The 72089-nt window shown below is 33.0% G+C and overlaps 4 protein-coding genes across 4 annotated transcripts; all 4 read right to left on the bottom strand.

The window, feature by feature from the left end:
- Nucleotides 1-19597: 19597 nt before the first annotated feature.
- LOC119638444 (aldo-keto reductase family 1 member B1-like) lies at nt 19598-21060 on the bottom strand. The gene is made up of 6 exons (XM_038035217.1): nt 20953-21060; nt 20818-20880; nt 20616-20758; nt 20047-20542; nt 19820-19978; nt 19598-19687 (listed from the first exon to the last, which is right to left on the bottom strand). The coding sequence occupies exons 1-6, from the start codon at nt 21058-21060 to the stop codon at nt 19598-19600; spliced, it is 1059 nt and encodes a 352-aa protein (XP_037891145.1).
- A 3375-nt stretch (nt 21061-24435) lies between these two features.
- On the bottom strand, nt 24436-25995 carry LOC119638443 (aldo-keto reductase family 1 member B1-like). Its single transcript, XM_038035216.1, has 7 exons — nt 25907-25995; nt 25749-25839; nt 25611-25670; nt 25390-25532; nt 24824-25316; nt 24554-24765; nt 24436-24481 (listed from the first exon to the last, which is right to left on the bottom strand). Exons 1-7 carry the CDS (start codon nt 25993-25995, stop codon nt 24436-24438), a joined length of 1134 nt encoding a protein of 377 aa, XP_037891144.1.
- Nucleotides 25996-30084: 4089 nt separating this feature from the next.
- Nucleotides 30085-31056, bottom strand: LOC119638442 (aldo-keto reductase family 1 member B1-like). Its single transcript, XM_038035214.1, has 3 exons — nt 30929-31056; nt 30367-30859; nt 30085-30300 (listed from the first exon to the last, which is right to left on the bottom strand). Exons 1-3 carry the CDS (start codon nt 31054-31056, stop codon nt 30085-30087), a joined length of 837 nt encoding a protein of 278 aa, XP_037891142.1.
- Nucleotides 31057-32893: 1837 nt separating this feature from the next.
- On the bottom strand, nt 32894-46963 carry LOC119638432 (aldo-keto reductase family 1 member B1-like). Its single transcript, XM_038035202.1, has 7 exons — nt 46827-46963; nt 34167-34251; nt 34042-34101; nt 33838-33980; nt 33287-33776; nt 33014-33225; nt 32894-32933 (listed from the first exon to the last, which is right to left on the bottom strand). The coding sequence occupies exons 1-7, from the start codon at nt 46961-46963 to the stop codon at nt 32894-32896; spliced, it is 1167 nt and encodes a 388-aa protein (XP_037891130.1).
- Between the last annotated feature and the right edge of the window lie 25126 nt (nt 46964-72089).

The raw sequence follows: 72089 nt of genomic DNA, 5'->3' as shown, positions 1-72089 counted from the left end.
ATTATAAATGTAAGTTAATGGAAATGACAAAAACTTTTATTGATATTAATGCTTCGGCAGCAATATGTAAATATATATACATATATATGTAATAAAATCTATAACGCGTATTCATACGTAGGTGGCCCGAAAAATTTCCAACCTGAAAATAAAGGTGACAGTTCTTGTTCACATAAGTTGCGGAATATGTTTGTGTATGGGCTACCAATCACTCACCTAAACGGCAGCTATTGTAGCATGCAATTACTATTTGAAAAGCTTTCGAATGAGACGATGGGAGTGCTTTTGTAAAAATCGAAAGAAACTGAATATTTGGCCGTACTAGGCTTAAATAAATTACGGATGAGTTGGGCGCTGGGTATGGAAACTTTTTACCATTACTTAGTACGGTAAATTTACGGATTTTTGAACTGAAGCGTGGTCGTACCAGTTTGAGCGACAGTCAAAATTTGTGACCACTAACGAAACAATTGCCCAAATTCACCAAATGGTGCTGGATGATCGTTAAATTAGGGCTAAAGAAATGTTGTAGGCTTTACGCTTAGTAAAAGAACATGTTTGTCTCATATTAAATCAAGACTTTGGTAAAACGTTGAAAAAAAACATATCAAGTTCTCTTGTCGACTACGAAGCAAAATTGCATGAGTTGGAGTTGAAATGGCTGTCACATTCAATTTAGATCTCATCTTTACCGATTATTCCCTGCTTGTAAAACTCAAAATAATGCTAAAGTCAAAAATATCTGAATCAAATGACAAAGTTATTGGGGAAACTGATCATATTATGAAGCTGTTGACAAACCTTTCCATACATCTAAATTATTAAAGAACCTTGGGAGTGAGTGGCTTCATTCTTGAAGAAGTCTGTGTTGATAAATAAAGTTGAATTTTGCAACAACAAAAAAGAAGAAGAAGAAGAATGCCTTTTTTCCTAGCGAAATTGGGAAACTTTTCAGTCAACGCTCGTATGTACACATAGGCATGAATAATTGTTGCTTTCGATTCGCATTTTAGCGAATGAACAAACATACGCATATGCATCATTATATTGTATACTCACATTTCCATCTGCAAATATTATTATGAAAAAGTTTAGATGAAATTTATCTTGACTTTGCTAAAGTGAAGAGTAGTAGAACCAAAAACAAAAAAAAAAAAAACAAAAAACAAAAAAACCAAAATTATACACAGCGACATGCTTACTAATTTGCATAAATGTTAACGCAATGTTTTGCAAGAAAATCATAATAATGCATTCCTTCTAGAAACAAAAAAAAAATAAAAGCAACGAAAAAACGGAAAACATACACAGTTATGCATGTACACGTACACATCTGTAATGTTCGTGTAAAGGAAGAACACGGGTAATGTTATGTTCGTTCAGATTGTGCATGCCTTACGGATGCCTAAGTTTCACTGCAAACGTGTAGCTAGTATGGGCGGGCGGCTAGAGTGTAAAGCGCGTATTCATGTAGAAGTTGTTACATGTCACACAAAATGCAGATGAATTTGAATAGGAATCTATACATATACATACATATATATATATATATATATATATATATATATATATATATCGAGTTGTTCGGATGCCTCTTTCTATATACATGTGCAAACGTATAATGCTTGTAAATGCGTTTTGTGTTTGTGTGTGTGTGTGTGTATGTGTGTATGCGCGTATGTGTGTAAGCCTGTTCAGTTTATAAATATGTATAATTTGAACAATGAATTCTTATTAGCAATACAATTTAAAGGTTGCACCAGAATGATTCAGGCTAAAATTTTCAACATTCATATTTTCTTGTTAAACATCGTTATTAATGCATACATTTCACATATATGATGTAAATTTTGAATGTGAATACATTAAAATATATCTATCTTCTTTTAAAACTTTATTAAGACAAATAGTTTACAAGTTATATTCAGATACCGTGAAAGTAGAAGAAGAATAGCAAGAAGAAGAAATGAAAATATTTTCTTTTGTTATCAACTCAATTATGCGTGTCATTCAGTCATTCATTTATATATATATATATATATATATCCATATTATCCATTGTTATTATGTTGCAATTGCGACAAAAGTTTTAAATTTTTTTTTTCCTTAGTTTTGTTGAGCGCATCAAAGTATTACCCGCAGAATACAAAATGTTGTGAAAGCATTTTATCTTTACTTACGAATCGATAGCAGTTCAAGGTGAATCACTGAAATAGTTGGCCAATATTTGAGCTTTTTTTTTTGTTTGACTTGATGCTTTTAAATATGAGTTTAGTGCAAGTGTACATCTACTTCTCTGTGAGCGATCGGTTTATAGTACTTGTAACAAACAAAAGCATTTCATTGTCAGAAAGCTACCGAGAGAGAGAAACAATTAGGTTTCTATGAGAAATAAGCGAGGATAGATTTGACACCGTGGATAAATTTCGCAAAGCGAATTCTTCTAAAAAATACCAGATCGCAGTCGTGCTTACAACAGTAATACAAGCATACATACAAAATGTGTCTTAAAAAAAGGATGAGTTCTCTTTTTTCTCGAAAAATATTTATTTATCTATTGACATCTATAATAAAGTTGTTGCTTGAGTTTTTTCCAATGCTCGAAACATTTCTAATATGAGCTTTTTTGTATGGCCTTGACCTCTTCCAGAATTGCGGTCTTTATCTGCTTAGTTGTGGCAATACTTCGTCCTTTCATGGTCCTTTCCAGTTTAGAAAACAGCAAAAAGGCCCAGAGAATCAAGTCCCGGGAACAGGGTGGCTGAGGCTCACGTTATCGTTTTTGATCAGAAAACTACGAACAACCAATGACGTACATGTGCGTGCTTAAAGAAAATTTTTATATATACATTTTCTGATGAAAATACAAATAAAAACATTAGGTCATGGATAGGTATATATCGCCAAATGCATATATATACGTGTATGTAAATGTACATTTGTATACGTATGCTTTTAGTTGTTTTTTTTTTTCTTAGAAAACTTCAAATTTAAATAAGTTTTCAAAGACTTACCGACGCTTAACCTCAACGAATGAAAAAGATATGGAGAAGTACAGAGCGGCTATTAGTGACGTACCCTGACTAGTCACTACGTTAGACAAATATGTTAAAATCGGTTTTTTTTTCTTGAAAAATTGTCATCTTATCAGTGTAAAATTTAAAGTTGGTTCAGAAATGTATTTTACCTGGGGCATTATATGGTAGTATGCGACACTTACTATGCTCAAAATTAATTTAAGTGCTTGTAAGTATGTCCTTAATAAATGATCTTAGATTAAGGATCTTAATTTAGTTAATAGATCTCCTAGCATAACTAAGTATAAAAGTCAAATTTTCTGCGGGTTTACTATTCTGGATAGTACACTGCAGAGAATTTTTGTGCAATAAGACTGCTGCTAAGAACGACTGATATTTTTTAGCTGGTAATACGGTCTGAAATTTCAAACATCTAAACAAAGAAGCAAACGTATAACAGCGCAGGAATAATTCAGTTCATGGTTGCCACTTGTACTCTTATGTCCGCCAAGTAAATATAATAACTTGGTTTTCACGTTGCGACCTCAGACGGGACATTATTTGCCTTATTAACATGCTAATGCTCACCCATGCGAGAAGCAATGATCATCTGTTACAAATGAACATAGCCCGTCATATGCAAGTGGGGTGTTGCACTTTCCTGATCATTCTCTATTTGTCTGCTCGAATGTCGCCAGTTCTATTCGCCATTCGACGATTTGCAATTTGTCATGTCAGCAGCGTTTTTAACATTTTCTATTCACGCGATTTAGCGACTTACATCGCTACTTTCACTTTTTTTAAGGCCTGTCCACAATGGACACAAATATTCACAGCCAAAATATGAATCTACTCCTTCACATACTCTTCCAGCTCTTTCATAAATCATTTGCATACTCTTGTACTCCATCACTTCTCACACTACGAAATTCGCTTTGCGCTGTATCATCTTGTAATCATTGGAAGAAGAAGAAAATCCCGGAACATTTTGCCACAAAAGTCAAGATAAGCAAATACACCAAGAAAATTACTTGAAATTCGAGAAAGATAGAAAGGACTTCAGTGGTGTTTGCTGGAAATGTATATACCTGTGTACAATTATGTCAACTTTATTAGAGTTCAAACAAAGAACCTCCGGTCCACTTTGAACCTGTTTTACTCAATTTAGGAAGTCATCTGTTGTTAATTTACTGGCTGAACGAAGAAGAAGAATATAAAATACGTAAGGGTAAATATATAAAAACATTATATTTCGGATTTGAACTCGATCGTTAAATTGATGACTACGAAAAAAGAACACATGTGAGTCTTCTTCTTATTCGATTTTTTCTGATATGGCAGATATGCAGTGTAGCTGTGAAGTGGTAGCAGAACATTTTATGCAAATACTTGTGGAATCCCTTTGTTCTACTATTCCACCATTGGTATGCCTTTTTCTGTTACTCACCGAAACAGAATAGCAAAAGTCGATAATAGGATTTTGAGTGTCAAAAGTATTGTGTATGACATTTCACGCGAAGTTGCAGTTTTGAATTTTAGCATAGAAGATTTCGGGGAAGGGGCAGCCTCCCATAAGGTGAGAGAATAAAGAAGCACAACATCTTACTAATAACATATTATCGCAGCCGTGGCTCTAAACTTCTCTGTAAATACTTAAGAGTACTTACTATCTGAAAGTTCACCCTGAGAATTATGTTGACTGATACATTTCGAAGTAACCGAAAATCTTTGTGACGCTTCGAATATGATGCATGTCAGTTGTTGATTGTCTTACAGTAAAATTTTTAAAAATAAAATTTCAATCTTCAGTTTCAAGCCTCGTAATCTGGACTAATATACAAATAAAGGAAGTAAAATTCTTATATTAAACCATGAGGATGTCACAATTCGTGTCTTCATTACATTCATGCAAATTATATCCTTGTTCGAGCATTGTCCGCATGAGTAGCCGTACCAAGTATCAAGTACCAATAGTACCCAGTCTGTGTTCATAGGTTCAAATTTCAATGCGGTAGAGTGTCAGTTGGCCGTAGTTATAGTGGGTGCTTAGCCGATAAGGGCGTAACATTTACCGATCGGTCAGATCCGCCCACTAAGTTGCAATCAACAACCTTTCCATCTCTTTCTATTTTCTTAATTTTTTCTGACCGTTAGCCTACAGCACGAACAGGGGACATCCCCTCAGAGATTAATCATATAATTAATTAAAAATGTATAAAGCCTTCAGCTCGACATTTTAAAATTATGCAATGCGAGAATCGTGCTTTAATCATTTATCCAAAAGAGCTCTTTTCGAAAATTCCAATCTGCTAAATTAATTTTTGCGATTTTCAAAATTCAAACTGAAGGTATACGCAACCTCTTTTCCCTAAGAGGTTTCCTTTAAACAAAGCGTTGTATTTCTTGTGTTATCTGCGAATATATTTAAACAAAGTACGGATTCACAGATCACTTAGACTTTTTATGTTAAATGCCAGGGTACAGAATGGCTTCGAATTGGCTAGAGATTGCTCAAAAAAATGCAGACTTAGATTCATTGCCCAATTCATAGGCTTGGTTATGAAGCGACTAAAAGCTATTAATTTCCAATAGTAGTCACTGTTATTTTTAATATAATGCCTATCTATGCTATGTATAAGTGTAGGTACAATAAATAGATGGGCACAGCTCGAAAACACGAAAGGAATAAGTTTTCGTAAAACCTTAAGAGACGACGAAAAATGAACAACATTTCTTATTTGAAAATCCCTTGTAGTCAACTTTTATACTAGATGGCTCCAAATTGTTACTGTTGGTTTTGCTCTTATTCTTCTTCTCCTTCTTTTTCTTTTTCTTGTTCTGATCTTTTTATTATAGTCACTTCAGTGCTGTCAGCTGGTACAAAATGCCGGACGTTGTATTGTGTGTATAAGTTTTGTAATGCATGTGGCTTTGCGTAACAAAACCTTGCCATTTATTCATTTTAGGCGAACAAATTGTAAGTTGAGTTTAAGCGAAATCTTTTGTTACGTTCTGTTCTTTCCTCTACAGTTCTTATTTTTCGCGTAGCTTGAGGGTTTGATGGGTCGCCCAGTCATTTTGTAGCTTATTTACTTTTTTTTTTATCTTTATGTTATTATTATTTTAGTTAGTTAGTTTTTTACTTATTTTTTGTTTTTTTTGTTTTTTTTTTTTTTTTGGGAAAGTTTATTGTCTTAACAGCCTTTTGCCATTGCTTTTGCACGGTGTTTGCCCTATAATGCAGCAGTTGCATTACAAAATTGCTTCATTTTGTAATGCCAACGATTTCGTTGAGGTCGTTTGTTATTGTTCTCTTTTGCTCATTTTCGTAAGGTTATTATATTGCGTTTGTGCCGTGGGAAATCATTTTGGGGGTACTTGGGTATTTCCGCTATAGCGCTGTGTCGTGCTGGCTTATTGTGTACGTTGCGTGCAACTTATTCGTTATGGTTGTTGTTTCATTCATTTTCATTTCTGCTTAAGGAGCAGTAAGCTTTTTTACACATAAACACACACCCGTACACATACACATACTCTATACACACAATAACGTAACGTTTGTGTCGGTGTGTTCTGAATTTATATGTTAATATTTAAAATATTTATATAGTTTGGAATTTCACGTTGTTAAAATGCAATTTTCAGTTGTTGATGTGCAATGGCATTCACATTCATAATACTAAAAATAAAATATAAAAATTAATTTGTTTGCTTACTTTTACAAAGGATACGGATACGCACAAATACTAAGTTTTACTATAAGTTTGTTTTCCTTTCGCAAAGACTTAATATGAAAATAATTGCGGGAGTTATTTAATATAATGGGGGTAATGAAATGTTAAGAGACTTTTTACTATTGGCCAAAAGTATTTGAATTTATATACAATTGCCATTGGGTTAACTGTAAACGTAAACGTATTCAAAAATTAGGTAAAGTAATGAAAAGTTTACTCATTTACTTACAGTACTTTTTATTTAAGTAAATTATCTATTATTGAATAAATGTTGCGCGGTCCCTTATGAATGGAAAAATTTATATACCTGAGCTAAGCATAGAATCATGATACTGACAAGGAGACTAAGGAGACTACTATTTCTGGCGTTGTGATCGATCATCAGTGATAAAAGAAAATAATATGTATTCTTGTTATTGGTTATCTTGATCGTATATTAGTTTTGGTATTCCAAAGGAATCAACGCAAGAAAACGTTCCGTTATCAGTCGTATTATAAAACAAGATTGTTAAGCCACTTGTGATATCTCTGGTTCAACTGTTGCAGCAATGAATAATATAATGCTTGTGCAGAGAGCCAATGTACTTAAACCGCATGAATAATATTTCATACTTGGGACGGAAGAACACAACGCTTTAAAATCCAAATAAAACAAACATATGAGCACACTTAACATAAGTGGTAACTATGGAAAGAATCTACTTGTTAGGTCCGTTGACTCCTGTCTACGTTTTGCGCCTTTCTGGGTCAAAGGCGAAGTAAGTTCGCAAAATCTATTATAAAGGATGTTTCATTGAACATGGGACCCAAACATAAACCCACCTGGCAGTAAAACTAATTTTCTTATTAAGGATCCTATCAGCTTCAATTAATTTCTGCTTAAAATAGTAAAAATTTGATTTTGTTGCGGTTTGCTTTTCTCAGAAAAAGGCTTATAAAGAGCTATCCGATTTAAATTTTTGACATCGATTTGTTATGTCGAGATACTATTACCTGGGAATTTTTGTAGAGAAGTTTTGAAAATTGCAAATATTTTTTATACGACGATTTTTGTGTCAAATAAAGCGCTGTACGGGATGCGATCTCCTAATAAGGTTGATGTTTGAGCCAAAGCACCTCAGTGCGCTAAATTTCGTCGATACGTGTCCTAATTTGCGATCTACATCTTCTTCATAAAAATGTATGGATAGGGAGAGAATGGACGCTCGAACAAACGGACAGACATGTTTAAATAAATACAAGGTAAGTCGATCATAAGTACTCCTGGATGTCACATAGATTCGTGAACTTAATGGGTACTCTACTAAAAGTGACGTAGAGTACAATAAAAAGGTCTGACGGATTGAAAAGAATATCTGGTATGAAATTAGACATAAACAGATTGATGCTGATTGTCTTATTTAAAGAAAAATGAAATGTCTTTAGCTATCTGCTCAGGAAGCTATGCTTTACAGAAGTTTCTTTGTATTTAACGCCGTTTATGCTTTAAGATGTGCTTTCTCTGTGATACGAAATGTCTTTGAAACGAATTTTATTTAGGTAAAAACTTCCAAGTATTCTTCTTCATTATAATATCTTGAGCGTTCTACGATTCTAGACTTTTTTTTAATAATTTTTAACATGTCCACAAGATTATGTCCACTATTTTTTGTTTTTAATCTCTGAAGCCAAGAACAAGAAAGTATTAATTTTCAATGCAATTCCTATGTATTCCTATAACATACCATGACTTTCACAGGTAGGAGCTAAATTGTCTTCGAGTTTTATGTTACTTCCATATATTTACATACAGGCAGGAATAAATTGATTTGTTTCTACTTAGGTTGCGTAGCGTCTAATGACAATCACACAAATGATCACGAGTTCTAGTTTTCAGATTTTCTTTTATTAGTCGCTGCCAAAATTATAGACCAATTTTGGCCAAAAATTCTCAATTTGGGGACAGCATCAAAGCTTAAGTTTAAGATTGTTTTCCTTCTCTTTCATTACAGCAAAAAGATAAGTTTTTCTCCATTTGCATACCTTACAGGAATAATGCCTTACTATAGGTTGTATTAGTTGGAAACTTACAGTTTTGTCTACTTGGTTATCCCGTTAGATAAGAATCGCGCCTGCCAAGTCAATGTTCGCGGTTTCGTATCACAGTCCGGTCGAGTTTCCTTCGGTCGTAGCTGTAGTGAGTGCTTAGGCAATAAAGGGGATTGCTTGGGCGCAATCACTAAGCTGCGCTCAATAATCCTCCTTTCTCTTGTTTTCTTTTTTCGCACTTCTTTCAGACCGTCAACGTGTTATACGTATTGGAGACATTGCCTGAGTGTTTGATCATACATTAGAAAAAAAAAAAAAAAAAATTTCAACTCACTTGTTTACAGGACTCGCCTAAGTAAATCTCGCAGATTATTATAAGAAAAATTTTTAAATTTCTTCAACTCGCGAATGATCCGAAGTCAATGGTTCATTTTGCATTCTATTTTAGGTCTTTTTCAAAGAGCTTGCCTTAAGCGAAAAGCACTGCACTTCCCGTTGCCTTTATAAATTCGCAAAAGGAATTCACCATGAATTTCTATCCATTCGCTCATATATATATATATATATATACACAGTTCATATATTGAAAAATTTGTCTATAACATGTACGTACATCATCGTGCAAGCTAAACGTTGTGTGTGTGCGTACGTGTAAGGCTTTTCCAAACAAAAATACGTCTGGGTGCTTATGATAATGCGGCGCATAGTAAAAAGGGCATATGTGGGTGTTTATGTACATACGTTTTTGAAAGTTTTTTAAGGATAGAATTGGCTCACGTAATTGACGCACAAACTCACTTAGGCAGCCCGAAATTGACGGCTTTTAACAACTTTGAAGCTCATACTTAGAAAATGATGCGTTTGTTTTCAGATAGCGTTCAACCCATTTGCCTTTTTGTTTTATAAAATCGAAAGTGAAGACTGGAAAAGGTTTGCACGTCGCTTTCTTCTTAAGCTATAAGCCTTGTTGCTTGTTACTTTACTTGAAAAAAACAAAAAAAAAAAATAAAATATATATATATATGTATATATATATGGTCAAAGGCGAATAAAAAACAATGAAAACAAAAAAAAAAAAAAAAAAAGAACAACAACAACAACATTCTTTGTGCTCAGTGGACGAATTATTGCCAAAATATTTCGGGGTGTGCATGTGTTCAATTCATTCCGTTTCTTTACACAACATTCAACGGCAATTGTAAATCAACTCGTATTTAACCTGTTAAGATATGCGTGCATTCTTTACTCAATATTTTTTATTTGTTTCGTTCTTTTTTTTTTTTTTGTTATTTCAGGCCTTTAAGACCTTCGATAACCACCATTCGTACACGGGTACCACAAGTAAATGTTCTTTCGGCGTTTTACGTGTTGCGTGCGTTTTGTAGATAATCAAAACAACACTTAATTTGAAATGATTGCGTTGTCGACAGCCTTTAAGGAAATACGATTTTAAATATTTAATGGCCAGTGTAAATATTTATCCAATTTTTTTTTTTTTTTTCTTCATTCGTTCTTTCTTTGTAATTTATAAGGGGGCAATAAAAAGGCGTGTTTATAAATAAAATCGTTATTCTGAAATGTGGCAAGTAATTAACAGAGGTTAAGAGAAGGTAACGCTTTGTAAACATAAAATGTAAACAAAACAAATATGAGAAAGATGGTTATACCCTCGGGGTGTATCTTGGATATGCTTCCTTTTCTTTACTCTACAGAACAATAAACGGAAAACTTTAAAATTGACAACAAATTTACTGTTCACTCACTGCAAATACACAAAGACAATCATTCACTCGTGATCGATAGTTTTAATTATTCTTTGATTTCTTTTTAAATAATTTGGCCCTTGAAAATCTGTAGGGAAAGGACAGAAGAAGTGCTAGGCCCGATGACACACAGCTTAGCTTAAAACCTAAATCGCCACCAATCGCGGGGGTGTGTTTAGGCAAATGAAATGGAAGAACATGGTCATGGATTTGTATCATTTTTTCCCTCCGCAGAAAGGAAGACAAAGAACAACGTGGTCATGAAAGTGGATTATTTTTTCGCTCCGGACAAAAGAAGGTTCAAATATTTAATGGATGAATCGGTTTTAAAATTACCATAGCGACTAGGAAACTATTCGAAGCTCTATTTTTGTCAGTGAGGATAGAACCGAAGCTGCAAGAGCTCTTTGGCACCTTTGATACTTTTTAATTATTCTGCAAAGTCAAGGGTAGAACCTCAGCCAGCACATAGCTGCACTTGAGTTGTTATTTGCCACAAAACTGGGAATCAAAGATCACTACGGCTACTAGTAAGGTATCTCCAATAGTGCGGCTATAGGGAGAAGAAAAAACTCTTTGAGCTTCTTTATGAGTTCCCTATGACCAGATTCGCGTCATCAGAAATATTGAATGTTGAAGGTAGAGTGGATTTACCAAACTAGCAGAAGACTGTGTACAATGTCTTTCAATCGACTGCTGTGATTACAGTTGCGCGTACATTGAGCAACAGAACTAATAGACAATCATTCCAATAATCGTCGGCGTTGTTATTAGTCTTACTGTAAATTAAGAACTTCTTTCTCTCTGTAATCACAATATGCTTCGCTTGTTACGGCCGCAAGTGACCCACGATTCATTCCTCTTCGTAAGATCGGCTCTTTTAAGAATGTCTCTCTTTTAGGATAATTGAGTTTTTTAAATTCTAAAAAACGCAATAGTCGAGACAACCGATGATTCCCACCCTGCTTAATTCTATCCTTAAATATTTGCTATGAATTCGAACCTTTAAGCCGATATGAACGATCCAAGGGCAGTATTCTTGGCAGTATTCTGACTAGACAAAATTTATATAGTAAAAGTAAGGGAACCATTTTTTGGTCTTCTTTTATTTGTTTCTTTTTTTTTTTTTTACTTTTTAAATTAACAGTAAGTGGACTATTGGCCACGATTAAGATGTAATCAGATATAATCGCTAAGAGATGTAAAAATATTATCGAAATTATTCTTGTCTTAAAAATTCATAATATTGTGTGTTTATGAAATGCTTACTGAATTCTCTAAATGGAATTCATTGTGACTTTAGTTGGAAGCCTTCAATTATTCGCATAATTAGATGAAATTAGAAGCAATTATTCGCTATTTAAGCTTTTTCTATATTGAAGTGCGATGCGACGTTAAGAGAACATTTGTTATTATTTGTCTTTGCTCTTTTCCTCAAAATCAATTTATTTTAATGTATTTTATAATTACAATAAAACGAAACAGAAGGAACGCAAAAGACAATATACTTGCAACTGCTTCCGCGTTGACTTGCGAGTGTCCTATAGACAAATAACTAATAGAGCGTGTGTATGAGCGAGTCAGTCGTTGCTGGCACATTGTGTAGTCATGTTGCTGATAATGGCATAATGTTCTAATAAATGTTATTTAATGGCATAGAAAACATTTTGTTCGTATTTTTTTCATTCTTCCTCCCTCCCCACCCCCCATTCACTAATAAATTGTTGTAAGTATGATGGAAAATGTGTTATTAAACATACTTATTTACTTATGCATTTGTGTGTAAATACTTTCCTTAAATGTCAACAATCAATTTTGTGTAGAAAATAGTTTCATTTTTTTCTCTTTTTCTTTCTCGTTTTTTTTTTTTTAATGCTCTGCACGGAACACGAATTCAATAAAATGAAGAATGGTGGGATTAAAGTGTTGCGAGTAACGACATATCATACAACGACAGCAGGAGCTGTTGATATAATTCAATTGGTATTCACTCTGGTAACGAGCAGAATTGCAAAAGCGATAGCAAGAAAGGGAAGGAAAAGAAAACAAAAGAATAGTAGAAACATGATAAATGATAAAGTAAATGCGATTTGACTTACTCAAATAGATAGTCGATAAAAAATTAACAGGTTGGCAAGAAAATAATTTCGATTATTCTTTATACGTTTCTTTGTTGCATATAAAATAAACTTTATACAATTGTTGTTGTTGTTGTTTCATTCGAGCGTTCACGGATTTCGATCGAAATTCTATGTACTTCAACCTTCTGTTAGGCTTGCTAGGGAGAAGTGTAGCATTCAGATTATTGAAATGTTCGAAATTTAGCAGCTTCTGGTGATAATGAGGTTTTATCCGTCAATCAACTACAAAGGCAAACTGAAAGTCAAAAGTTTTCACGGGGCATGAGATAACATCTCGTGATTTACAAAAGAGATTCGAAGTCTGATTATGTGATAAGTTTCGTAATAGAAACTAATTTGGAATATTTAAGCGGGCAAAATATAAATATTTTTCTGCTATCCCACCAATAGGAAAAATAATTTGCAATGCATTAAGGAAAAAGTTCATGACGTTTTCCGCAAAAAGTCAAAAATCATCTATTTGGAAAACATCATGAACTTTTCCGTAACCTACTACTTACTTGACATGATGGTTTCTGTTTAAGAGTTAAAAGTTATTATTTATTAACACTAACTGGCAGTAATTAAGTTGAACTTTTAAGTCTTGCGTATTTGTGGTGAGTGTGTTATTAAACAACAATATTATAGTCAAGTTATTAAATTTGTAAGTATTTTGTTAATTGTAGGCTGAATTAAATTGAAAATGATTAGACCGATAGTTTCCAAGTTTGTGTGATTTAAGGCATATATAGAGAAAACGATTCTTAGAGAGAGAGAGAGAGAAAGAGATAGAGACGGGTTTTGTCATAAAGAAGTCAATCATTCGTTCATTTCGTTTCTTATTTTCGCAAAACTCATAATGTTATATTTATACATATATTACTGTGTCTTAGCGGCATACGTTGTTTATCTGGAAAGCAAACATTTGCTTGAGTAAAATTTCTACCAACGTAATTAATCCCATATATTCAATTAATATGTCTGATCTAAATGCCATATCACTTATTAGAAGCATCGCAATATTTTGTAATAAGAGCATTGCTTCAATTCTCTCTTAAAACTTGATATGGATTCTGAGGTCTTAAGGAATAGTCTGGCAAACTATTATACTCCAAGCCATCTTTATGTTCAATTTTCGGTTTAGTGATTTCCAAGTAATAACTGATTCAGATCTAGTCTTATAATTTTGTTGATTTTGTTGTAATTTAGTTCTGAGTGTGTTTGAGACGCTTGGAAAATACTGAAATAAGTTTTTTTTTAAAGCTCGTCTGCTATAGGCAATGCAACATGTAATTTTCCCGCATACCAACTAGAACGCTCTCTTAGAGTTCACGGTTCTCGGTATCAGATAAGTGCAGCATGTATTTAAGACGTTAGTCTAATAGCGTTCAGTTCAAGATGGCAATGAAAAGCGAATTTATTCGTGACCTGTGACATGCATGAGATGAGGTAGGCGTAATAGCTCATGCTGTTGGGCCATTTTTTTTTTTTTTAGTTTCCCACTATGACTACACACAAGTTTCGTATAACATTTACATAATTTTATTGTTGTATTAATTTTATTATTATATGTAAATGTTTTACTTACCTATCGTTATAAATATGCATAAAATTTTTATAAATATTTTTCATGTTTTTGTTAGAATTACATAATTAATGCTGACACTTTGTAACGTTTAATGTTTTACATGACACTTGTTATACCATTAAAACACTTAAAACATTAACCAATTCAACAGCTATTACAAAAAAAACAAAAAAAAAAAAGCAAAAAATAAAAAAAATAAAAACAAAAAAAAAAAAAAACGAACAATAAATTATCTTCTCTAAGTGCGAGCACATTTATGTGATTAAATTTAAAATATAATCATTATTACAACTAGTAAGAGCTTCTAGCAAAATTATTATTATTGCAATGCTAGATAGTTTTGACAGATATACGTTAACGATATTTCATACTTTATGCAATGAAATTTCAACTCAGTCAGTATGTGACAGGAAAGTCGTCGTCATCATCATCATCATCATCGTTATCATCATCATCATCATCATCATTATTATGATGATGATATTTTCCACGTTACATGAGTGATGGCAAATATATATATATATATATATATATATATATAGATGTGTAAAAATATATGTATGTAGTAAGTAAGTGCATCTATAAAGTAAACCAAGCACCTACCAGAATACATACATACGTATACGTACTAGACAGTTAATGTGATATTTGTTCCATTTACTCAATCAATTCATTATACTGATGACTTTGTGTGTTGCGTGTGTAATGTGATGATGTGTTACCACATTTGTTGTTGTTTTTTGTGGTATATTAGTAGTATGTGGTATTTTGTTATAATAAAGTTGTTGATTTTTGATATTTCATTAAATAGCTTTAACGCAAACACATACATACATACATACATACATGCAAACGCACGTGCGCGCATACATAGGCGAATGCTTATCAGTCATACATGCATAATAGAAAATAATAATAAACAAGACAACAACAACAAAAAAAAAACAATTGTAAACAAAAACAATTTAATTCAATAAATAAAATAATTTCTACGGCATTTAATTTGATGTGCGAACTTAGATAACGCAACAACAATAGCAGACACACACCAGAAAAAGGGAAATCAATTTATTTACAACAAATAAACTCAATTATAAAATACACACTTTAATGCGCGCGCTGTCACTGCTATTACTAACACAACTATACAATAGAGCGAAATGTTGCCATAAATTAGTAAATGATTTATGAAAAAAGTTATTTGTGTAAAGTTCATATGGGAGAAGTAAAGTTGAATAAAAAAATGTATTATCGCGCTCGTGAAAAAGTATTCTCGCAGCTTGCGGCGGCAGCGACAGTCAATGCTACTATTTTTTTCTTTCAAGTTTTAGGTTAAGTTACATTGCTTGACCCATACCGCTGGACATACTTCCTCAATACTTCAAGCAAAAGTTTATGCAATCTCTATATGTGCGTTAGAACTTCTAAAAAGACAATGCAAGAGAGACCTAACCTCACCGAGTGGCGACATTCAAGTTGGGCTTAAGGCCCTTTGAAACTTTTCTTGCTACACCTGAATGAGCTACGAAAGCGCAATGAAGTTTACCTATCTTCGGTACCCGGATGTTCGGCATATTCAAAAGAAGGTCATACAGATTATCGATATACCTATGTGGTTGGAAAGACTGATGGGAATTTACAGGTGCTGTATAAGGTGACCGAAGATACATTCGAGAAAAACGTCGTTACTCAAACTTCATATGAAATGCGTACGCTGAGCTTAATTCGATAAAATCGTTGTGAAACTTTATTTATTTTGATTTATTATGTTTTTAAATTGTCTTTGATATTTTATCTCACTTTTCATTATATAATATGTATACATGTAAATAAATGTACAAAAATATATATATGTATATGTGAAAAGTCTTTAGTTCTTATTTATGCATATGTATGTGTTTCAATGTGCGATTTGGGTTCTCTTTCTATGTTTGTCGCCCATTTCAACCCTCACTCTTTAATCTCCTTTTTTTGCAATTTTTTAACTAAAGTTTTTTTTCTCTTAATGGCGGCCGGTATTCGAATTGCAACTGATGTGTTTTGAAAACGTTTCACGCGCCTTTGTTAATTTTCACAAATAATTTTGTTTGTGCGTTTATTGTTTATGACTATTTTTTTTTTTTTTTTAATTAATTTTATTTTTCAGATTCTAGCGTCAATTTTATAAAAAACAGTTTTATTTATTTTCACAAAGAATGATTTTGTTTTATACGCCAGAAGTTATTTCGTGTTTGATTGCAAAATATTTTTTCCTTTTTTTTTTTGAAATTAGTATAAAATTTCATAAAAACGTATAAAATAAAAAAAAAAACCTTTTTCATCAATAGACACTAAATTATAAACATCGACGAACAAGATTTTAGAAGCACTGACGAAATTTTGTGTAAAAGCCTTCGAGCTTTTGAGACCACTTACTCGCTGCTATCTGTTTAGAAAGTTCTGCGGACTCTTAATTAATTGATTTATTTATTAAATAAATTCCCCTACAGTACAACTCATTAGCCGAACGTAAGCTACATAACAACTTAATTGTAGTAAAGAAAAGAAAATAAGATCAACTTATAGTATACACCAGAATTCAACTAAGCATTAAATTAAGATACGTGCTGACGAGTTAACATGTGCTATTTTATATTAATAGTAACAAATGGGAAAAAAATCAAATACAAAAAAAAAAAGTATTACGATCTAATTTACTTGTACCTATATCAAGCCCAAAACTTTTTAGCAGTTAGTTGTGAAATACAATGCTTCTAACTTTATTGACGAACGAAACACAAAAAAAAAGAAAACAAAAAACAATTAAATGGCAATGATCGTTTGATGAAAACTTTACACAATACCTAAAAGGATAAATCAGTGAGTTCCAGTCCATTGTTATACGGTGAGAGAGGTAAGTCAGAATCGTATTTCATACTACGTAAGGCAAATAATAAGGCGTCCTGTTGAATGGACTCCAGACGATCAACACAGCATCTAAAACAAGGGAACGAAACTATCGATCAATGTTCAAGAGTTGGTCTAACTAAAGGCATATACAAGTCTACGAGTAATATCAGCATCACATTGACTGTTTTATCTAATATTTTTGTTTTCACAAGCGAACAAACAAAGGCTATGACAGCGAAGTCAAGTAGCGTAGGAACGATTGCTTGTGTTATGAATTACGATTATTATAGAGTTATTACTGTAGGGTAATTGTTATTACGTGTTAACAGTCAAATGTGCCTTTCATGGTTATTTGCATTGAAATAAATTATAATTTTTTTTTTTTTATATAAATCACCGAAGACTGAGATGTGTATTCATTTTGTCAAAACGTTTGCAAGACCCAGAAGGAAGCTTCAGAGGCAGCATAAATTATATATGTATTTTTCATTACCATCGAATTCTTAAGAATGCTTGTCCGTCCGCCCATCTGTTTGTTTCTCTCAGATTTGGAACAAAAATTGAAAGATTTTGCATGCAGGTCGTTATTGAAACTATGTCAAATTGGGGGTCAATGCGCGCGGGCAAAGGGCAACATAACCTGAAATCACTTCTGCTTTCAAAAATAATTTTGTTTTTTGCTTGTTGCTTATATACTATAACAGATACAACGACAGAAAATTGCAATTCTCTATAGGTCTGGTCCTACAGGACATGTTGCATTCGTTTTTCAAAACATTTGAAGTATCCGGAACGGAGCTTCAGAAGCCCTGTCAAGTCTACGTGTTATTATTAACCAGTATCAAACGTTACTGGGCGCAAAAGAGCCAATCGCGGGCGAATATCATTTTCTTATTTGTTTTTATTATAGATAGATAGGTGTACTCGTGAATTTTTTCATTCATGTTTTATGCTTTTGACTCCTTTTTGTTATGTAAATATGTCAATATAAGTAAGCAGTATAGGAATATATATTCCTATATAATATAACATATAAGAACAATAATAACAAGTGCGACATATTTCTTTTGCCGTGACAATGTAGTTCAATGACTGCAAAAAAAAAAAAGAACAAAACCGTGGACTTAAATATGAAGAAAGAATAAAAATTCTGAGTTCGCTATAAAATATCGATTGTTACTTTACACGATACCTTGCGGCTCGTTAATTATTGGCGACATGTTTCTTTCTTGTTCGTATGTGTTAAAAACGATAAATAAAAAGTTAAAAAAATAAAATGAAATTAAAAAAAAAAAAAGAGAAAGAGTAAGAGTAAGCAACACAGGATAAGTAAAAGAACAGAAATTGCATAAAACTACATTTGCATTTAATTTTCATAAGAGGCATGTTTTACGGAATTTATTAAAATTTTACAATATAAATGCAACACTACGAAAATGCAGATGTCGGCGGCTACACGCACACCATGTTCATGGCAATAATGATTTCCTTACGCAGAGCATGTAAACCAATGCAAATATTTATTGTGCTTACATTATAAAAAATCTTTAAACATTTATTTTAATATGTTATGTTCTTTGCATCTCTTTTTACACGTATAATATATTTATATATTTATATATATGTATGATAGATATGTATGTATACGTATATAGCTTCAATTTCCTACATGCTCTTATCATGACTTTTATTATTTATTTTCTTCTTTTTTCCTTTTTTTTGCTAAAGACATATTTTATTTTTACTGATGACACATATATGCCCTTGCGTACATTATGGTGATTATGGAAGCTTTCTGGCTCATTGCATTTTTAATAATAGCTTTGTTTTAAATATATTCATATTCATATCTCACTTATATGTATATAAAAGCAATTATATGTGAATTTTTTTTATATACGTTTACACAAGAATTTAGAGTCAACAAGCGTGCCGCAAACGGACGATTCCTTCTTTTAATTAGTTAGCCATAAGCGAAGGAATGCTTCAAATGAAGCAGTGCCACGTCTCCAAGAGGATACAAGGTGATGTCAATAAAGCGTTAGTGGTTTAGATTTTCGTTAACGTGTTTACTGGGGCGCTGTCTGATGTATGGTTTAGCGTAAAAAGTTATGAGAAATAAATCGGAAGCGCGAGAAGAGATTATAGAGAGAATGTAGATGTTGATGGCGCAATACTACTAAAGCTTCAAATATACAATTAGAAGCAATCGGAAGACTAAAATTGATGCTCTGGAGGCGGTTGGGTCCCGAACGCAAAATTAATTTGTAAGTGATTGATCGACCATATAAGTGCACAGTCTCCCTTCACGGATGCTAGCCAGTACAGTTAATATACTTCATTTATGCAACTTGTGAACACCCTACATACACATTCCAAATGAAGGTGAAATAAATGAATGAAAATTAAATGTTTAAAACTCGTTTTATATTAAAAAATATATAAAAAATAAAAATGTTTATATAAAATAAAGATTCCGGCAATCAGTAAAAATCTCTTGCAAAAGAGCATTTACAGTCCAAATGGATGATGTGGATGGCCAGCGGCTCTGCAAGTAATAGGAGAAAGTAGTCAGAGCATAGCTTATATTTTTATGCACACTCTCTCTCTCTCTTCCTCTCTCTTACCCTGTAAAACAAAAAAAGCGCAAATTTGCATTTAAACTATCCAGACATTGTACGTCTTCGGGGCATAATTTAAAGTTAAGTGCATCAAAATTTTCTTTCATAAATTCCACAGATTTGCCCGATTGCGGTATGGTGGCGTAACCTAAATCAATTGGATATCTTATAAGTACTTGTGCAGGCGTTTTATTATGCTTTTCGGCAATATTTAAGACCTAAAATAATATATAAATGCTTTTCATGAGAGTGAATTCGATAGATTAATGAATGGATGTGCACTTGCCGGTTTTTCCTGCAAAAGAATTTTTGGTGTATCTTTGCCGGCCCAGGGTCGCGACGGCGAACCGAGCGGTGAATACGCCATTATAATGATTTTATGACATTTACAATACTCGCATAATTCTTTTTGCGTAAGATATGGATGAAGTTCCATTTGCAAGACTTGCGGTTTAATCTTCGCATGTTGGATTAATCGTTTCATTTGATCTAAATTGAAATTACAAATGCCAATGCTTTTGCAGAAGCACTTGTCTACTAAATCTTCCATTGCCTGCCATGTACAAATGTAATCGTCGTCGGTAAATGAGGGTTTCCCATCTTTGTTAACGGAAGAAAAATTGTAAGGATCATCGGTGAGCTGTGCTCCCATTGGTGTATGCATTAAATACAAATCGATATAGTCCATCGACAAGTTCTTGAGACTTTTTTCACAAGCAGTTTTAACATTTTTCGGATTATGAAAGCTATTCCATAATTTTGTAACAACAAAGATGTCTTCCCTGGAACGCAAGCAGTATATATAAGAGAAGATTATCCTAAAAATTAAATCTTTTTTCGTAAACAATAGAGAACCTCTTAAGGGTTTTCTCTTCAATTTTCGCTTTAATGACTTGACCGATTTGTTGTTCGTTTTTGTATAAGAAAGCCGTATCGACAAGTCGGTAACCAATATCTAAAGCACATTTCATTGCGTCAACCATTTCTTCGGGTTTTGTCTAGGAATATATTTGAGGTGAATTTTTTTCATAGAAGATACTATCGAAGAAAGACGTACCCGTCCCGTGGCGGGAGCTTCAGATGCGTCAAACTTTTCGATGCATTGATAACCTTCAGTAGCCTTCAAAAATGGAAATGAATTAATATCTAATCAATATACAATTCCAATTATAGTGATGCTTTTAGTTCTTACACCCCAAGTACCTAAGCCCAGAGCGGGCATTTTAGATCCATTATTCAGACATAACGTCGGCACTTCTGTGGACGCGTTGCGAGCACTGGAAAAGCAATCGAAAAACATCTTACAGAGAGATTCAGAATTTGTTTTTCCCTTACCCATGCCGTGTTTTTCCATAAGTGATTGCCGCAACGAAATTTGACGGTTTTAGAATATTTCTGACTAATAAAGAAATTGGATGCATATTGCGTGAAAATTTAGAATTTAGACTAGTGAAGTTTTTCCTTTCTTAAGAGTGTTTCAGGGTTTTTTTTTTTTTTAATTTTTATTTTACTAAGCTTTTGACTGACATTAATTTCAAAGTAATGTTGTTTTTCGTATATGCAAAAGCTTTGAAAGGTGTTTTTTTTACACCACGTCATTTAGCGCCCGCAGGCAGCGTCTAGTAAGACTTAAGGTAAACTCACTTTTATAAATTGATTCAGAAGCTTTTTCTGAATTGTTGTAAGATTGTCTTTCTGTTCGTTTGCCTAATGTCTCCTAAGGTGATTTTCTATTCAGCCTAACCATACGTAATTTCTTGACTATTTTGAAGAAAATTGATGTGCGGTAGCATGATATAGTTCCGAGTTGAACCAGACCACTTTTGCGGTCACGAGAAATTCTATTAGCTCGTTCTACGAAAACAGTTTGCAGTTTTCAAAAGTTGTCGACAAACAACCTTAAGTAATGCTATCTCGGCATGTTACGTTAATGTGAAAAACTTGGATCGGATAGGCCAAGTTTTTCAAGCGTATTGAGTCTTTTAAATCACATAAGACCATATTCTTTGGAGACCCTTCTTAGTGGCTACCACGAAAAATATGCCTGCGCATAAAAGGAAATGATGTCGTGTGGGATATTTAACAGCCGATCTTAATCAACTGTGATGCTTCTCTTTTTGAAATGGAAATGACAAACGCTACGGTGATTAAAGTTCGTATTAGTGAAACAAACATCATAATACATTGTAATGATATCGGAGTTTAATTATCAACGAAGTAATTATCAATGTGTTAATAATTTTTCCTAGGATGACGCGTACATCAGCATCCGATGTTGACAAACGAAAAAGTCAATGGAACGATATTAAATCACATTATATCTTATAAATCTGGCATTTGTTTGTTTAATCAATGAATTATTTATAATTATTCTCATGAGATCAATGTTATTAAAGTGCATAGAGTCTATCAACAAAGTGTGCTAAACAATGTGTATCATATTTTTTTAGCTTACAACGTTAACCGATTTTGTCCTAGGAGAATAGTTAATATATGTTATTATAAAATTATTGTAAGAATTATTCGCTTTTTGCACTATAACTCGAGATAAAAGTGTAACATTAGCTATGTAAGGATATCTGTGCAACAATTTATTGTATTATTATTTGTATATTTGAAATCGATTGTTCAGTATTTATCACGAGCTGGGCTTCTTATTTTTTACAATCGCTTTTCATTTTTATGAAACTTCGATGACCAATAACAATAATAACTAGAACTACTTAATATCCTTTTTCGCGCTAGGCAAGTGACAAAAAGGAGCAGTTCTTATTTTTTATATTACGGTTCACGTTAGCAATGAATTTCTGCAAAGCCATTGAAATGAAGCTAATGCAACCATAATTTCGTAATGTAATGATTTAAACTCTTCACCGTAAGTTTCCACCTCTGTAAGGTCAAGTCACAGTCGACACACATAAAGTCGACAAATGATGCGATTTTTCACGATCAAGCCTTTTACAAGCCTTATTTTTACAGACATTGCAAATACTTGAGAGACTTTGAATCATAACCAAATCTGAAAACATATTTGTAGCGGTTGTAATTAAAATCGACAAATCGATTAAAAAATCAAATATTAATAAATAACCTAAATTAAACGCTAACTATATTAAGGGCTAGGAAAAGTAGATGGTTTTTTTTTTGTATGGCCAACCAGTAAGGAGATGTCTCCCATTCGTATAATTCGTTGTCCGTCAAAAAGAAGAAAAGAAAGAGAAAGAAACAAAGAGGTCGTATCCGCAATCTATTGGTGTCCAATCGACCAGTGCTATGTTTTTACCGATCGAGCATCTACTATAACAACGACAAAAGAAAACTCTGCCGCAACTGATATTTGAACACGCGAACTCTGACTTGGCTAGCCGCGGTTCTTACCTACCTACTCAGCCATTCCAGCATTCTCAGTGCTTTGTACGTTGACACTGCAAATTGTCTATTGCTGACTTGCAATAGGCGTTGTATATAGGACTTGTTATGCATGACAACCCACCTGAATATATTTTGATCAGTTCAAACCGAGCTCCGGCGAAACTCAATGGTTATTTTATCTCCTTGCACCGGTATTAACTCCTATGGGCGTGTAATGATTTCTGAATACAATCTTTTAGCGGTAAGCCCTTTAGTTAAAGTCTTCAGAGTGAGCTTCGGCGCGTCCGTTGATCGCAGGCGATCCTTGTGTGTCTGTATGTCTGTTCGTGTTCTTTTCCGACTTTTCAATGTTTGCTTTGCAAGGTTTGAGATGGAATCCTACTGTATCTCTTTCACCCTTTAATAAAAGATTGAAGCACATTGACATGCCTACCTTTGAAAAAAGGCGTGAAATGTTGGGTGCAAACTTTGTCTTTAAGTTAATAAAGGCGTATATTTTTTTTTGGTCAGCTTTATTAGAATTTATTAATTTTCAAATCTCAAGACAAAGAGAGTTGCGTGCTTGCAGCTGTCACAATGCCGAACCAATAATAGGTTATTCAATCAATTATTCAACGATCATTACCACTTACTTGATCTGTGCGTTTTGTTCGTTAATAAGGTTAAAAGCATCATATTGCACAACTAGTTGCTAAACAGTTTCGAGTCATATGTAATACATGTAAATTGAATTAAAATACTCGCTTATATTCGAGTTTGTTTCTCATCAATAAGCACATATTCATTCATCAATATATATCCCCGTGTCTGAATATAAGGCTTAGTTGAATGCTGGTGCATATCATATGTTGATCTTACGTTTATTTTTATTTATTTTTTTCTTCTCTATACTCTATTTTAAGTTATTTTGTACCTTGCAATAAAGGAGTAATCATTCCTGCATTGACGTCGGCACAAACTTATTTAATTTTTTTTAATCTGACCAATGATACCGAACAAGTGGTAAATTGTTTATTGCTTATAATTTCAGTTTATTGCTTAACATTTTGTTGTCTGGATATTAGTTTTATGTGACTATGGCATGAACATGATTGTCATTAACGATATTAGTTAGCGTTTGATTGCTATGAGTACATTTTGTAAAAAAATTGTATATCATTTTCTCCGTAAGCTTAATAAATATATATGATATGATTGAAATCAAAGATGAAACCGAAATCATTGGGAAAACTTTAGATATATAGAGTCCTTCCAGTTCCTCATATTTTTTATAATATGAAAAATATAAGAAATTATAAAGACTTTATGACTTAGGAGTTTCAAAAGGATGATGCGGATGACCGCTACTCCTATAGGCAATGAAAAAGTAGACAGCAATCATTAAATTAATATTTTTAGTTTTTATACTATTAAGTACTAACCCCGTGAATTTGAAGTAACGAACATTCGCATTCAAAGCGTCCAAAACCTCTATATCTTCGGGAGCTAGGCAGAAATCAAAAATACATATATTTTCGGCCATGTGTTCTTTTCCCTTTCCCGGATTTGGTATCGTAGCGTGGCCTAGATCAATTGGATATTTCAAAAGTATTTGGGCGGGACTTTTCTCGTACTTTTTAGCAATTTTTGCAACCTATATATGTGCAATCTATTACAAACCAAGAATCAACTCAATTCAAGTATTCACTTGCCTGGGGATCCTTTAAAAGAATTTTAGCAGAGTCTTTGCCCGCCCAGGGGCGATTTGGCGAGCCTAAGGGAGCGTAACATGTTATAATAATTTTGAGAGCTCTACAAAAACCTGTCAACTCCTTTTGCGTAAGGTATGGATGATGTTCCATTTGAAGGTTCTGTGGTGGAATCTTGGCGTACTTTAGCAGTCGTTCCAATTGGTTTATATTAAAATTACAAATGCCAATATTTTTGCAAAGACCTTTTTTCACTAACTCTTCCATAGCTCGCCATGTGCAGACGTAATCCGTATCCGTAAATAAAGGTTTACCATTTTTGGTGGGTGCGTAAATGTTATCGTCCTTTTGGGCTGGTGCTCCCATTGGTGAATGCATTAAATACATATCGACGTAATCCAAGCACAAGTTTTTAAGACTTTTCTTACAACCGGCTATAACATTTTCGGGATCGTGAAAGGTATTCCACAGTTTCGTAACAATAAAAATGTCTTCCCTAAGACGTAAGCAGTGTCAGAACATTAGATACCAAAAAAAGCTTAAGCAAAATGCTTACACAATTACTTTACCTTTTAATGACTTTTTCTTTAATTTTTTCCTTAATAGCCTGACCGATCTGTTTTTCATTTCTATAGAGAAAAGCTGTATCAATATGCCGATAGCCGCAGTCTATGGCTCGTTTGGTTATGTCTACCCATTCATCGGGTTCGACCTACAAATGTGCATTTATATATTTATATATATATATATATATGCAAATATGTTTTATGAACAATTAGACAATACATACTGGTGCAGATTTCCTTTTGCCCTTTCCAACTTTTTCAAGATTAACAAAATCATCGTTAGCCTTTAATTATTATGTGAACGAATTTTTACAATTTACGATCAATTAAAAATTTTAATTATATATAATTTATGTTCTTACCCCCCAAGTACCTAAGCCCAAGGCAGGCATTTTGCACCCATTGTTCAAAGTTATGCATGGGACTGGTGATATTTCAGCTTGTGCGCTGGACCTAAGAAGCGACCCGGTATGAATTTAACAAGATTTTTTATTCTTTTCCGAAATTTATATTTACTTACCCCCTTCGGCATGCCAGATAACTGTTTACATCAATAGTGATGTTTAATGGTTTAATAATACTTTTAGCCAAAAAATTAATTTTGTACATTTTGGGTCCTAGTAGAAATTTTATTTTTAATTTTTACAATAAATGATTTTTTTCTTAACCTTATTTTTTTTTTTTATAGGAGTGATGAAAACATTTTTTAAAATGATTTTTTTTTTTTTATTTTTTGACTACATATTTAGGGTTGTAGCCATTTGTGCTACATTGCCAAATTTTGTCAATGTTGCCAAGATTAGTACACTTTTACTATAAGTTATTCAACACTACTTTTGCATTATGAAATTTAATTATGTCTACGGTCCAAACAGTCAATTAACGACAGAATATCGCGATTGTCGTCAAAGATTTTAGACTCTAATCTTCATTCGTTCCTTAGTCAGTGAACACATGTTAGCCTTCTGTGATTCATAGACGTACGAAAGCAGTCACCTCTTTGTGGTGGTTCCTACAAACGACAGCTGTTTGTTTTAAAGCTTTTCTTTATTGGAGCTGCTCAGCCACTAAGAAAAGAAGGGTTTCAAGTTTATTATCTATAACCTGGAAACAGTTTTTCCTAGAAAAAGAACTCACTTTCTTTTCCCATTCGGTTCTGTCATGGTCCTACGAAATGTTAGAGGATGAAGGTCATCAAGCTTACTTAAGTTCTGAGGGTGCTACGAAATGTTGAAGGATTTGCGCACAGTTTGGAGTATGCCGTGTGATGACTTCCTTGGAAACATTATATTTTCGAGAAATAACAGTGTACTAGACGTCTTTCCGGGACGGTTCCGTCAGATTCAAATGCTATGGCCGTGGTCAGTATGAGATCACTTTGCCCAAAATATTCTTTTGTCTTGACTGCTCTGTACGGGTCTTCGGAAAATATCGGGGCGGGGGTAATTACTCCGAAGTTTCGTGGGGAACTAATAAAAAACGTATTAAATAGGGCTCGACGCTTATCAAACAGCGAGAATATGGCTTACACCCATTTTATATTTTCGTATCCCAGGGGTAGTAGGGGCGTGTTCTCAATGGCATTGTTATACTTTTTGGGGGTCGTCAATTATGGCTTATCAAATTCACTCATTTGCTCTCGGGTGCGGTGAGATTAGTCCACACCTAACAGGTACTGACATAAAACACTTCCAACGTTCCTTAGTATCAGAAATGCAATTTTTAATAGTACACGCTTGCGCGCCAAAATATCTATGTGCGATAATCCAGTTCATCAGATGAATTTAATTCTTCCCGACTATAGTATTTAAGATCAGCAAGACTACTTTTTCTTAACGCTATAATGCTGTGGAACTCGCTACCACCTTGTGTCAAATGCAACATGATGCAACTTTTTCGTTGTATGAACTATACTAACTCATTCTAGTTTTGTTATGTTACTTGTGCCGAAGGAGATTTCTTATTGGCTTAAAGCACTTCATTAATACTATTTAATCTTAATTAATAACCAATTCGATTGTGTTAATTGATTCACGATTAATTATTGATTAATAAATTTTAATTTTAACTTAAATATATGTGCATTGGAACAATTACTTAAAATTTTATTTGCATTACGTAGATACAGGCAGAATAGTTCGCTATTTATTTCTATCGACATGCGTACCAGTTTTTTTCCAAGTGAAATCTAATTTCTAATTATTCAAACTTCATTATTTATAAAATTAAATCACAATGTCCTAAATTCCCTATTGTAGGATGTATTTGTAGTTATAAATCTGCTCTCCTGTTTAAAGCATTAAAACATAATCAAATTTGCTTTTTAACCAAACTGATTGGATTAATTACACCAAACTAGCCGAAGTGTGATCTTTGCCTACACGATGAAAGATGCTTCGTGGCATATCAAATTCTACATGAAATCCCTTCAACATTTTGAATCGAAGACAGCTCAAACTCAAAGCGGTTACGACCACAGGTAGTCAATCGGTTGTAAAGGTAGAGTAGAGCAGGGTAGAGTATTGCAAAGCCACTTACGTAGACTAATTTTTTTTTTAGGCATCGATTTACATTGGGCTCTTGCGAAATGAGCAATGAGAAAATTGAATAAAACAAAAGCTTGTACTAGTGTCACGTACCCACGTCAATCTAAGTCTTGCTCTGCCAAATCAATTAAACCAAAGGTCGAGAAAATCAAGATCAGAACATTTGCAAAAATTGATATGTATCGAGCAATTGCAATATACGAATTGACCTTTACAAAATTCTCTCTTTGCGATCGCTGACTAAACCTTGCAATTAAATATCTATTTTGTGAATTTCAGAACCCTTTTCTCCTCAATCCTATGAAAACCTTGAAAGATGGCAATATAATTAAAACATTTAACTAAAATGATACGACTATTTCTCTAGCACTCTCTCTCTCTCTCTTTCTTTCTTTCTCCCTCTCTCTCTCTCTCTCTCTCACGCTCGTTCACTCTCTCTCTATTTACATATCCGTTTTGTTCTCTTTTCTTTTGGAATGGAATCGATAACCTTAGTTATTAATATTCATCGTCTTACTTTATATAAAGTCCCACAAATTTATTTCCTCGCGATAAATAAATTATAATCATGATAATAATGAAAGCAGTTTTAAACATTTGAAATTTAATAGAAAAATTTGCAAAAAAATTGTTTTCTCTTTCCCTAAATTTCGAAAATCCGTAGCCTATTTTTCGTTTGTTTTTTACCCCAATATTTTTCTTTTATTGCGTTTTTAAACTCTTACCCATCTAATTGGAAGTAAAGTATATTCGCGTTTAAGGAATCCAAAGTGTGTATATCTTTGGAACGTAAATCAAAATCGAAAATATTTGCATTCTCTGTCAAATTTCGCTCTGCTGCACCTATATTTGGAATAGAAATCATTCGCAGGTGTTCACCGAGCAGAAGTCATTAAAACTTTCGTGCGTGCGGGACCTGACACGAGGTTCATATTTGGCTAAATGACTTCGTAAATAAGGATTACATCAGCTTTGGTGTACAGAAAACAGATCTAATGTTTCGAAACGGCTTTTATATGTACGAAAATAACTTTTGGGCGATGTTTGTGAGCTGAGAATGCTATACATTTCTCGAAAAATTCAAAATCATTAGGAAAAATGTTCAATGGTCGTGTAATCTCAAAAAAAAGACTTATATAAGCTGGCTACAAAGATCATGCGATACAATTTTATAAGACCTTTTACTTTAAGAATATGTTGAAGCATTGACTTACTCCAATAAAGCACGAATCTTATCCGCCAAAAGTATTCATGTTATGGGTGACTTAAGAATAGATTAATGCGGGCTAGGGGCAAAAATTGGTATTCCAGGATTAATTTTTTACAAAAATCTAGAGAAATTTAATTATTCCTTTTTAAAAACGGCAAATACGCATTGAACACCCACAAAGTGTGTAAATTATTGATGAGTCTATACATGTTGATTAATTGTTATTGGCTGACGGTGTGCGTTCGCTCATAAGACGCAAGCCATGTTATTGTTTTGGGAGCCGAAGGCATTAAGAATTGAAGAAAATCTTAACCTTAGGGTTTAAAAGGAATAGTATGATTAACCTTCTAATACCGCAGTGTTTAGATTATTACACGCTACACCACTTGAGGTGCAGGGGTGTATTAACTTTGTGCGGATCTATTCACCATCAGATGGAGACAGATCCACCTTTTATTGAAACAATTGATTCGTAAACACTTTCTGAATCAATTTAAACTTATCTGTCCGTGTGTCCGCTTCGTTTTCTTGTGGTCAATGTGCAGACAGTAATTTTTGGAATATTTTGATGCCATTGTTATATTGACGTGTGAAGAAAGAACGCTATTCGATATTTTTCACCCACCGAATAACTGTGGAGCGGTGTGGGATATTTAACAGCGGATCCTGGCTCACTATAGTATTTTATACTTGTTTTTAAAACCAATTTTAAAGTTTTAAAATTTGTTTTTCTTTTGCAGCCATAGACTTAATCTAATTAAAATCAGAACCGTTATACAAATTTTAGATATAGGGTAAAAAATAAATAGTAAATATATTATGACTCGTTAATCTCAAAGGGGTGATGTGGATGACAGCTGAAACTGTAGAAAATGGAAGAGTGAATAGCGGCCATTAACACAACTGCTACAGATTTTTTTCTCTATTTTCATTTTTAAACGCTCACCCAGTGAAATTGAAGTAACGAACATCCGAATCTAAGTTGGTTAAGGCTACCATATCTTGAGAGCGCAAATTAAAATTGAAAACACTAATATTCTCAAGCATATTCTCCTCCGATCTCCCTGGATTTGGTATTGTCGCATGACCCAAATCGATTTGATATCGTATCAAGACTTGGGCGGGACTTTTTTTATGTCTTCTAGCAATCGATATAACCTATCAATGCAATGTATTCTTAAGAAAATTATACGTAAACATTGTTCATAATAAAACTTTGCTCGCCTGTCGATCGCACATAAGAACATCAGATGTATCTTTGCCAGCCCATGGTCGATTCGGTGATCCAAGCGGGGCATAGGCCGTTATGGCAATTCTTTCATTTTCACAAAAATCGGTCAATTCCTTTTGTCTAAGATATGGATGATGTTCAATTTGAAGGACTTGCGGTGTAATCGTACAATTGTCCAGCAACCGTTTAATCTGATCAATATTGAAATTGGAAATTCCAATGCTTTTGCAAAGACCTTCTTTCACTAAATTTTCCATTGCTTGCCATGTGGAAACATAATCTACGCTCGTAAATAAAGGTTTACCATTTTTAGTAGGTGCGAATTCGTTTTCATCATGAGGAGATGGCGCCCCCATTGGTGTATGCATTAAATACAAATCAATATAGTCCAAACCTAAGTTACAAAGACTTTTCCTGCAAGCGCATTTGACATTTTCGGGATCGTGAGAAGTGTTCCACAATTTCGAAACAATAAACAATTCTTCTCTAAAACACAAAACAATGCGAATATGTTATGTAGTCGATAAAGAAATATTTACATAAATATTATGAAACCTCTTTACGGCATCTTCGTCAATTTTCTTTTTAATAGCTTCACCGATTTGTCTTTCATTTTTGTGTAGAGAAGCTGTGTCGATATGCCGATAACCATAATCTATGGCTTTTTTAATAATGTTCACCATTTCGCTTGGTTTTATCTATAAATATACTTAGATGTAAATGTATATCTAGATGTAAGCATGAAGCGCGTAAAATAGAAGACGTACACCTTTATGTTTTCTTTTAACTTTTCCAAGATTTTCAAGTCGAAAAAATTCCTCGTTAGCCTTTAATTACGCGTTAATAAAATAAATTTTTAATTACTTTACAAATTTTATTCTTTATATTTTCATTCTTACTCCCCAAGTACCTATGCCCAAGACAGGCATTCTGAGTTCATTGTTCATCACTATGTCTGGTATTTTTGTTCTAGTGTCAGGCATCTTCGCAGAAAGAATTGATCCGGTATGAATACAAGCAAGTCTCTGCCATCGCATGTTCAGATAAGTATTCACGGTATAAATAGTCAGTAAATTTATTTTGTCCATTTTGTGCCTAAACTTTAAATTATGTATTTTTTTGAATTTTTATTATGAACAATTTTTATTTTTGACAATTTTCTCTTTCACGTTTATGCCAAACTAAATTCCAAACTGCTTCCAGAATTGATTGGTTTTGATCATTTTTCAAATTTTTTATGTGTGGTTATGTGAATAACTGTGAGATTGTGTACAGTGATGAGCCATGAACCACTATAGTGTTTCTACTTTTTTTTTTTGTTCGTATCCTTAATTTATAATTTATCCAAAAAGAAAGTAAGTAACAGAGGATATTACCACCCAATGGGAACAATATAACGATACAGATATGATGCTTAAGCAAATAAAAAGAAGCTACGGAAACTTAGAAGGGCTATTAAAACAACATACGAATAAAGCATTACAACTTCCTTTGTAATCATGTAAGATGCTTAAGAGATTTTGAAAGGAGAGTTGCTTAGTGTCTACACGTTTTTTATAATTGGTTCCTTACGATTATCTAGTATACTAACTGGTAGTTAATAATTATTTGCAGACACTGTACTATAAGAGACGTATAGTCTTATTAATACATTACTTGTGACTTTTTACTAATCACAATTTAATTTTAATTTAATTTTAATTAATCTTTAATTTTAAGTAAATAAACGAACTTTAGAAAAAATCTCCAAAGTTGTGAAATTCACTCTGTGTTAGTTGATGGCCATACACATCAAGTTTGAAAATGATTTTGATTCGTAACCTGAGACATCGAATTTGCAATTCATTGTAGATATTGGTTTGAACCTCGTATAACTATTTGCGAAGAGTATATAAAAGCACAATAGAAACACAAGCAATGCGTTGGCGGACATGTATCATAGGAAATATTGATTGGAAGCCCGACAGACATCATAGGGAATATTGTTTGGAGGCCTGTCGCGTCAATACGTCTCAAAAACACTGAAACCAGAACAACGATTTTTACGACCCACCAAAATGCAACGTATTTAAGAACATAATTTGCTGTTCTACATTATAATGGTTGGTAGGTGGATGGCTTTATAAAAACAGAAAACAAACAATTTGCCTTACGACAATTGAAAGGTTTTTGTACCTTGTTTATAGAAGTTCCTACAGGATGAACATTTTCAATGAGTGAAAGCACTTTTTTGAATAGCAAGCGTATAGAGAATATATAATTTACCTTTCTCTCCTAGTAGAAACTAAACCTAGCTAAGTTTATCCTCTCCTCAGAATAGATGAACAAATCCTTTACCTAAAGGATAACGTGATAGATTTTTGAAGTTCAATAACAATGTAATAAGAATGTGAACACTTTTTTTTTCTACACGTAAGGATACAATAACTAACTAAATAACGTACAAATGAAATGAATTAGAAATTTCCTTAAACCATGTTACGTTTAATGAGAAAAAAAGAAAAAAAAAACCGTTACAACTTATGTAGTTTCAAATGGATGATGTGAGTGACCAGTGGCCCTGCGAAAAGAAAAAATTGATAAGAGATTGTTACAAAATTTCATATATATATATTTTTTTTCGTTTTTCTAAATGCTAACCCAGTGAATTTAAAGTAACGCCTATTCGCATTTAAGCCATGCAAAGCCACCATATCTTCGGGACGCAAACAAAAATCGAAAACATTTATATTCTCACATAGAAATGTTTCCGATCTTCCTGCATTTGGTATAGTAGCAAGACCCTTTTCAATTTGATATCGTATAAGGATTTGAGCGGGACTTTTATCGTGCTTTTTAGCAATGGCCAAAACCTGTGAACGAAATCTAATGTAGAGTTAAGTCCAAGCAATTTGTTGATAAGTGTTTGCTTGCCTTTCGATCATTTAAAAGGGCTTTCGGAGTATCTTTGAACGCCCAAGGTCGATTAGGTGAACCAAGGGGAGCATAGGCAGTCACGGCAATATTATGAGCTCTACAATAACCGAGCAAAGCTGTTTGAGTGAGATATGGATGATGTTCAATTTGAAGATTTTGCGGTACAATCGTACCGTACTCAAGTATGCGGTCGATTTGCTTTAAATTGAAATTAGAAATTCCAATGCTCTTGCAAAGACCCTCTTTTAGTAAATCTTCCATTGCTCGCCATGTACAGACGTAATCCACATCCGCATATGCAGGCTTACCATCTTTGGTCGTGGGATATAGGCTATCATCATTGGCTTGCGCTGCCAATGGCGAATGTATTAAATAAAGGTCGATATAATCCAGACCTAAATTTTTGAGACTTCGTTCACAACCTAGTATAACTCTGTCGGGATCTGCATACGTATGCCATAGTTTAGTGCAAATAAACAGTTCGTCTCTGAAATACATATTATTTGTACAAAATTATCTTAAGCGAAGTAATCCCGTAAGTAATTTGCCTTGTAACCGTGTCATCTTTAATTTTTTGTTGAATCGCGTCACCAATTTGTTTTTCATTTCCATGCATAAGAGCTGTATCGAAATGTCTATATCCACAATCTATAGCTTTTTTAGTAATCTCTACCATTTCATTGGGTTCTATCTACAAATACATATATGGTATACAAATATGTATAAAATCCTCATTTGAACAAAGAACGTACGCCTTTCTCCTTTCTTTCGCCCAGTCCAAGATTTTCAATTTCTACAAAATCATCGGTAGCCTTTAAATAAATTGATAAAAGTAAATTCTTAATTAATTTTGCAGATTTAATTAGTGACAATTTACCCCCCAAGTGCCTAAGCCTATTATGGGCATTTTGCAACCATTGTTCATAGTTATCGCTGGTATTTCTCTGCTTATATTGCGAACACTGAAAGAAAGAATCGACTTAGTACGGATTTAAGCAAATTTGTTTCAATTTAATTTTTATAATTGTCTACCCCCATCGCGGTATTAGATCAGAATGCACTATACCGATGTTACTTAACGATTTAGCGATATTTTTAGCCAATAAATTTATTTTATGCATGTCGAATCCAATCAGTAGCTTTTTTTTTTTTCAAAATTTTCCAAATAAAAATTTTTTACTATTGTGCCATAACAATTTTCTTGTTTTTTATTGTTATGACAAAAGCTAGTCATTGCTTTTCGTATAAAAAAGTATATAAAGAGTATTGTGTCGTTTTCTACATTATTTTGCGTTGGCAACATGTTCATTTCAGAAAACATACAAAGTAACATCGATCTAATTGTTTATTTATTTTTCCATTAATGAAATACAAATTTTTAGAACAATTAGATAACGACATGGAAATGGGACGAAAGTGCCCAAGCAAAGTTAATGAGCGAATAAGATGAAATTTCAAGCTTGCGCATAGAGAATAGTGAGATGAATTGCCAAGTGAATGAATGGACTCCTTCAAATTATTACAATAGTCGAGTTGGCTGACGAGTGTACTTGCAACGAGAACTTGCTGCATCATAAGTATATTAAATGAGATTGTTGATGTGTTGCAATACGAGGGGACAGTAAATCCAGGGGTGAAAGAAAGCAGTCAGCTGCTGATCACAGCAGGCGCGATCGAAAAGAAGGGCTTTTGATTCCCGTTAACAGAGAGATAATTTTTGAGCATCCAATCATTAATTCTTGCTAGACATTTACTTTCAAACGAATCATTAGTCCATCGATTATAGTTGAAGAGAATGAAAATACAATAGGCGCAGGCAAAATAAGTGCACCCTACTGTTTCTACGAGTTCAGTTGAATCATTTGCGAAAAAACTATACAGGATGGCACCTAAAAATTAGCCGGATTCCACTTGAACTATCCTAGAGAGGAAATTATTAATACAAACCAATTGCTTGATTAAGACTGCATAAGATAAGGTGGACATTCTAGAAAAGTGAAAATTGTAATAAAGCTTTTCAATAAGCAATCAACGAGGGACTCTATTGAGAGCTTTCGAAAAGTCCGAGAGAGATAATTACAGACATTTTACATTGATTGAAATTTCCGCTAATTGATTCGGGGACCATGACGAAACCGATCGACCGAACCAAACCGACCAACTGCGAAAATCATGAACGGCGCCCTGGTCATAAGGAAACGATTCGATTTGTAGTTTCACGATAAGCTCTACAATTTTGGAAACTAATTTCCTTTTTTTCTCTGCTTAAAGATAAAGTGTGCGTGGGTGTGTGAATGCAGGACAAAAAAAATTCTAATATTGAAAATGTCAGATTGGCTGCATTAAGCTAGGATTGCTATACCGTAATCCACTAAGCATAAATTAAAATTTTCAGAGAAGATTTTCTTCGTCATATATTTCATATTAACGTTGCCGTAGACTTTTGTTTTTATTGTAGAATATTTTTTTTCATTTTTTTTTCTTAAGTTTCATTAAATTTCAATTGAAGTTAACGTTTATGGTTAAGCCTCTTCTCTCTTGAGTGTATAATACTAATATTATTATTATTAGTAGTAGTAGTAGTAATAGTCGTAGTAGTATTAGTGTATGTGTCTTTTTCACTTCTGAACGCGAGTATGGTACAGAGGGGCGTATGTGCATTATTTTTCTTTTTTCGTTTATTTAATGACGCACGCTGAGCTGACGCGATTTTGCGATTGTGTATAAGTTGACACGTATATAACATATACAAATGTATTTATAAGCACCTTATTTGCATACATCGAGTCTTTAATGAATTTTATGGATTCCGTTCTTTTTTTTTTTTTTTTTTTCGTTTTGTTTGTCCGTTTTATTGTTTACTTGCACTTAATGTCACTTGACCGTTATACAGATAAATCTCAACGGAAATGCATATTTGTTGCATTAACGCTTGTATGCGTTTGCGTATGTTATTTACATACGTAGCTACATATTTACATGTTCCATATGCAGAAATGTTCGAAAAGTGCGTAAAGCATGTGAAATGTGAGTGCAAATTATGATAATAACACACAGGAGTAGTGCGGTTGTGATTGTAACGAGCGATTGCAGCTTGTTTTACTTTCGTAATAATATGCACGTACTTATATATGTAAGCATGTATTCGCTTTTGTGTATGGTAAAATATTGAAATAAGATATATAGATATATATATATATATATATATATATTTATGTATATATATATATGCTCTTTGTAAGCATACAAACAACTGAATGTGTTTAATTAATTGTCATTAACAGAAAAGAATGCTTTTTTTTTTTTTAATCTGTTGTTTTTGTTTTATTCCTTTTGTTATTTATTAAGAGCTTTTGACTGAAAGTAAAAAAAGAGAAATAAAAAAAAAAAAAAAAAAACGCTCTGATATAAGGAAGAACATTTTGTAGTTAAATAATCTGAAAATTTATGGTTAATTTAAATATTTTCTTTTTGCATTTCTCCGATTTCTCTGCTGTTGTGTTGAATTTAACGCTTATTTAACTCGTTCGTATACATGATGCTATTGTGCATACAGCTTATCCCCATACATAATATATATATACATATATATATATATATATAAGCAAACAGATATTTACATAATATTTTATCAATGACATAAATTAGCATATTTTAAGAGGCGTCAAAAGGAAATCTTTATAAATGAATTCGCTTTTGGTGTTTATTTTCATTTAATTTGCATTTTTATGAAAAGAAAAAAGGAAAATTAATGCATACATCAAAAACATATAAAAAAAACAAAATAAAAAAAAAAAAAAAAAATGGTGGACAAAAGTAATTTAGCTTGCATGCATAAACATGCATGCATATATGTAAGAGAATGAACACGTATGCACGGAACGCATGTAGATTAAAACGCTGTGCGAATTAAATTTCTTATTCCTTTTTCGTTCAGTTGAAATCAATATAATAGAGTTACGTTGGATATGTATATACATAGGGGTTTTTCATTAAGGGCATCCCTCAGCGAACGTTATTTGCAATAATGCAAATCTTTTGCAGTCTGTGTGTTGAACGTACATGTTTCTCAGTTCTTCCCAAACTGATCGCACAAATGTCCAGTAACTGAGACTGTCACGTAGTCAATTAATTCGTCGTCGTATCGTCATTAGTGATCTACTATTTTTGCAGAGGATGAATGTTACTATTTTCAATATTTACAACACGCGATCAAAATTTTAGCATTAAGACCTAAAAGGCTGCTGAGAACAATACTGCGAACAATGCGAATTTTTATCAAAACTGTTTGCCTGCTTATAAATGGTGTTAACGTACGCGTTGCTTGCTGGTTAAATAATGTAATTTAATAAATTCGCACTTTACTTGGACCGAGTGACGGGTATCTTTTATCCCTGAGCATTCAATTTTCACATAGATTGTACGGGCCACACCAAATCAATTCGTTCTCTCCGGAGAGTGAAGAATAAAGGGCGAACAATTGCTAACTTCGGGCCCATTTAGCGCAGAACTGCAATAATGCTTTTCATCTGTAGAATTTTGCATTTTAATTAGTCCGGTCTCTTTATGACCCAAGTTTATGTGGCTTTGAAATTTTACCGCAAGACACTCAATGCAATGTCCGCTTATAGTATTAATTATAAGCGCATGTGCATGCGTGCTGCCATATCGAATGGTTGCGAATTTTGATTACAAGCTTAAATATTTCGCATAGACTTTTCTTATAGTCTGTTATTTCTCTATTAAATAATTGACTTTGATTAATTGACATCTCAAAGAGTAAACGCCTCGACGTTGCTTATAAAAGTATTGTAGATACGAAGTATTTTTTAAAATTCCATGATCTCTGTTAGTTTTTTTTTTTTTTTTTTGTAAAAAAAGCTATATTGCTTCTGATAAATAAAATTCATTCCGTTCGAAAATATGATATGCTCTTAAGTTATCTAAAAATCTGATATGCTTTTAGAAATTTAAATTAATTAAGAAATAGTTAAAAATTTTATTACATTCAATTAGAGAGAAATCACTTTGTCCGAAATTTTCATATACATATATATGTCAATATAACGAAGGAATTTTGTTAATGTAACAAAAAAGTTAAATAAAGTTTTTAAATCATTCAAAGCTTCCGTAGGTTCTAAGGTGAAAAAAAGGTGCGTAACGCCAACTAATAATGTAAGCGCAGCAGATATGTGTTTGCTCCTTTAAGTGAAAATTTCCAAAGCTTCCCGATAGAATGCAATTGCTTATGTAAACATCTTGAGTTTTCAAAGCTCTCAGGGAAGTTGCACGGGAACTTTATGATAAAAGCCAAACAAGGAGTTTACCGGATGTGAACAATCGCTTTTTACTATCCTGAGACGAGGTTCAATACTCAGGTATCCGGCATCGTTTCATTGAAAGTTTACAATACCACAAATCTTAAGCTGTAAATTATCTTAGAAGTAATTGCATAACATTGAAACTTTCAGTTTCTTTTCGGACACCCTGTATCTGTGTGTTGTTAAGCTACACTACTGTCCATGGATAAAATATATTTTTTTCGTTTTTTATTTTTATTTTTTTCTTATTTTTGCAGGTATGACTAAAATGGATTGTTCACCCCGACTAATGAATTTTCACAATAGCGTAACTTGTCCAATTAAATTTTTAACAGATCACTGAAAAACAACAAAAAAAAAAAAGACACCAAATACCCGCCATTTGCCGTATAAGTGACGGTATGCGTTCATCATCACAATAGTACGCGTTCTCATCATACGCTAGGATAAACGAAGCCTTCCCGGAGACAATCGTTGTTAAGGTGTCTCAGTAAGCATGGTGTGCACGTTCTAGCCACACTACAATTTTATATACAAAAAAAAATTGAAAAATATAAAAAAGAAAGCATTGCATTGAGGTTTATGTTGGTGTGCAAAGAAAACAAAAAAAAAAACAAAAAAGAATATCCAAAGTGCAATCATAACTCATTGATGAAACTTTAAATAAAAACCCAAATCCAGTAAAGGGAACTTTGTATAATAAAAAAAAAAAAAATAGAAGAAAGAATTTAACGCACTGTCTACTCGTCGTGCATACACATAACGAAAAAAGTTATCACCTGGAATTTTAAGAATAAAAATCGATACATATCGCTCTTCCTTTGTTATTATATGCAATATTTTCCTTTTCGTTATTAATTCGTAATTTTGATAATTTAAAATCTGCAGGCAAAAGTTATTAAATTTTTGTAGAGTTTTTTTTCTTCCTCTTTTTTTTAACCATCATATCAAAAATGATTGCAAAATTTTATTTGTGTACTTTGTTCAAAGCTATTAATCACTACCACTGATATTAAAATTATCCTATCATATAACCTATTAGTGCATTACCATAAAAGGGTTCTTTTTTCAATCGCTCGGTCGACCCTTTTACAGGGCCATAGTAAAAAAGCAGGATAAGTTTTGTATTAAAAACTATTATTATTGACAAAAATGTCGATCTAAAAAGTCTTGATCTCTGAAAACATGTTTTAAATAAATAAGAAGCGGCAGATCAAAAGAATATCACTCTCCCTGGGGCGTAGTTTCTCTCATTTCGAATTTAATTAATTTCTTAACATTTTCAGGTTTCGGTTGCGGCGAAAATTCATGGACTAAGGCCGAACTTTCAAGTTTATTTCTCAATATTTGGATTTTTCTGCATTTTAGAGACAAATGGTCAGGTGTTAAAGCCAAAGTGAATTATTTCTGTTGACGCATGCTTAATGCTTTATCTCTAGTCTAAGTAGAGGGTATGAAATTTAGATCAAGAAATCAAAAGTGATCGCGAAGGCCAGTAAGCGAGCGTTTCGAGAAAAGAAGAAAAAACGAATGTTAAAATCATTGATGTTTGAGCGTAAGGTTCATTCAAAGGTTCCCTTACCCTTTTCGTTCTAATTAACTTTTTTGTGTTGTCTTTGTCGATTTCGTTAGTAATCCAGTTTAATTATTAACCTTTTCCACTGTTATTTGAAGTATACGTCAACACTGTGTCTGTTACGCCTACGCCCATGTCGAATTAGAGGCGACCTTATTTTATTTTAAATTGTTAATTGTTTTCTTTATTCTTTCAAATACTAAATGTGTTGCATGTCGTGAGACATCTTTTTAAATCTTTTCTACAATTCAATTACGGCAATTTAAAAAAAAAAAAAAGGCCTGGGAATACAAGGAACTAATAATATTTTACATTTAAATTTTTCATCTATGTCGACGGGTATAAATCGTAGTGAAGAATTACTCGCAAAAATATTGAAGGAAAATAAACAGTGAAGAGGATAAGGGATATAACATTACATAAAACAAGCACCAATAGCTAGCCATTCGTCAGCCTTGCTTTAAAAGAACCGTTCTTTTTCTTTACGCTTCCTTTCTGCCGTAACGCTTTCCTTGCGTTTCTTTTATGTCCATTTTCTTGTTTTTCTTTTGAATTTTTCAAATTTTCTTTTTCACACGTATTTGAGAAACAGTTTATAATTGCTATTCAGCGCGAACCAATTTTAGATTGCATTATATATCACAAACAATTCTTCTTATGTTTTGAAGGTCAGCAAATGTTAACTTCTTGAAACACTAATTGCAACTGAGGCTATCCGCTTTATTGAAAATGCTATCGCACTTGATTGAGTTCTTACTCGAGATCCTTTGCCTATTTGGCCGCTAAGGCGCATGTTTTTTCTAAAAAAATTCGATCATAATAATTAAAATGCTTTCTGTTTATTCAAATTCTGAATAACATCCAGTAAAACGGCATTTTTCTTTTGTTGGTTATTTGTTAGATAATCAGAATTTAATGTAATTACAAAATTTTCAATTATGGAATGTAGTATTAGCCGCCAGTTAACTTTTAGTAAAATTTGAATGATACCGGATATAATATATTCACATCAATAGGTCCGTTTTTTGTGTTGGGTGTTTAGATTACTTGTTCCTATTTACTTTTATATGATTATGTCCGTATTTATCTTACAATTTATTTTTCTTTTTTGTTTCTGTTGTTTTGCAAGCTTTTTCAAGCGCTCTTCTCCGTTGAGTTGCAAGTTTAATTTGAACAAGTAACGCATGATTACATTCGCATTTGGAGTGTCTCTTGGCTATTCACCACTTGAGTGAATTACATAAAGATGGAAAAAAAATTTTTTAAATTGATCGGTGATCGTATCCATGTCGACCAGTTTGCATTGCAGTTTAGAAGGTATAAACAAGTTTAGATCACGACTGCTTTATATGCCGAAACTAACCAAATTGTGTTTCTTTACCTCAATTTATATGCGCGTGAGCTGGTATAAAACAGGCGGAAAGACGGATGTACATGGTTAAATTGATTTAAAATTTTAGCCCGATCATCTGTGAAGATTTTCTTTTCATTTGACTTATATGCTAAAGATATCTATTTGTCAAATTTTGATTCTTTATCTTAACTTGTACGCGCGTGAGTTGGTATAAAACAGGCGGAAAGACGGATATACATGGTTAAATTGATTTAAAATTTTAGCTTGATCATCTGTGAAGATTTCTATGTTACAAATGAAACGATATATGCAGTATATCCTCATTTATCAGTTTATCGCCACAAGCACCTAAAATGTAATAAAAAATTAAAAAAAAAAAAAAAAAATTTCATTTGCAAAATTTACATTTTCAGCCCTTTTTTAAAACTTAATTATTCACAATTCAACGGAACTTAATTTTTTTTTATTTTTATATTTGTAATATATGTGTTTGTACGTGTATGTGGAACCTATAAAATAAAAGTTATTTTTTAATAGGAAGGCCTGCGAACGCTTGCGAAATTGAAAAAGTAAAGGGTGGTTGAGGGGGGGGGGGGAAAAAAGAGGAAAAATTCAAATGTTCTGTTAATTGAATCAACAAAAAGTTGGAACAATATGTACAAAGGATTCGTAATTAATTGTTTTATGCATCATTATTTACATTTATTGTTTGTTTTGTTGCTTGTTAAACGGATTTCGTTTGAAGCTATTGTTTTAATTTCCAAACTCTTACCGCATAAGTACAACTTTTTTGTTTACCTATATTACGTAACAATAAATCGCGTAAATGGTTCGTTATTTATTATTTCTTAGTATTGTAAATAATATAATAGTTGTTATAAATCGAAATGGAGGCCATGTTCTCAATAGTAATTCCATTGATTTTAATGGAAAATTAAAAAAAAAAAATTAATGCATATACGTGGGTTGCTTTAAACAGCTTCCATGCCTTCTTATATAGAAATTCATACATTTGCCATTGGAGGACAAGCTCTGCTCGGCATTCGGGAATAGACTGAATTGATTTTGAAATTGGTGTCACATTGGCGAAAACTCCAGTTGGAATGATATTTCTTTAAGGTTTAATTTCCTTCCTTGCGTAGCCGTACAATTTTTCTAATTTAGTTTTGCCTAATTTCTGGTTATATATAAAATTCATAAGATCGCTTTAGAATACTTGTTTCGATTTAAGTGAGAAGATAAAGCGACCAAAAAGACGAAAGCATAATATATACCTTCATATATATAATGTAATAAATAAAAACGAATTTAAACAATGGAGAACGGTGAGAGATCAGGCAGAAGGGACACCGTGCGGTGAACGATAGACTAAGTCGAGACCTCATAAAAATATCTGAATGCGATCAGGCTAATAGAATAAGTCTTAACGCCGGCAAAACTCAAAGCCCTTTTCTCATGGATAGGGACAGTGTAGAACGGTCGGCAACCCTTGATGTTCTTGGCATGAGAACACAAAACGATGTTCCTTGAGCGGAACACGTGCTCGAAGTGTCGAAAGACGTAGTCAAGAGCTTAGGATTTTTAAAGCGGTGCAAAAAATACTTCTCCAGTCGGTATCTGTAAAGTTTCCGGCGTCCATATCCAGCCAAAAGCAGAGAATAACCCGAATGTGACGGCGGCCAAATTCTCGACAGCCTTGAGTATCGTAACGTGGGGTGTGCTACGCTATGTACATTTGAGGTAAGAGACAAAAGAGATTTGTCCACCAATTGAATTCTTTAACCTCTCATCCACTCGTCCTGGAGTTATTCTCATACCGCGCGACATACTACCGCAACTCGTCACTTTTTAACCAAAATGCTATGGAAGAACCTATCAGCAGTGCTTTCTTCCACCATACCTAATGACATTTTCAATCCGAACTGTCGCAAACATTACTCCCTCTTCCCACTCTTCTTTTCCCCGTAAATCTTCCTCCACCGCACGTATAAAGGAGTGGCTTGAAGTGGCTGGTCATAGAAGCAGAAAAAAAACTTCAGAAAAAAAGTGTTCATTTAGATAAGTATGAGAGCCGATAGCCTGTGTTGCTAGTGCTCAATGTCTCTTCTTTTAGTCTTAGAATTCAATTCATTAGTCTAAAATTAAAATAATAATAATAATAATAGATAAGTATGAAAGATTTAAATTGAAAAGTCTTACTACATTTCATAATGTTATAATGTGTGGCATGTCAGTACTGCATTGTCTTCCTCTCAAACATGATGTCTTTGAATCAATTAACCAGTGAAACTTGAGTAAATTTTCTCAAATGCTTCAAAGTGTTGAATACACTTAGAGAGCATTGCCAACTACTGACGGTCAATCATTGGGCAACATCCCAACTTGCTGACGATCTCGTTTAACCAATCCTCAGTGTTTAAGTTTGTAACGTTTAGTTATCTTTTTCGAAAATAAGTCCTTTTTCTTGGAAAGAGTTTTTCTTTTTCCTCTTCTTATTTTATTGTGTATTATCGCAAAAGAGACAGTTCTTTTGAATATTATGTGACATATGAAATCTGTGCAGCGCAGTGTTATGATGCAATAATGCATAAATATCCGGCAAAAATGCATAAATTACTTAAAAAAAAAAAAAAAAAATAAGAAAAAAAAATTATAATAAAACTGCAATGACATGCAAAAAAGAAACGAAAAGAGTAAATGATAGAATAATTTTAAAGAACGGAGGCACATTTCGGCCCCATAATCAAAATGTGACAAATTGTGCGATATTTAAATGTTCGCTACTGCTTGTGCGTTTTCAAAACTTGATGGCTGATGTGGTTGCATTTTCTTTGTTCTTCTTGTTCTTTGATATGCATGGAAAACAAGATAAAAGATGGGAAAGCATGAAATAACTATGAATTAAATATGAACCATAAATGCCGTTTGATTACATTGCTGCTATGCATTGGGCACGCCGAAATGAGTCAGCTTACGCAGGGAAACATGCAAGAGTATTAAGTAAATGATACAGCCCGGAATTGCCTGAATGAGAGGTAAGCGAAAAATTAATCCGTAAAAAAGGATTTGCTATACTACATATATTCTGTACTGTAATGTAAACCCTGTACCGTGTCTTTCGATTTAATGAACGGCCATGAAATGTAAATTCTACCGAATGAAATGTGATACGCAATGTTTTTCTTTCATTCATATATACAGGCAGCTAGTGAGGCTAGTCATTGTTGTCTGTATAAACTGTGCAAATCTCGGATAGAGCTTCAAGAAATTTTAAGACTTACTCTATGTATGTACGTTACGGACCATCTTTGCCTTTGCCTTTGGTTGATTGCAATTCCAGCGCAAAGATCCATGTATTGAAATGAATAAAAATACGCCAAAATATTTCTTGGCATATTTTTGTTGCAAAAGGCTGCAGTAAGAGCATGCAAACGATATGGCAGTTGTTGTGATGTTTGTTGGCCGATTGCACAATTTGTAATTCTTTACTTTTTTTTTTTTTTTTTTTGGTTCAGTTGTGTTCGTTCGTTACACAGAATATCCCCCAGACTCAATCTCTTTGGTTTGCGGTTCGTTCTCTTGATTTATATTGATTAATGTTGTGCCTGTACACAAAGTGCAAAAGTTGCTTGCACACCATAAGCAGCATGTACGCTTATATTTATACTGTCAAGTAAATAACGGGAATAATTTTGCATACAAATATCTCTTTACTAACGGATTTGTTTGGCTATGATCGAACTGTAGCCTACAATCCATTCATTCCACTTCTCATAAAACGAACCATAGATATGCATGAGCTTCTTATTTAAATTTTTTCTGCAGACAGAAGGAGGAAACATTGTGATGCACAAGTTTTCTACATTTAATGTAATTTTATTTATACGATTACAGAGCAACGATTTCCGACTAAGAAGTAAGGTCTTCAATCGGTACAGGATCTTAACATACAACCTTGGAGGCCATCAAAACTTGTCAGACAATGAACTTTTCTAACTTTTTTTAAAAAAAAGAAGAGATGTTAAAACAAATGTTTATGTTTAATTGGTAACTTAGAATATTTCTATGCAATTTTTCTATAACATTTTCATTTTTGTTTTGAGGATGAAATACTTGGTAGATGCTTTTTCTTCCAATGAACCTAAAGTGCTTTCTTCTTCGTCAATTTCTGATCAAAAATTCGTTTAGTATTTTCGACCAAAGGTCGGATATACTTTCTCTTCTTCGAAAAGTTGATGCTTTGCACTGATTTAAGAGAAAACGAACCATTCGATAAGAGCGTTCGATGAAAATGATTTAATTGCTTAACTTGTTAAAGGAATTGATTTTTTTAAGATTTCATACCAGCCTAAATAAGGGGAGTATTTTAACCGTTACCGATACTTTTCTGACAGTATGTTCATATTTTCATAGGTTTGTTTACGGTATTATTGTATAAATATTTTTTGTTTGGTTAAAGGGCGAATAAAAGAGAGAGGAGAGATAGAGATAGAGATAGATATAGAGAAGGAGAGTGAAAAAAAGAAAAAAAAACACAAAAAATTATTGCATACTTTACGGAAATTAACCGCATTTCATGATGTGTTTCTTTACAATAACACATACAACTGAACAAACACTTAAACAGATGTACTTACGAACATTGAATGAACATATAAATAAAGACGTGAATAAATGGGTAAGTGAGCGAGTGGGTTAGTCAGAATGAGTGAGTAAACGAATAACATGAAATTTTTTTTTTATATATGTCTACACAAACAATCAAACAAACAAATGTACGTATAAACGTAAAAAGTCATTTGTAAAATAAAGTCCAGAAAAATATGGTTGCAATTGTTAAATAAATGTTGGTTGCTATTTATAAGTATACGTATATATATATATATATATATATATATATATATGCATAAGTATAAGTATGTAAACAATACTTTGTGAAAGAAAATTAATCACTTGAATCCAGTAGGGAGTCATGAATTACCCGCAAAAACCCCATATGTTAGTGTAAAGACCGTACATGCTCGTGCTATTGTTGCATATGTAATATGTATGCATGTATGCATGTATGTATGCATCTATGTATGTATGTATATATAAACATAATAAAAAATACAACTTATTTTGCTTAAGCAAACATCTGCATAAACATAAAAAATGCAGTTGTTGTTTTAAATAAAATAATTTTCTCGTACACTACACTTTTTATATGCTACTGAACAAATGCGTATTGAAACACAAAACCTATAACACCTCATTATCACATTTTATATGCTTTTCATTACTTACGAGCATAACGTGGAGACATGCAGTAGCATATTTATGTCTGTGGGTAGTTGTGTTTTCATGCTGCCATTACCATTACCGACACCATCATGATCATCATCGTTATTATCAACATTATCAACATTTGCCATGAATACCATCATTTAGAGCGACGTGTGTCAGATGGTTAAAAAAAAAAAAAAAAAAAAAAACAAAAAAAAACAGAATACAACAACACAACATAACATAACACAACACAACAGCACAACACTTATATTCATACGTAGAGTTTTTTCACTGTTTCATTTTTCACTTATATATATATATATATATATATACTTTTTTCTTCTTCTTCGTCGTTTATGTTTTTATTTTTTGCGTTTATTTACATCTATAATGTTTATATAGTTATGTTAGTATAGTATGTAAAGATGTGTATACACTCGCTCTCGCACAGACAAACGAGTAAATAGCATTTATTTCCGTTTATAACGTTTAAATGAAACCGTTTTAGTTCGCTCTATGAATTTTTGTACTGAAATGTACAGTAACATCAACACATTCATATATACATATAGACATTCGTTAACTTTTAACTGCTAGCTCTGTCAGTAATCAAGTTGTGTACATTTTAATAATATCAAAAAAAAAAAAAAAGCAAAAAAGGAAAGGCAGAAAAAAAAAAAAATCCCGCACCCCACACTTTCTAACATACATAAGTAAATGTTGAATAAATTACACGGAAATGTGTTGCAAAAAAGTATCATAAAATTTTCTTTAACATAAGCATAATAATCTGTACAATATTTGTTATGTTTTACGCATTCGTATCCCTCTCTATATATTTGCATATGAACTCGTCAGTGTATATTATTAGCAACAGTTTGCTATTTATCTGATTATATTAAAAGTTAGATGTTTAACGCATAAGAGCGGGTCAATTACGAGAACCATTAACCGAAACCTGAAAGCATTTATCAACCAACTGATTACTGATATTAATTCGAACTTTAGAAAATTTATAAGAAAATTATCAATGACGAGTTACGTGTAAGCAAAAGTTCTTCCAAAGAGACGGCCGTTTTTTTATTTGTTGCACAACAACAACAACAATAATATTAACAACGTAAGGGGTAAATTCTGAATCTTATCACTCTATTAATTTTGCTTTTGTGACTTTACCAAACCCAAAGTATTTTTCTATTATGGGGTAACGAAACCCTAAGCAGGAGTAGAAGCCTAAGAAAAAGCGATTTTTTCACAATTTGTTTTGGATGAAAGGAAGCTGAATAGAATAAAAATATCTCTTTTATTCAACTCAGCAAATCATCCGTTGTTGATTTGCTGACTCGCAGAAGAAGAAGAATGATAATATTTGACAAATATTATTAAGCAAAAAAAAAAAGAAGAAATTATTTTGAAAAAGTGTTAAGGAAAGACAAAGCCGCAGTCATTCTTGTAAGGCCAGCACAGCCTAGGCCTACTATCTTGCGATTTTCTTGAAAAATGTACAACAGCGTTACTCCTTAAACTGTCACATTTTCAGGCTTTTTATTTTTTTGTTTCTTTGAAAGACGGTTAGCGTTTTTACCGGCGGATCGTAATCTTTTTTTTTTAAATTTGTATGTGAATGTGCTTAATTTCAAATCATTTGTCACTTTTAAAGTCGCAAAAAATAACAACGGACAGAGGGACGGAAATGCTTATATCCCTCAAGCATTTCGTACGTGTCAAGCATAGACCATGTCATGGAGAAATAAGATAATCTAACTTGTAAATAAGATTGCTAACAGAACTATTCTTCCGGTTGTGGTTTGGAATACGTAAGGCCGTAATTAATAATTAATGGTTCGTTTTAAAAAGAATTGTTCTCTTAATAAAATGCAACCGACTTTGTGTTTCCAGTTGTTCGTGTAAATCGTTTACAACCGATTCTAGGCATTGGCATTGTATTAAATAACGCTTTCAAATGTAACTCATGGGCCATTCAGGTGATAATATCGTCCTGCATTTTTTTATGTTACAATTAAACATTGGCGTCACATTCCTTCATCGTTTACCGTCATTAAAAAAATGGAAAACTTTAAATGGTTTAAAAGCTATACAAAGCAATTGCCCCAGTTTTTTTCTTTCAGTTCGGATATGACCTTAGAGTCGTTCAGGCGTAATCCAACGGATATAGTGTCATGGCACTATTCGCTTGAACAAGTATTTTGCGGTTGGTCAGTAAAAGCACTTGGTGAATATTGCTTCGCAATGAACGCTACTTTTTTTGAGCTTAGCCTTTCAAGGTAATCTGGTAAAAGTTTTCAAAAATCATTTATGCCAAATTTGAAGAAAAAAAAATCGACTTTCTATCGAATATTTATTATTACGCGCATATAAAATTTTGACTTCCTCTTGTAATTCCTATTCGAATGAAAAACAAATTGCTAAATTATTACTTTTTCAATTAAATACACAACAGTGACCGCGACCTGTTATTTACATTAATTTCGTGCAATGACGAGTAAAAGTGTGGAGCACAAATGTAGAGTGCGTGACAGAGAAAGAGAGAAAGAGAGAGAAAGAGAGAGAAAGAGAGAGAAAGAGAGAGAGAGAGAGAGAGAGAGATAGATAGAGAGATGTTGCCTGTTTAAATGCAAAATTCATTGTTTGGTTTCTTTTTCTGCGTATCCTTCGATCGATTTGAACCATTTTCACTGCCGGCTCGCGTGCAGGAACTTTCAAAGATTTCGCAAAATTACACAGACGGGCAGACACATCGACGAACAGTCGGACGTACTTAAATCGATTTAGAATTTGATGCGGATCGAGAATATATATACTTTGTGGTGTCTCTGATGCTGGCTTCTGCGTGTTGCAAACGTTTTGACAAAATGAATATACCCTTCATCCTTCGGTGATAGATATAAAAAAAAAGCTTTTATCAAATAAGTTTTATAGCGCTAGGATATAACTATTGTGAAGGGTTTCCAGGACATTGTTTCAAAGATAAAAGAGATATTGAACTCGAAGGTTCGCCTCTACTTCAGAGTGGTGTGAATTAAAGTGCGAATTACAGTCGCACTCGCACTCGCACTGCTTTTAAAATTTGGACTTAAGCGATTATTTTCCGCCCATAATTCGCAAAATGCTATTCGATGGGAAGAATGTTGAATTGATCTTATCCCTCTTGAAGAAAATTATGTAGATCAGATCGAATTTTGCTACCTTTTTTTCAAGTCATAGCATTCCTTGATCATCAATCGACGTATAAAGCTAAAGCACACATATACTTTGCATTATCACGTCTCCATTGAGTTACGGAGTTTCTGAATGCATTAATCGTGATTGTTTTAAAGAGATATTTAGAAAAGAAAATTTGTCATTCATCTCGGTTGAGCGAAACAACACTTTTATAAAAGGAAAAAGTTATTATAAAACAATTTCCTATCGTATAATTAAGAAAAATATAAATCAAGTGAAGCACTTGAACGCGATAAGTATTGAAAAGTGAAGTAAGCCGTGAAATTCAATTCTTTAATTTTTGTAAAAGAATATAAAAGAAATAAGTTAAAATTGTAAATATAAGTAAATTAAAAGCGTTGAATAAATATCGCGATTCAGCTGAAACTCTGTCATGTGTTTGTTTGCAGCAAATAAATCAGCGTTTATCATGGTGAAATGACCACAAAGATATGGCGAAAAAGTACAAAAAAAAAAAATTAATAAAAATAAAGAAATCTAGGCGAACAGTAATGTAAAGCATCCTTGAGATTCATGCCATCAAACATATATTTAAATAAATCTAGGAGAGCGCATTCGGCTTTACCATATCTTCGTGATTGCATATACATTTACACACAGTAGCAGTAAGATGAAAAGTAAGCTGACATCGCACAACAACAGAAAGAAACAATGAGAATAATAACAAGAACAACAAGAACAGGAACAAGCAAATGCTGGTGTCGCTAGTCGTCGTCGTCGTCGCCGTCATCGTCATCGTCGAAGCTCATTGCTTTTTGTTGGTTTATTACGCCTGATTAAATTCATTAAAAGAAGAAAAGCAAATAAAATAAAATAAACATTCATATATGAATGCATGCACACAAGCCCTATACACTACACTATGACATTGACAGAAGCCATAGAGCAGAGAAGAGTAGGAAATAAGAGGGAACTACGATGATAAAACCACAATTACAATATCTTTCGGATACAGCGATTGTGTAATTTGTTCAGCGTGCCTTTACTTACTGATGACATTGCTACGCCGCACGAGTGTCTCATATACGAAACGCTTAAGAGTGTGTACGTGCATATACATATATATGTATGTCCGTTGTGCTTTATTCAATTTGTATTTATATTTGCATTTATCCTTTTTTATGCGTCCTTATTTGTTATATGTTCCGTTCCGTTTTTGTCAGTATACCCTTTAAGTCCACTAATTGCGTAGCTTTTGTATTTATGTTCTGCACACGCATGACGCGCTTATATATTTCGTATCTAGCAAGCAAAAAAAAAAAAAAAAAAAAAAACAAAAATTAAGTGAAATGATACAAATATGTATAAGTGTGTGTAAGTCACAGGGGTTACATTACGCATAAACACACTCACACACATATATGCGAGTCTCAAAGCTATGGCTTTGAGATCGAAAATTCTTTAAGGTTATTATGGGAATTTGGTCTTTTCACTCATTGGGCGATAAAAAGGTATATAAGTTTGTTCTATCCTTAACGATTGTAAGTAACAATAATAAACTCTTAATTGTAAAGAATACCAACTAACAACAACAACAACAACGGCATTAAAAACATTGTCAACGCATCATTATAATTTCTATACTGCCTCAAGAATTCTAAGAACAAAAATAATATTTTAAATCTTCTGATAAGTTTTCCCCAAGCATACGCATTCAACCACTGCTTAGTAATAATAATAAGTATTCAACACATTTTCTTTACACACTTAACACTTTTGATTGTGTTGCTAATGTTGGGATTATTTCGAAAACTTGCCCTTACACAATTTGCCTTTCCCCCTCTCTCTTTCCTTTCCTTCTCTGCCGACACCACTATTTGGTTCTTTGGTTAAGTAATAAAAACAGAACAATATGGTCGAGTACACTTTATTTGCGATAAGCGTCTTTGTTAACGGATTTATTTGGCTTCTTAGTTAGAAGAAGTTTTTCTTTTCTTCCCTTATTTATTAGCGCCGCCGCGGTTGATCGCTTTAGTCTGAAGTCATACATTGTCTGTGCATACATTTTGATATTATATAATAATCAACGCATAATTAAGTTTATTAAATATGAAATCTTAAATAATTATAATTTAATTAACATTAAATATGCATTAAAGCTGTTATCACGAAAACAATTACGAGTTTAGTAAGAACACAATTTCATTATAATTTAAGCAGCCTAGCAATAAAATAATACCTATTTGAGAATATTTATAAGGAGTGAGAAGAGAAAGGGGAATGAAATTATAATTTCATAAACTAAAAGAACAGCACTAAAGGCCTATGAACGTAGCGAGCCAAGCTAGTTTTTAGCAATTACTGGTCAGCGATAAGAAACACCTTTCAACTATATTTCTAAAAGTTCTTAGAGAGAGAAAGAGAGAGAGGCAGCGAGAGAGAGAGAGAGAGAGAGAGAGAGAGAGATAGATGCTAACAAATAGTCAAATAAATGTCCTTCTACACTTCAATGCAGTAAAAACTTAAGATCAGATAATAGAAAGTCTGGGGTCTTCCATAAGCCCTTTTTTTTTTTTTTTTTTTTTTTTTTTAATATCCACAGTTATTCACGGGACTATCCGCTTGTGATCATAGAGAACTAGTGTTTGCGGAAGAGGGTAGTCTTTGAGGATAGTAGGATTCGTGCTTTATTATACGGTCTTCAAAGGAATTCCCCACCTTTTCTGATATTGATTGATTTAATGAAGACCTACTTGTTAGAAAGCTTAATAATGAAAGAAGCAACCATCACACTATCTATGGTTTTTTGTTTATTTTTCAGTTAGCGTACGGATGCTCTCACGGTGAAACCGCCATCGCTCCGAGCTGGATCTAGTCATCGATCTACTTTCCCGCATCTGCAAATATAAGACTGCATCGATTTGGACCTTAAGAAATAGATAAGTCCAGAAAATAGATGCATGTTAATTGCATCGTTTCCAAAAATTCGCAACCCATTTTGTAAGTGTTTCGAAGCTTACTGCTTGGGCTTAAAAAACATTACATAAAAACGCAGTGCCTTAAATAATGCTAGTTGGGATCGATATCTTGAAACTTTGATACACATTGAACGGTACCTTATAAACAACTCATACCTTTAAAATGTGCGTGAGCTTAGATCATTAAAAGCTGATACTCATAGCTGAGAGATACACTGGTACACATGGCATCCAATAATTTCATTCTATTGTAATTCTCTTAAGTATTTTTGTGTCGGAAACCCAACAGGGCCGAAAGGATAGTTGGTTAACATGGCTTTGAAGTCAAAGGCGGTAAGTTGAGTTTCTTTTGCTGCCAATGTCTGTTTACTGCAAACGGAATAGCGAACTAACTATACCTCTATTCTTTCCGTATAATAATACCGCTATATAGAAGCATAAGTAGATATGTATATGCCATATGTGTATACACGGATTGTCGATATGCTCCTGTTGTTATAGCAGAGATCAAAGAAATGCGATGACAATACGAAATATATGAAATAAATATCTGTTTTATCCGCCTACAGTATTGACTGACAAGAGCAATAGTGTACAAATGTCGAAGCTGCAAAGCAAGAATGTATCTAAATCGGAAAGGAAAATGTCATATGACGAGATGCGTAGTAAGTAGTAAGAAGGATAGAGAGACAACTACAAATGAATTTACGAAAAAAAAAGAAGCAAAACAAACAATACTTAGTATGTAAGAATGCCACATATTCATTCAAACATTCACTTTAAACGCAAAATAGCTAAATAACTTGTAACAACACAACCATAAAGCAATCACATCAAGTAATTTCATACTGCAACGCAATGTTATGATGATGTGAAGCAAGAAAAACAAAAAAAAAAAAAAAAAAAAAAAGAAACAAGAATATAACATACTTACATACTAGGATGGAGAGGCAAACATTGGTGATAGTAGAAAATTGCTGTAACAGCATAAAAATATTGCAAACACATTGACTGCTGACAAATAGTATCGGTTGTCAATTCATCAAAAAATATGTTCAATACCATTGACTTGCTAGCACAACGGTATATTTATGCATTTGGTTTATACAATATATATATGTCTTTGTATGTGCATTCGAAATATGAATATGTACGAATGTGTACATGTGCGAATGTGTAATGTAATGATATATGAACCTACAGAAAACAAAAATAGGAAAAATTGTGTTTGCACTTGTATTGTTTACTATGCATTTCTCTTTGCATGTGTGTATGTATGTATGTGTGTGTGTGTGTGTGTGTATATACAATTTGTACAGTTGTATATTAGTACATCCGCTAAGCAATCTTTGATTTCCGCCAATTCATAACAATAACAGCAATGCATCATATATTTTGTGTTGTTTTCTTCTAAAAACTACAACAGAAATGAACTGTGCATCTATCTATGTCATCGAAGCCATCTCTGGGTCCTGGTCTCTTTCTAATATCGTATAAGCAAATCATTGAATAAATAGTTTTGGGATTGTTTTCGTTTTTTCTGTTAAAGAGATTTTAATTGAGAAAAAGAAAATATGATTTATATGAACATAAACTTAAAAATAAAAAAAAAAAATAATAAAAGAAAAAAAAAATTTAATTAATTTAATACATTCATACGGTTTGTAATCAAATTTCGAAATCATATTTTTCTTCAAAAAGAAAGTAGAGCGAAGCCTTACATAATAGCAACCTGCATAAATAATCATTGTTTTTGAAAACATATTTTAAATTAGTTTTATAAGCCATTGAAGGCTAAGCTATACAAGGGTAAAATTTGTTTTCATATATTTCTTTTGTATTCATTTAGTTAAAGAGATTTTTAGGTATTCAGGGAATATATTTATCTATTATTCTTTTTTTTTTTTTTTTTTAACTGTAAACCACAAAAAAGATCCCAAATGAAAAGTTTTACCTAAAACAACATAATTATTTTACAACATGAAAATTTTTTTTATATTTAGTTCTACCGGGGAAAAAACAAAGAAAATATACAAAAAACAAAAAAATTCTTGTCGGATAAGGCCGACTATTCGATACCCTACACCCTACACCCTGGTATTACAGAGCAGGTTTTTTCCGAGAAGTTCCCAGAATTGAAGCATTTTTCTATAACAACTTTTTAAAGTGGGGCCTTATATGTGGAGTGGATCGATTTATTCTTAGGCCAAAACACGTCGGTACACTCGATTTCATCAAAATATCTCAAAAATAGTTACTTGCGAGTTGAACACAAAGATACACAAAGGATAGACGGAAAAATGGTATAATACAAGTTCTTTTGGGTGTTGTGTACCTTCGCATACAAGTGGTCAGGCGTATAAAGTGCAAAAAGGCTGTGGAATGTTGAGATATACGATATATAGGTCCTGAAGTTCTGACCATCTTGAAATCTATATATAAGTTTTATGCTCTACACGAATTGTGGTACAAGGGCATTGTAAGTTTGTGCGAATGTGCAAGCAATTGATATGGACCCGCCTCTTATCATATCGATCAATTCAGTAAGTAATTCTAAATCATGTCTCTCCGTCTGTCCGTATTGTCTCCATTCGTCTGTTCAACGTGAAGTTATCTTGCTGAAGTTTGACGTTTTTTGGCCCAAAGACGAACGCTATTGAAAGTGGCGGAAAAGACGTTATACGAAAAACTGTATGGTGGGCTGTTGCCTATTATAAAGTTTTTACTTCACCAAAATATAATTTTCGTATAAAGATTTAGCTAAAGTTAGAAATTATGTTTTGTTCCAAGTCGTTATGCTCACAAAACGTATAGTAGTAGGCGAGCTTATCGGCGGATTAATCTCACAGTCAAATCTCATGTATGTAGTCATCGTCAACAAGTATCGTTGCGGTTTTCTATCTCAATTTTTGCGAAAGCAAAAATGTGAACGGCAAAGCCCGGCCAAATTTCCTGTTAATCAGGAATCAGTATGCGTGGGAGGATTACTGATTGGCCTCCAAAATGGATAGAAGAATAAGTTGTGTTTTGTTTAATATAATCGAGTTGACTTGGATCCACAGCTTAGCTTAGTTTTGCTGGTTTATAACTAACGAGCAGATATATAGGTTTTTGTTTTCCAGATTGTCACGTATATATATATATATATATATACAACTCCATTTTTTTATTTAATTTTTTTCGATTTAATTTACAGGTCCGATATAGAGGAGAATTTTTTTTCCTTCTACACTAATACGCGCGCACCTGTATCGCATGTTTGATTGATAAACTGTTGTGTACTTCTTCGTCAACTAATCTTGGCATCAAAAGCGTTAAAGAAGAAACAAATTTAAAGTACATAAGATCGATTAATGCAAGCGGTATTAAGGTCTATGAATTATTCTGCTTACCCGTAAGTAAAATCAAAATTTTTAATTTGCATAATTTTTTTTTTTGTACTTATATGTACACGTCAAAGTTTTTTAATATTTCTCATAATGTGAAGGAATTGTTTTGATGCTCTCTAAAGGAAATTTTATTTAAATATTTTTTAATTTTACCTCAACTCGGCTAGAAATTGCCGACCATGATAAATATTGGTACCGAAATGTTAAAATACTTGATAATGATTTGTTTTCGTTGTATGGGCCATAAGCGAAAAGTTGCTGTTAAAATGAATGGAATTTTCATCAAAATTTCAAGAGTCTTTGTCTTTTTGTTTTTTAAGTGGTGAATATCCATAGGATTTATCCCGAGGCGAATATAATTCTCTTTTTTAGTACTTAAGTAATGTTTTCACTTTAAGAAAATGACCAAAATTCATAAAATTTCTGCATTTTTTGTTAAATATTTACGAGAGTTGAGGGAACAACAAACAACATTCGGTTGGGAAAAAAAATTTATTACTTCCATCTTCTTCTTTTACTTGTCTATATTTATGATTAGAAAACAAAGGTATGCTGGTTTTATCGTTGCTTTTGCCATGATAAAGTAAACAAAATTCTTTTGCTAGTGAACTTTAAAACGCTATGGCTCAGATTATTGGAACACTTTCAATCTTTGGATCGGTAATTTTCTATTGTATTATTACTTGAATTGAAGCAAATAATCTCAGGGTAAAATGAATTTCTAATTTAATGGTAATGGGTATTAGAATAAATGGGAATAAGTTGAAATTAAAATTTTATCGTTAATTGTGGACGCTAGAGGCAGAACATGCACGTGCTTCTGGTGAATACTTGAGTACCAGTTTTTCAAATATATATTCCCGGGATTAAAATTTATAGATAAAAATTTCAAAAAAAAATTATCGTTTTTTCTCGAGATTGTTTTAGTTCTTTCTACATTGCAGACTTGCATGGGAATGGAACACGCCTATTTCATCACCACATATTCCTAATAGATCAAGGACTCTTTATGCCAAATTTTAGATTTCTATCTTTATTTTTGCGACTGTGACAATTCATAAATAGGCGTTATATCTGCTGTTGCACCTAGAAAATGTATACATAAATGCGAGAGGAAAAGATCAAGTCAAGGTCAACTTATTAAAATATTATGCCGAGAGTAAATTTAAAAAAAAGAAAAAATTCAAAATATTTTCATAGACTTTTCAATTTGTTATTTAATCCCTGATCGTGAATCGTGTTCTATTTGCATTCATATTGGGCAGCAAGCATTATTCTAATATTCTCTACTACTAGGTACAGATGAATAGGCGTACGGCGTTCACTTGACAAGCTTGGTTTTATTGTTTTTGTTATTTTTTTTTTCTTTTTTTGAGATCTACTAAGAAGTTGATTGCTTTAACTTGCCATAAGGAAATATATAGTTTTTTTTTTTTTTTTTTTTTTGGGTTTTTCTTTCACATTCAAATTTCTAATAAACATCTTTGTTTGTGCACATTTCGAAGAAAACATTTTGCAACTTAATATTAGTTGTAGTTAACTTACTGGATCTTTTTGAATACATTCAGACAAAAGTAAAAATTAAAATCAAATTAAATTTCTAAATATTTAGAAAATTTCTCAAGCGTAAATTAAATTTATAAGCAGTAATAACAAAAAGGGCAGAAAGCAATTATTTAAAAACAATAATTGTTATTTTTATGGGAGATAATGTAATTTCTAATGTTTTTTCTTCTTTTTTTTTTTTTTTTTTTTTTTTTTTTTTTATAAGAGAAGAAAAAACAAAATTTATGTAATTCGAATAAAATTGTTTATCAATTTTTGAATTTATTAACGAAATTTTTTTTTTTTTATATATATATATATAAATATACGATTTGATAAAGAAACTCTCAAATAGCTCTTTGATCAGTGATGTGAAATTTTAAGGTAAGGATATGTATATATACAGTTTCTGACCGGCCTTGGCTGCTTCCGGAACCGTCACAGGTTCAGTCACGACAATGCGTCAATATGCCCGAATTGCGGGGCACGGTAGATGACGTCGGGGGAAATGGGGGCTGCACGAGATATGTAGCAGGATGATCGACAACCTAGAAACCTGGAACCTGGAAGGTCAGCAATTTTGCGACAAAAGTGCTGCATGAGTTGCGCCGGCCAGAGCGGCGGCAGGTTGAGAAAAGAGGAAGTAAAAGCCGTTGCGGTAGTCCACTAAGGTCCCACCAAACGAAGAACATCAATTGCAAACAGCCCCACTGAAGTAATACCTAACGGTGGTCCGGTGGGGGAGAACGATCGAAGACTTGCGCGTGTGTATAGGGCGTAGTTTTAGTATGTAGGTGCCATGGACCGCAAATCGTGCATGCTGTCGGTGTGGGCCAGTAGTATCATTTGAAGATGTCTACCTTCAGCCGGCATAGCAAAAAAAAACAAAAAGAATATTAACTGCTTATCGATGTAGTTGCATCCGTATTTTCATGGAATACTTACAAAAAAAGGAAGAGAGCACAAAAAACTTTCGTCCTACGCCCTCGAGTTTTAATAGATCTTTCTAAGCATTTAACTTTTGACTGATTTTATAAAAGACATGAGACGAATACCACGCTTGTTTCATCACACACATTTTGTTTTTGATTAAAAAAAATCTTAAAATTGAGTACCTTTGGAAAGCGTCCTACGTTTTGAAAAGAAGACAACAATGAATCAAAAAATTATCACTGGACATAGAATACGCATTAATTTCTTACGCCACTTACGCTTTATTGCATTCATTTGTTTGCGATTTTGTAGCGTTGATATTCTTTCGTTAATACTTCTAACCGCTCTTTACATGAAACTATATTTTCATTCTATTAATATATTTATTCCAAGAAGAAGGAGAGCATTCACAGCTAGAACTAAAAAAAAAAAAAAACAGCATGTTCCCCTAACCACGTTGCACTGAAAATTGCGAACGAATTTCACGCAGTAGGGCTAGGAACATAGAGACAGAAGATGAAAACTGTCACGATACATGGATTGCACTGAATACATGTAGAAATACGAATGTGGCGCCTCCAGCCATTTTCCGCAACAACTGTTACTGAAAAAAAACCGACGATGCTTAATAGATTTTTGACGGGCTCGGTGCGGAATGTAGTCATTCACTGGAGTGACGGCTACAGTAGCCTAAAATGGTTTACTGATAAACGGCTGAGAATACCCTCTTCTCGCCCCCGTGGTAATTAACTCCTGAGTGTCAAATGGAGAGGGATATATGAACATGTTTTTCTCTTTGGTGAAAGCGAGAGCTCACTTAAAATCTCTATCTTTATATGGGTCATACACTCGGTTGCAATGCAATTCCCCAGATGAATATTGCACTGATGCCAAAACCAAGGATCGCTCGGAAGACTTCTGCCACACTTGATGCCGGAAAGCAAAATGTCCATTAAATAAATCTGCAAATTGTCGATAAGACTGTTGTGAATCACTACGAATTTAAAATTCAGTTTCCGAATAGCGGCCCTTTCCCTCTTTCCGTTCAGTAGCCGTCAGAAGTTGAGCGCATCACAACGTCATTAAAAAAGCGGGGGTTACTATTATATCTACTATTAATCTTTGATAAAAAAATATCGAGAAAATATAAGAAATATTGATTCTGCACTTGTTCTCGATCGCGTATATTATTGCATTGATAAATGTTTACCGTATAATCTAAGGCCGTCTTGTTAAAAAGAGCCACTCAAAAATTAATTGAACACTAACGGATCCACGTAAGCAATTATCGAAAAGCTGACATTATGAAAATTGTATGAAACTTGTACATGATGAGTTTATAATTAACTCTTTTTGAAATAAAAGTCCAAGTCTGGACACCGAAATTTAATAACTTAGCCATAGTTAAGCGGATGAAAGAGATTTAAGCAAAAACGAATCAAATATGATATGACGATTGCCATTCGCGGTAATTAAAGTAGATATTATTGCTTGTTATGAAGAACTAATGTTTCATTATGTGCTATTTTCCGTTGATGGAAATTGCTCAAAAAGTTCGTATGAACAATTTTCATACCTAACATAATATGAATGCATCAACAGAGATATTCCGTTATTATCAAATAATAATTAAAGCAAAATTGTTGTTAGCATAGATCAGCGGGAACATCTACATTTATTCGTTCGTTGTAGATGCTGAGTGGATGAGTATATGCCTGTGTTTATCCGAAAGTCTAAATTAATATTTTACATCAAATAGCCGTAGATTCATTAGTGCCCATCACGGCAACAACACATTTGCTATAAGCTATCCAGTCCTATTCTGTACTGCGTTGGTTGGGTTGTGTTAATTTTACAAAAAGTGCACTGAGTTTTATCGTCATGCTAGTAATTGCAGTTGAAAATTTGAATTCTGTGCATCAATACACATACACATACACACACATATGCACACATACACAATAGCTACTTACTTGGCCGCTCAATGCTCAACGTAACTGCATAGTCGAAAAGGCACATACTATACAGAGTTAAATATTTATTCATATTACGAGGATAGGCAGATATTTTTGTGTAAACGTTGAGTAAGTATTTATACAATACCATCTAACGTAACTTGTGTTCATATTAATACAATGTTATTAAAAAATTTACATATTAAAATGCTTGTATGCTTGAATATATGCACATTTTTGTATGTGTGTGTGTGTGTGTGTGTGTGTGTGTTTTCATAGATATATGCGCTCTTATATGCATATACCTATGAAAAAATCCATCTATTCTAATTCTCATCCATGGCTTATTTTACTACGTTAGTTGAGAATTTATAACTGATTTTGGTGATTTGGTTTGCAGCTTAAAATGAGACTAAATGCAAAATGACATTAGTTTGTCAACTCATACATATTAAATGTGGCAAATTTGTGACCAAGGTTGTCACACATACTAAAGGGAGACGGAGACTGTTAGAAATTTGTTGCAACAATTCGTCAACCTAGTTATTCTTGTTGTTGTTGTTGTCGTTGTTTTTACTATTGCTGTTGCTTTTGCTTTTGCTATTGCTATTCCTATTGCTGTTGCTGTTGCTGTTGCAGTGGTGGTCAGTCGAAAGCCTACAAATCTCTAAAACTAAAATATGTAACATGCCTCCATCCATGGATGGATACATGGTAGACACACAAGCGCATATTATCGTCCGTCCGCAAAGCCTTTCATTTATTTGCAAGTGTGACTATACTATAGACAAGCACATGTGTTTGGGTTACATTTACATGTATAACTTTGTTTGCTGAATGTGTACAAGTTTGAGTTTTGAAAAGAGAATTTTTAAACAAAGTCAAATATTGGATGAAAGCTTACATTAAAGCTTGCGGATTTCAAGTGTTCGAGGCTGAACGTGCAAAAATATCTACCTAGTCATGTTGTTGTTGTTGTTGTTGTTGTTGTTGTTGTTGTTATTATTGTTGTTATATGTGTGTATTTGTTTTTACAGAAGCATACATAAGTCCATGCAGGCTGATATCAACGTTTGTACATCATCAAAGCAGTTATGTATATGTACACGTACATCATGAAAGCAGATGCGTAGCAAGAATTTCCTTCTCTCGGGCCAAATAAGAAGGGATTGATTTAAAATAATTAACGAATTAATTGTTTTGCTTAAGGAGGGTTTTTGAATATCTTCCGGTGGAAAAAGAATTTTATGAATCAGGAATAGCAGAGATTACTTTTATCCTTCAAAGTTAGAAATAAACTAAATAATGCTCCTAAAGCGAAATTCATACTAATTTCCACATCAAAGCTATGCTATAGACTATAAGGTCATTTTATTAGAAAGTATCTACGCGGCCAAGTTTTTCTCTGAACTTTGTTTTCAATGCACTTGTAAAGCGGCCCTTTCAGCAAATCTGGGTTATACTGTTTAATTTTGTTGTCACATTATGTCAATGGAGATAAATTACCCCGAAAATACATCATAAGTTTAGGGTAAGAGGGCTGAGTTCACTGTAATGTCCACTACACTCCGAGAACTTTCCTAGAGAAGTTGTTCATTGAAGTTAATCTTTAGTAATTCAATTTTCACACAATTTTTGCCAAAAAATGTGGTCCAAAAAATACTCGGAAATCGATATACATATCCTAAGAAAAGCACTAATTAATAGCTACGAACCATAATGCGTCACCATTACGATAGGAGTACGGTGTGTATGTATGCTAAGAAGAGCAATAAACAATACGCATAGATCACATGGCCACATTGACGATAGGAACGATAGGAGAATCGACAGAACATCATAAAAGTCGTTAAACTAGTACACATACTAGTAAGCACAGAAGATCTCGCAACAGATTTGCACTTGTGTCTTCGTTTCTGAATTATCGCGTGAACCATGTCTACATTTATATTTGAGTCAGTGTGAGAGAATTTCATCGAATTTGCTTAACGTAAATTGAATTTTATTGACCTTAATTGCATTTATGTTTTTCTTCTATAAAGTTCTAAATGTGTTCCATATTTTATCGTGTTATGGAAATGCGCAAATACAATTGCATTTAATTAAATACAAGATTGAAAATCGAATTTTTTTTTATTGGTTTGTGCATTTGTGATAGATCATAAAATAATCATTACATATTTGATTTAGTTTAATGACATACACTTGGGAGAAATAATTTGCTGCACCTCCTACTTTGAAAAAGCAAAGCTACTAAGTTATAAATGAAGACATTAAATGATGCATATAAAATGTTCAGTAAAGTAAAACAAGCGAATCCAATAAATACAGATGATCTCGATAAAGCATAACGTTAAACTATAATGGCAGTTGACTGCTATGTAAGGCAAGGGCCTATTGAAAGCGTAAACATTAAATGATTTTACAGGCATTAAGTTATACTGCATGACTAGCAGCTGAGGACAACCAACAACAACATTTTTAGGCAAATATCTGCCACGTCTGTGACAAAGGCGCATATGAAAAGGTACGTATTTTAATTGACGGAAAATGGTCGTATCACAATCAACTACATAGGCTATGGAAAATTTTACTGCACCCTATGTTATTAGATTTACAGTGTATATTAAATTGTTGAAAGTATATTTGTACCTAGGAATGTTTGTAACTAGGCAAATCCGTTAATTCATGTGCAATCTTTATTAGCTGCAGATGAACATTGCGTTCATATATATCTTATAAAGATTTCTGATGGTTTTCGCAAATCGCTTTCATCACATTTCGTACCAAAGTGGTGCGATACTGTACTGAGTTTCAAAATTTACTTTTTTAATTTTTTTTTTTTTTTTTTGTTTTATAAAACATCACATGTTCATTTTAGAATAACAGTAACATACGAGTTTTATCGGGTACCAATTTAAAATTTTCTTCATATGTCATATGGAGTTATAGAATTCAGTTTACTATCACTACTAATGGCGAATTTGATTCGCTCGATTTGCTTTCACTTTCCATCCAATAAACAATCGGCAAAGGAGTAAACTCAAGAAATATCCGCGCAGCTTCTCTTGTGGATACAGAGGGACGATCGAAACTTTTTTTTCTGGGCGAGCTGAAGCTGTGTCCTGGATTATGCTACACACCGTCCAAGCCAGTTCTTGCACGCAGGTTGATATTGAACTTGAGCCAAGTGTATTATTAGTGGACTAAAACAAATTATGAGGACCAAAGTCCCAAGATCGTGTTGGTCGCGCACTGCTGCTTTCATCTTTTCTTTTGGTATATATAGTATTCCTCTTATTCTTGTCATTATTCCGCCTCATATTGTATTGTCTTATTAGTCAATTTTATATTGGATTAGTTTAAGTATATGAACATATATATATATATATATATATATTGTACTCTCTTATTACTCAACTTTATATTTCATTACTTATAAGTATATAATTATGTGTTTGTCATATTTATGTTATCTTGGATTATCTTGCACATACATGCATTATTATACTCTTTTTGTAAATGTTGACTCTTCTTATATATATAGGTATATACATTTCTCAGATAGACATGTATATATTTTGACCGGAAAGAAGGGAGGTTATTGGGTTCGAAAACATATCAGCTGGCTTCCATGGACAACGCCGAACTTGACAAGTAGAAAATGTTAAAAGCATTTCCCCCCCTCTGCCTGATTGTGGCCGTCGTGTTAAATAGACGCAAGTTGAAAATCTAAAAACATTCGCATAGGGAACTAAGGTGAGGCACTGCTTAGGGACTCAGTGAGAATAGGAGGACTAAACTGTGAAACTGAAACGTTAGACAGCAAGACAAGTGGTTTAGTCAGAGACAAGATTACTAATATGCCTAAGAAATATACCATAGGCTTCCTTTAGCGTTTAAGAATCAAATCCCTAATAAAGTTTTTAGTGCTGGTTTGATATAATTATCATAACGATATACAAGTCGGTCAGGGTATTCGCACATGGTTTCAAGCAAATTGTTGAATACCTGAATAGCCCGGGGAGGTAACCCCAGCAGTTAGCAACAAGATAAGAAAATTTCCCACAACAGGGGAATTTTTAGTCTTCACTAGATACAACGTTTACAATTTCTCCTAATATTTCAAGGGCGATCTTATAGTAGCCGTATAGAAATGAAAACTTCGGCCACAGGCACTTAATATACGCATCAAAAAGCATCAGGATTGTATTTTTTTCACTTCTTTAAGTATAAAGAGGAAAGGATTCGACCACAGCTGGCCCAAATTTTCTCCCTTTTTCTTCAGTTAGGTTTTCCCAAATGCATCCTTAATACTTTTCACTAGCTGCAGTTGATTAAAAAAATGTTAATTATGATTAATGAAGCTTAATAGTGAACATAAAATGCAACCCTGTCTATTATAAAGAATTATATTACGTTTCTATATAAGAAAAACATCAAACGAGAAGAAATACACTTGCTACACACTCTTTGCAACCAGTTTGTAGTAAGTCTGGTTACTGATCTCAAGCGATATATTCGCTATATATATATTTTCTTGTTTGTTCATTGATTTTTAATATATAATTACAAATAGACTAAGCGGCATGGGAAATGAAATAATCAAGTTTTTAAATATTTTCCATCACGCGAAGGTATTCTTTTAAGATTTATTGATTGGTTGGTTGATATTTACTTATTGTTTGTTTAAATGCTATTATAATAAATTGGATAGGATTTGAAATTGACCTACCTGACCTTCTTTTTCCTATAGCTCTCCAATAATTTATTTAAGTTAGTTTTACTTTTCTGAAAATAAAAATAAAGTTCGTAAAAACATTTATAACAAAAATAATAAAACGCAAATAAGAGAAAGAGAAATAGGAAAAAACCTTGAGACTCGTCTTATTATCAAATTAACTTTTATGACATTCATCAACTTGGCTTACGTTTCTTTAATTCGCATATTAAAATATTTATCATTGACATTTGCGATCGCTTGTTTTTATTAATGTCGACTGTAGAAGAAAATTTTCTATGACTTTTCAATTGTTTTTCCTCTCATATTAATGAAATTGTTATTGGTTCAGTTTATTTGTCAAAGTGAAAATTAGATCATCATTCACGAAAAGCTGTTATAAAATTTTTTTTCAAGAACTTTTATTAGACATTATGCGATCAAAAAAAAAAAAAAAAAAATGAATAGTTAGTCTCTTAAAAAAGGTTAAGGGAACGAAAGTTTATTACCAACTAAAGAACATAACAAAAAAAAAAAGAAACAAAATACAAACAGTGAGGAAACATAGCAACTGGCCGTGAAAATGTTGTGACGGTTCTAATTGATCGATTATGTTTCATTCTCACAAGCTGTGCACGTTTCCTACTAGTGTATAGCGACTTTGCAGACAAACTTGTACGAATGTGACGATTCGGTCTTTGAGGAATTGATATTTCAACATGAGAAGAACAGCAATGCATAAAATTGATGAACGATTTAAATTAGAGAAAACAATATTTAGCGACGGGAAGACTTGTTCTCTTAATTTTAATAATCGTCGATATGTTTATGTGTAGCTTTTGTTTTTCTAAACCATGGGTAAAACGTAAATTTCGTGTGTGTCGTCATTAAGTCAATTGTAACTTGGAGACTTCGATTGATGGTTAGTACTATCTACAAATCGTATGGATGCATAAGTAGTCATTCCACTTATGCGTACGATTCAGATTGATGTGTTATTTGCCATGTGACAGGAACAAACATCGTCTTGTGCACAAGATAAAGTGACCGAGAAATTCTATGAACGTCCAAAAATCATTCCTTCCATTTTCGAACAATAAATCTCTGGTGTTATTTCTAATGTACTTCTCATCATATCCAATGCGATCTTGGACAGGTGACCATAAAAAAATAAAAAACACAGCATGAAATCTATTAAGACCTTTATGTGCTTTTGACAGCATCAGGGTGTTCGATAGAAATAAAATTGACTTGAAACTCGACAAGACGTTGTTCTTGACAAATTGCAGCAAACCCTTTCATTTTATTTCGAAATTGTCTGTTGTTGATTCACTTTTGAATTCTAAGAGAAAAGGAAGAAACTTTAAATTTTTACATAGAAGAAGAACAGCTGTACGAAATAAGTTGTTATCTAGATATCCACATGAGGAGTGAAGCAAGTAGGAATAGGCGGGGATTACTTAGCTACATAGAATATCCTAAACATCGCTGTTTACAGATCTAAAATGTAGACGATTTTTTTAATGTCCGTCCGTTCATGCAAATCTTACTGGATCTCTTACGGCAAAAATGAAAATCCAAACTAGACTCTCATCAGTCAAGCATCAAATCGCGAATAGCAAGCCAATGTTTGCGGATTCACATCCCAAGTGCGGTAAAGTTTCCTTTGCTCATAGCTTATGTGAGTAGTCGATCGGTAAAGCCATAACATTTATTGATTTAGCGCGCGTTTAGAGCACATGAGTAATTAGTTAGATTAAAAAAAAAAAAAAAGGAGATGAAATTAACATTGGCTTGGATCAAATTCTTGTGGCTATTACATAATAAATTTGCGGGATTGTTGGATTGTTGGATTTTAAAAGTGACGCATAATGCAGCATACCATTCAAAAGGAACTCTTTTTTATGAGTCTTAAGATATATACCTATATACACTTGTGCTATTCGTTCATATGGATGAAGTTTTAAAAAGTGCTCCATCATTCACTAACTGAGTTTGAGTCGAATCATTGAAAATTTATCAACTGTAAAGAATATAAGGTAAGCAACTAATAAAAAAAAAAAAAAACAACTTAGGATAGTATAGCGAAATAATATGAGATAGCGAGACGGCAGCGATGTCTAAACATAAAATATATAAACTAAAGGAGCAGAAGTAGCATTAATCAATTATTGTCACAAAATTTGTTGCTTTACTTTGTTTGAACGTTCGTCGGGGTAAAATAATAAATTTTTACTTTGTTAGTTATATATACATAAATAGTATAAATAGAATACTTTCCAATATCCTCAAACATATAAACTCGTATATATTCATGTCTGTACTCGTATTTATATTTGTTCCCATCTAACCGATGGCATTGTAAATTGATGTTCATAGAGTCAAAGATATTGACGGCTGGGTGTGCCTACATATATAGATGTGTGTGTGTGTGTGTGTGTGTGTGTGTGTGTACCGGTATGTATGTATGTATATGAAAAGTTGAGCTGTAAGTTCGTTATATTAAATTAAATTAATTACAACACTAAATAAATGTTTAATTGAAAAAAAGGCTTAAAAAATAATTTTGCATTTACATTGTAAATGAAGTTGATGCGTGTATTTGTATTTGTGGCTTTTATTGTATAATGTTCTCATACTACACACACACAAACATGCGCGCGCGTACACATCCCCATATACATATGCACGTACCTAAAACAATTTGTTTACATGTTTTAATATTGCATTTTGTGCATTTAACATAAAAATAATTAATGCACTTATTAAAGTAAGCTTGTGTTTTACTTGTGTTAAATTAATATATGTATATGGATTTTACGTCACTACCATAAAAATTACGCTAGCAATTATTAAAAATTGTATTCTTTTCCCCTTGAAAACAAACAAAAATTCCATAATCCCAGATATTTTTAATAAATAAAATTGCTTGACTTTATATATAAAAAATTTATGAACTTTAAGTACAAGAAACACGGCCATTGAATTCGGAATTCGCTTGAAGCAAAGTGACTACAAATACAAATAACAATTTTTACTACTACTATTACTACTACTTTTTAACTCTAGTTGCCTTCTAGGCCCATGTTTTAATGTAAAGAGCATTGCATACCACGTTTCTGCAAAGTGTAAATGGAAGGTCAGCCGAATGTTAACTTCACACAGTCTTGGATGTGTGTCATGCTTATCTCGTACCTACTGACATTTATCATTCTTGATTTACCTTGTCAAATTTCGTCAGGCTCTAGCATCTCTGCTCTTTAGTCCTTATCGTCTGGCTCGATCTGTAGCAGCAGATAACAGTGTGAAAGCATCGCAAGGCATTTTATTAACTATGACTATGCGCAGGTCACTATAGAATTAAATATCGAAATCGATACTCACAGTATATTTTTAAAAGATGGAGAGGAGGAGGAGGAGGAGGAGGAGAAGGAGATTAAGCCCACCGTCTATTAAAGCCAGATAGTGGATGTCTAGTCCGATACCTTAATCCATGAATATCGATTGTAAAGATGCCTTAACTTTCGCGTAAGTCGCGACTATATGGATGAAACGATCGCACTGGTTATTTGCGCGAATGCTCAATTTCTTGGTGAGCTTTGATCTCTCAAATGCTTTAGTTGTGTTGGTCAAGCGTTTGTCATCAAAGGGGATAGTCCTTTTAAAGAGTAAGTGGCTATGACGTTGGATCAATGTCTGCTGAAACAATAATTAAGCTTTAAACTATCTTGTTTGGTTTCCGATCATGGTAAGGCATGATCTTCCGTTCATAGGATATGCCAGAATTTTCATCTTTTCATCCCAAAGCTCAGCAATCATTTCCAATTGCGTAACTGAGTGTCATCTTAACAATAGTAGCCCTAAGCAATAAAGTTATTTTTCTGTAGAAGGATTCATACATTTTCATAGCATGCTGCACTTGGTCAGTTATACGTTTTGCGTAAAAACCGGTAAAAGCTTTATAGTGAGCAAAATAAAGTATTTTATGGGAAGTGGTTCAAAAATTAGTCTCTTCCAAACCATTTTCAATAGGGAGATAAGCTTAAACTGATTCAGATAGCCATTCTGAATCGATTGGTGATATAAAAGAAGGATCTATCTCATGTCCTTCAAACTTATTAACGCAAACTTTGCAACGCAAAAGGTGTAAGTACGAACCCAAGAACCTTCTTAATCTTCCAAAGCTAAAGGACCATTCGAAGATCGATTGAGGTAAAAATATTTTTTAGCGGGCGACAATCAAAGCCACGTTTCATGTGTTCACTTCTAGTTTCGTTGTTTTCGAACTGGCTATTCCGCACAATTCATATCTGAATAGTTAGCCTAACCAAACTGCGCAAAGTAGGAATTAATATAAAAAGATCGACGAAATATAATAAAAATTCTAAAGAAATAAAAAAAAAAAAAAATTTTTATTTTTTTATATACACAAGCAAAAAAGGAAAAGGTAAATAAAATTGTATTGGTAGATTTCTATTTCCCTCTTGAAAGTTTCTTTCATTTTTATTTTTTTTAAAACCAACTTTTTTTCCGAACCTTCAATCAATTCGGTACAGATTTGATTACTGCAAGCTTAATATGAAGTTCATAAAGTGTACAAAAAAATTGTATAACTGTGCTTGATGTTGCTGCCTTCGTAGCTTTCAAATTTTGGCAACCGTTGCCAATAAAATAAACAACAAGACATACTTTGGCATCGTTCTGTAGCAGACAGAATGAAATCAGGAGAGAAAAAAAAAAAAAAAAATACTTGATCTTTATAACACAAAATTGAATTTTCACCTTAAAACAATTGCCGTCGTTGACCATGTGTGAATTGCATTGAAAAGATGATGAGCTGGATAAAAGAAGAGAAAAAAAAAAAAAAAACAACAAAATTAAACGAAGGGAAAGAATGCAAAGAAAAATTGAAATTTGATGAGAAAAACTGTTTGGTTGGATGGTTGGTTGGTTGGTTGGTTGGTTGGTTAGTTGTGATTTAGACTTTAGCTTTAAAAGTGCTTTAAAAATTTTATTATTGATTTGTGCGATAGATTCAACAAAGTAAAGATTTGTGAATGATTTTACAGCTCGCTCGTCTTAATTGCTATGATTAGGTTAAGGCAGAAAATTAATGTTCTTATATAATTTGTTACTTATGATTCCTTTTTCGAGAACTCATTCTATTATCACATATCTTGTAAACTATTTTAAGCTAAATTGCATTCAATATCGAAAGCAATTTGCGCAGCTTACGAAACTAAGCTTTGTAATGAATCTTATTATTAGGAAGGTTTTGAGTTACGATTTCGCTGCACCACCGCAGGTATTATGTTAGCTTAACGTTAATTTCGTATATACGAAATTGTGATGATAAACAATAGCTACTTGTCTGGCTTACAACAAATATTACTACTATGAGGTGGCAGAAGTATTTGCACTCAGTTCTGGATCTTAAGGAAATTTAATATGATTGTATATTTGCACGCCATGCAGCGTTTGATGCGAGCAAATTTTAATAGAATTATCGATTACGTTTCATGGTTACTGGCAATATGAACAATTTAATTCCCGCATATTAAAATTTACCAAAGCAAAACGTGTAATTGCAATAATTTTACTTCATAAGCGATCAGGTAGGCCACAACATACAGCGGCTCTTTTCACTTTTCAGAGTGTAGCAATATAAGAGATAGTTGTTACATAAAGTGTCAATGGTTTCGTGTAAAAAGCAAAAGCCAAAGTTTATTTTGACATCTTCAAAGTAGGCTTTAGCCGTAACATTCCGCATAATCTCATTGCGACATGGGCTTTAAATCCTTCGGTGAATTGTCTTATGCGTTAATTAATCGACTCGAGATGTTTCTCCAAAAGCGATAATTTTAGTTGACGAAACGCGATAGAAGGCAAAAAGGGAATAATTTAAGGGTAGTTCTTTTTATCATTATCAATCATTCAGGGGACGTCTATTGTTCGCCTAACAGGGCAACGATCTAAAAGAAGTGATGGAAGGTAAACTTATATGAAGGTAGTCAAAGCATAGTGGGTGATTATGCCTAATTGTGTTATGCCCCCACTTAGGCTAGCTATGACTAAGGCGAACTGCGCTGCTTTGCGATTTCCACCCGCGAACACTGATTACTTCGCGAGTTGACACCTGACCGAAGTTTTGTTGGGTTTAGTGGAAGTTGGTTTTAGTTTGGTTTCAATATTTCTTTTAAAAGTTCCAATAATAATTACATGGACGGACGGCAATAAATAAATCGAGTGTGATATTTAGATAGAACGCCAAACAACTCAAAAAAAGTTAAACCATTGTCTAGTGCAGTTGCATAGAGTGGTTATGCGGTATAGAAATATTAAATTAAATTTTTTTTCTTTTGAATTTTTGAAAATAAAATTTAGATGCAAGCGCAACAACGTTTTTTAGTCTTTTTATTGAAAGTATCAATCATTCGGTGCTTGTGGTAGAAGTAAGCACCGAACAAAGGCAAGATATTTATTATTGCGTAACGCATAGATCAAGAACATTTTATTCAAACTAAATAAGATTCTGCATAGACAAAAATATATACATACGTTATGATTGCATTTCTGCT

Source organism: Glossina fuscipes, unplaced genomic scaffold (assembly GCF_014805625.2).
Source record: "Glossina fuscipes isolate IAEA_lab_2018 unplaced genomic scaffold, Yale_Gfus_2 89, whole genome shotgun sequence".
Classification (NCBI taxonomy): domain Eukaryota; kingdom Metazoa; phylum Arthropoda; class Insecta; order Diptera; family Glossinidae; genus Glossina; species Glossina fuscipes.
The sequence above is the reverse complement of the archived record's forward strand: the minus strand, read 5'-3'. Positions and strand labels throughout refer to the sequence as shown.

What these genes read in the sequence shown, in the direction of transcription:
- LOC119638444 (XM_038035217.1), bottom strand. Translation starts at nt 21,060, where the DNA reads ATGTTTTTCGATTGCTTTTCCAGTGCTCGCAACGCGTCCACAGAAGTG. An exon ending in TTCTTTTGCAGGAAAAACCG is followed by an intron (nt 19,979 to 20,046) that starts GCAAGTGCACAT and finishes ATATTATTTTAG; the next exon opens with GTCTTAAATATTGCCGAAAA. An exon ending in TTAAATTATGCCCCGAAGAC is followed by an intron (nt 19,688 to 19,819) that starts GTACAATGTCTG and finishes TATTACTTGCAG; the next exon opens with AGCCGCTGGCCATCCACATC.
- LOC119638442 (XM_038035214.1), bottom strand. Translation starts at nt 31,056, where the DNA reads ATGGTGAACATTATTAAAAAAGCCATAGATTATGGTTATCGGCATATC. An exon ending in GACGAAGATGCCGTAAAGAG is followed by an intron (nt 30,860 to 30,928) that starts GTTTCATAATAT and finishes TTTGTGTTTTAG; the next exon opens with AGAAGAATTGTTTATTGTTT. An exon ending in TTCTTATGTGCGATCGACAG is followed by an intron (nt 30,301 to 30,366) that starts GCGAGCAAAGTT and finishes TTGCATTGATAG; the next exon opens with GTTATATCGATTGCTAGAAG.
- LOC119638432 (XM_038035202.1), bottom strand. Translation starts at nt 46,963, where the DNA reads ATGGTATTCATGGCAAATGTTGATAATGTTGATAATAACGATGATGAT. An exon ending in CATGTCTCCACGTTATGCTC is followed by an intron (nt 34,252 to 46,826) that starts GTAAGTAATGAA and finishes TCTTTCTTTCAG; the next exon opens with TGTTCGCAATATAAGCAGAG. An exon ending in CGTTACTTTAAATTCACTGG is followed by an intron (nt 32,934 to 33,013) that starts GTTAGCATTTAG and finishes TTCTTTTCGCAG; the next exon opens with GGCCACTGGTCACTCACATC.
- LOC119638443 (XM_038035216.1), bottom strand. Translation starts at nt 25,995, where the DNA reads ATGTACAAAATTAATTTTTTGGCTAAAAGTATTATTAAACCATTAAAC. An exon ending in TATCTGGCATGCCGAAGGGG is followed by an intron (nt 25,840 to 25,906) that starts GTAAGTAAATAT and finishes GTCGCTTCTTAG; the next exon opens with GTCCAGCGCACAAGCTGAAA. An exon ending in AAAGAAAAAGTCATTAAAAG is followed by an intron (nt 25,317 to 25,389) that starts GTAAAGTAATTG and finishes CTTACGTCTTAG; the next exon opens with GGAAGACATTTTTATTGTTA.